The sequence below is a fragment of the Brachypodium distachyon genome, chromosome 2 (assembly GCF_000005505.3).
Source record: "Brachypodium distachyon strain Bd21 chromosome 2, Brachypodium_distachyon_v3.0, whole genome shotgun sequence".
NCBI classification, from domain to species: Eukaryota; Viridiplantae; Streptophyta; class Magnoliopsida; order Poales; family Poaceae; genus Brachypodium; species Brachypodium distachyon.
The window spans coordinates 30,956,760-31,027,786 of record NC_016132.3 but is presented as its reverse complement, the minus strand read 5'-3'; the positions used below and the strand labels follow the sequence as shown (position 1 = coordinate 31,027,786).

Here is a 71,027-nt window from a genome sequence, read left to right as displayed (position 1 = left end):
ATGGAGACACACAATAAAAAAAATGGTGACCACCGGAATTTAATTCGATGAACACGCCTGATCTGTATTTTGGCATCACTCTATTCTCCCCATGCTTCGTGTACGAACTGATGCCAGTGTTGGAAAAGGGGCTCCGTGTCAACGTATCCTCCTCTCGCAAACGGTCCTCGTGCAAGTGCAACCGCCCGCATTTGATGCTGCTTCGTCGTCTCAGCTCACCTCCTCCTGCTGCTGCTCAGTGCTTACTTACCTACCACCGGTCAGCGCGCCACCCGCCGCGAAGGGTTGGTGTTGCTACTTGCTAGAGCAGCTGCTTTTCTTTTCTCTTCTTTTCTTCCAGTTTTTTTACCAACCCCCGCAAATTGCCACTTTCCGTATTAGCAATGCCAACCTCGACAAAAATGGTTTGTTAGACCAGGGCCCACTTTCGTGAATCCGGCCCAACCAAACTCTTTTGTGCTCAAATCTGACCCGTCTGTCCCTTCGATCCCGTCGATCGCTATAAAATCCCCACCGTTTCCTCTGCTCGAGCCGCAATCATCAGGATTTGCTTTACATTTCTATTCGTTCCCCCTTCTGCTCTGCAACTGCAGCACACACACAGAAACACCATGGACGTCCTCCTCCTGGAGAAGGCTCTCCTGGGCCTCTTCGCGGCGGCGGTGCTGGCGATCGCCGTCGCCAAGCTCACGGGCAAGCGGTTCCGCCTCCCTCCCGGGCCCTCCGGCGCCCCCATCGTCGGCAACTGGCTCCAGGTCGGCGACGACCTCAACCACCGCAACCTGATGGGCATGGCCAAGCGGTTCGGCGAGGTGTTCCTCCTCCGCATGGGCGTCCGCAACCTGGTGGTCGTCTCCAGCCCCGACCTCGCCAAGGAGGTCCTCCACACCCAGGGCGTAGAGTTCGGATCCCGCACCCGCAACGTCGTCTTCGACATCTTCACCGGAAAAGGCCAGGTAGGTAATTAAAGGGCCAATCACCAATTGCCTTTTTTGAATCTTCACGCATACGCCGTGTCTAATTAAGATCTTCCCCAATAGTACTACTAGTATATTCTTAATTGATTTGGTGAAAATGCGATGGAGCAGGACATGGTGTTCACGGTGTACGGCGACCACTGGCGCAAGATGCGGCGGATCATGACGGTGCCCTTCTTCACCAACAAGGTGGTGGCGCAGAACCGGGTGGGGTGGGAGGAGGAGGCGAGGCTGGTGGTGGAGGACGTGCGGGCGGACCCGGCGTCGGCGGTCGGCGGAGTCGTCATCCGCCGCAGGCTGCAGCTCATGATGTACAACGACATGTTCCGCATCATGTTCGACAGAAGGTTCGCCAGCGTCGACGACCCGCTCTTCAACAAGCTCAAGGCGCTCAACGCCGAGCGCAGCATCCTCTCCCAGAGCTTCGACTACAACTACGGCGACTTCATCCCCGTCCTCCGCCCCTTCCTCCGCCGCTACCTCAACCGATGCCACACCCTCAAGTCCAAGCGGATGAAAGTCTTCGAGGACCATTTCGTCCAGGAGCGCAAGTAAGTTTTTGCTACTCCACATCGTGTGGGGATCCATTGATGCTAATTTGTTAATCGATTTCGTAGCATTACCAGTAAAGTAGGACAACCACTTGGTAGCACTTCGATTAAGTTCTTTAATCATCTCGCGCTTTGGTGCATTCGCGGCTGGTGGTTGACCAGTTGCGATGCATCCGTGAGCTGGAGGCCCTTTTCGTTCGTTGGTGGTAGGTGCGTAAGTCGGTTGGTTCCAAAGAGGTGGGTCGGAGATGTGATCCAGATCCCTCTCGCCTCGGACATCAATGCTAGCGACGTCGATAACGTCCGCAAGCAGCAAAGATAGATTTCATTTCATGGACACAAGTTGTGCGCCTACACTTGACTTCTTCATGGTTTCTGAGAACAACCAACGTGTCACGCTGTCGTCCAAGCCAATTCGCATACCAGCAAAAGAAAGAACTCCTGCTCAGCTAGCTAGGACAAACAGAATGAAAGGAACATAAGATCTGTCTCATTGCGTCAGTAACGCAGTATGCCTGGTCCCATATATAGATACTACCAGCACCATGCATCTGGTGATCTTTAAAAAACCTTGCTTGCAAAATTTCATCATTAGGTGAACCCAACACCATGTGATGGCTCACCTTTCCCAGGTTGGACCTTTGCTTTTCGCATCAGTTGGAAAGTTTCGTTCCTGCCTAAATTGTTCGAAGTATTCCTCTTCTTAATAAGTGATGTGAAAAACCCCTTCAGAATTCGATGGGAGGAGTTAGTAAACAAATGGGAAAAAAGAAATCGCACTCATCCTCTAGTAACATGCGAAGTGGAGTCCTTGTAACATGCAGAGCACAATTAGGCGATAGATTAAAATAGGCTAATCGTAGAGCATTCATTTCCCCTGCACTTGCGCATTGCCCCTCTTCCTCTGGTGGGGGGCCAAACCAACGCAATAATTGATTTGATAGTTTAATCCTGGGATTTGGACGGATCGATCATGCCAAGTTGCCAACCATCACCATGACAAGATGGCTGCATTTTACTACAGTACTGTGTGTACTTAGGAAGCTTCTGACGAGTCGTCAGTTATCCAACCCAGTTTTTTTTTTTTTTTTGCGGGTAATCCAACCCAGAAATTAATATGCATGTATACTATGTACGTATGCAGGGAGGCGTTGGAGAAGACTGGTGAGATCAGGTGCGCCATGGACCACATCCTGGAGGCCGAGAGGAAGGGCGAGATCAACCACGACAACGTCCTTTACATAGTCGAGAACATCAACGTCGCAGGTAATTAAGTTCCCTAACTAAACATATACGGAGTATTAGTATACTACTTTAGAGAGAAGATGTTTTACCTGGTAAAGAAACTGGGGATGTGCTCTTAAAAACGTTGGAAAAGAAAGTTTCAAACTACAAATATAGGTTGTGGTACTATTATGATGTGCATAGCCAGGCCGTCATGATGTTGTCGTTCAGTACCGTTTCTTTATGAATAGCTGATTACCACTACTGACATAGTGGTAGCATGTGCGATAGGAAACGTCTTAGTCAAAGCGTCCGTAACCTAACTTTTATTGTTAATTAACGGGCGAGTTAGCCGGCACAAGCAACACAGCGTAGCATGTGAGGACTTTTTCTGTAAAAGAAAAGTAGCATGTGACTTTCTTTCTTTGTGATCCCGTATTAGTCCTTGAACGTGCTAGGAGCAAACTGGACTCACAAGTCAGAACTGCACGCGTCCACGTGATGGAGCAAATTCCTTTCTCGGTCTCAATTTAATTTTATACTCCTTACGACGGAGTTACTCGTCGAAATATTACATTTATTTAGATGCCTTTTAAAATAGATACATCCCTATTTGAACAAATTTTAGACAAGTAATACCGATAGAAGAGATTACTACTCGTTTTTCCCTAATGAATTGTCGGTGCAATATGTCGTACTGTAGTAGATCTGATACTGGTTGATCGATCGAAATTTTGAGACCAAATTAAGGTACAGTACTTGAATTAATTCGAAGATTGTACAATAACCAATGGGATTTATTTTTGTGCGTACAGCCATCGAGACAACGCTGTGGTCGATCGAGTGGGGAATCGCGGAGCTGGTGAACCACCCGGAGATCCAGGCCAAGGTCCGCGAGGAGATCACCGCGGTGCTGGGCCCCAACACGGCAGTGACAGAGCCAGACCTAGAGCGGCTCCCGTACCTGCAGGCCGTGGTGAAGGAGACGCTCCGGCTCCGCATGGCCATCCCGCTGCTCGTCCCCCACATGAACCTGAGCGACGCCAAGCTGGCCGGCTACGACATCCCCGCCGAGTCCAAGATCCTGGTCAACGCCTGGTTCCTGGCCAACGACCCCAAGCGGTGGGTGCGGCCCGACGAGTTCCGGCCCGAGCGCTTCATGGAGGAGGAGAAGGCCGTCGAGGCCCACGGCAACGACTTCCGCTTCGTGCCCTTCGGCGTCGGCCGCAGGAGCTGCCCCGGGATCATCCTCGCGCTGCCCATCATCGGCATCACGCTCGGACGCCTCGTGCAGAACTTCACCCTGCTGCCGCCGCCGGGGCAGGCCAAGATCGACACCACGGAGAAGCCCGGACAGTTCAGCAACCAGATCCTCAAGCACGCCACCGTCGTCTGCAAGCCACTCCAGGCTTAGAATCATTGATGCAGCGAGATCATGCGTGCGTTACATGCCGATGAAGAGAGATCGATCTGTGTTTTGTGTTTTGTACTCTCGGATCAGTTGCAATTTTCTTTGTCGGGATATGTTTTTGTTCATGTCGTGTTGTAGATTTACAAACTGAATTACAGTACGTTGATGTTAAACGCTGTCCGATTCGTGGATGCAAAAAATGAAATGATTACTCATAAATTCAAAACTCAGGTAACGCCGCACAAATTGTATTTACACATTTGTGTTTCTTGCTACTTTCTTTTTCGAAAAAAAATGCCTTTTCTACCTGGTGCAAAACAATTCTGGAAAATGAGTTCAGTACACCCGGCTGATTCTCCGTAGCAAGATGCATATAACCCAGAATAAGAGATTACAAAGTACTCCGTAGTCAATTACATGACGGTGTATTGACGAAAACAAATCATCATGGCTCTTCGCAAAGAAAAAAAGAAAACAAATCATCATGGCTCTTCGCAAAGAAAAAAAGAAAACAAATCATCATGGCACTATTGGGCATGATGGGGCGTCGATTCAGAGCTTATGCCATCATCCATGCCAAGTAAACACCTTTCTGGCTACCCACTCCACCTACAAACACGTTGCTGAAATCACTTCATATCACTTTCATTTCGTTCCCCATCAATCGCTGAAGCATGGACTACGACTGAAATCACTTCATTGCCCTACCGACCGGCGAATTGCATAGACTAGGTGAGGGCAAATTTAAATAGGAGGACAGGAGAAGCTGTGGAAAGCTGCTCTCCTGCAGTCTTCTACAAAGGAATTTGACGGTGGGCTGCCCACATAAGCCGGGTCAGATCGAGTTCTTTTCGCTGGATCTAAAAGCCAGGTCAAATCTAGGAGCCAGAAAGAACTGATCCAATATTTTTGAAAGTCAATAGTTTTTTAGCTGAATTCGGCTAACAGTTGGGCAGCAAGCAACGGCTCAGGCCTATTTCGCTTAGATCAGGTCCCACGGCAACAATTGTTTCTGAATTCTAATCGCTTAGATCAGGTCCCGCGGCAATCCACTTGCTCCAGTTAACATCCTGAAATAAAAACGCATTCTAGCAAATTAAAATTTCAGTGAGCTAAATTGGCGACTTGACCTCCCATTTGATATTATTAATTTATGCTAGTTTGAGTCATATACTGATATATACTTCTTGCCGGTGATATTCTTCTCTAGATCTAAAATTTATAATGGTCTCATGGTAGTTTCGGACACCAAACAAGCCATTTGATTTGATTCACAACCATGAGCAAGACAATTGAAGAACGACCAGAGTGAACAAAAATCAGAAGCTGTTTCCAGTGGTTGCTGTTGCCGTCGTTGCTGATGTCTCCAATTCCTGACCACAGGAATTTGCTCCAACTTCTTCTTGCATTGAAGAAGCACTCGAGACTGAACCCTGCGACAAGTGCATATATAAACATGGACATATCAGAGAGTGTTTCGTTCAAGGCTAAAGACATGGCCTTGAATCCTAATTCCTCAACAAATCAGAGCGCGTTAAATGCACGGACAGTAAAAGAAATATGATGTCTTAAGCAACTCATATGGGGATCAAGAACACAGGGAAGCAATTTGTTTTTACCAGTGAACCCGAATATGCAATGGCCTCCTTTCTCTTTCTCTCCTCCTTCGATCTCAGCGACTCCACTGGAGTATACACCTGCCACGGAAAATAATTGCATCCAGTAAACAATCAAAATCCAACACTGTCGTCGCTACAAAATCGAATGGAATTGAACCCAAACCAAAACTGAACCGGTGGAGGTTCTTGCGAGCCCAGAACAAGAAGGCAGAAGTACTGACCTCCGGCATCCCAAGCAGCCGCATGAGCTCTGCGACGAGCCGGCTCTGCTCGTCGGCCCTGCGCTCCCACTCCCTCGCCTCCACCCGCAGCACCTCCTCCCGCTCCTCCAGGGCCCTCTCCGTGACCTCCCGCGCCGCCCGCAGCCGTCCCCGGCGCTCCCGCGCCTTCTCCAGCTCCTCCGCCAGCGACGACACCTCTTTCATCTCCACCCTGCTCTCGGCCCTCAGGAACGACCTCACCGAAGGCGGAGACGCGGTCGCCGTCGCCGCCAGCCTCGTCCTCGCCTTGGCCTTGGCCTTCCCGGGGACCGCAGCGACGGCAACCACGGGGGAGGCGACATTGGAATCCCGCGGCTGCAGCGGCCGCCGCACGGCGCGACCTCCAGACTTGGCCTCCATCGCCATCGCCATTGGAGAGAAGTTTCAGTTCTCCCGCCGCGAGAGGTCTTGATTTAGGCAGAGGGGATGGATTCAAGGAAGGATGATGGAGGCGTTGATTAGGGGATGGATTTGGATTGGGGAGAGGGGTTTGCGGGCGGCGAGCGACGGGGCGCAAATTTGAACTCGGCGTGGAGGGGTAAAAGTAACGGCTAGTAACTCTGGGCGCTGTGCGAGTGGACGGTTTTGGCCCTGAGGATTTGAGGAACGTGGGGGCGATGGGAAGACGCCCAGGGTCGGTTTGGGGATCGTGGTGTTTTGGGTTTGGGTTTCTTCGGCGGCTTTCGGCGCTGCTGACGCAGATGGCAGCGAAATGGATTGGTGGTTCGATCTTTTTGGCTGGGATCTCGGGGGGCGTATCGCGAGCTGATGTGCTGTTGGGTGTCACCTTGGCGGGTTCGGAGGCTTTTGTGAGCTTGAATCGAGTATCAAAGGGATGGTCCAAAGGTGCGGCTGACCCAATGAAAACTGGGCCTGGCCTCGTATGGTCTCTCGTGTCGTGGCCGCGTGCTTGGTGGGGGGTGTCCGTGCATGGAACCGTTCCTGCGGATCTATGCATCCGGTTTTATCTGTTTTGCATCGTGTCTGTGGTCCTAGTAGTGTAAATTTCTGCTTGGTTATTTTGAGCCATCCAACATTCAACTCAAAATTCTCTGCTTCGGCAACACAATCTGTATTGATCTCACGTACAGGGAAAACTGTAGATCGTGGGATAGACAAGAAGCAACCGCTAGAGAACAAGTCATGTACGCTAACACCCCCCCCCCCCTCCCCCCCCCGGAGTCCTTGCGTCGCCGCCGGTGATGCAAAGACTGGACCGAAAGCTAGTGAAGGACGCAGTAGGAAGCCCCTTTGTCATGATATCAGCAAACTGCTGGTCGGTTGGCACATGCAGAACGTGAACGGCACCCAGCTGCACTTTCTCCCGGACAAAATGCACGTCGAGCTCGATGTGCTTGGTGCGTTTGTGATGCACGGGGTTGGCCGACACGGCGGAGACGTTGTCACAGTAGACGACAGTAGCTGACTTGATGCCGGAGTACAGCTCGCCGAGCAGCTGCTGGAGCCACGAACACTCAGCGACGACGTTGGCGACCTCGCGGTACTCCGCTTCGGCATTGGACCTCGAGACCGTGGGTTGGCGCTTCGAGGCCCGGGAGACTAGTGAGTCGCCGAGGAAGATGCAGTAGCCCGACGTCGAGCGCCGCGTGTCAGGACAGCCGGCCCAATCAGCGTCAGAATAAGCAACGAGCTCGCCGGAGACAGATGGCCGGATCTGCAGGCCATAGCCCGGGGTGCCACGGATGTACCGCAAAACACGCCTGACGAGATCCGAATGGACGTCCCGTGGCTCATGCATGTGGAGACACACCCGCTGAACGTAGCAAAGGTCAGGTCACGTCAGCGTGAGGTACTGCAGGGCGCCTGCAATGCTGTGGTAGAGCGGGCCATCAGCAGCAACTTTCCCGGCGGTAGCGTCGTGGCCGGCTTGCAGTCGTTCATGCGAGCGTGGTCCAGCAAGTCGAGGGCGTACTTTTATTGCGAGAGGAAGAAGCAAGTCGCGGAATGCCGCACGTTGATGCCGAGGAAGAAGTGTAGGGGTCCCAAATCCTTCAAAGCGAACTCAACACGGAGGCACCCGATGATGCCATGGAGTAGACGATCAGAGGAAGCAGTGATCACAATGTCATCCACGTAAAGTAGCAGGTAAGCCCGTGTCGTTGCCGCGCCGATAGATGAAGAGGGAGGTGTCGGACCGCGTGGAGGTGAAGCCAATTGACTGCAGGAAGGCAGCGATCCACTGGTACCAGGCCCTCGGGGCTTGCTTCAGGCCGTAGAGAGACTTGTTGATGAGGCAGACATCGTCGGGTCGGCTGTCGTCGACGAACCCAGCCGGCTGCTGGCAGAGAACGCGCTCGGCGAGCACGCCATGGAGGAAGGCGTTGTTGATGTCGAGCTGGTGCACCGGCCACTGACGGGATGCTGCAAGATGAAGCACGGTGTGCACTGTGGCCGGCTTGACGACGGGCGAGAAGGTCTCATTACTACAAAACGGTCTATATGCAACGGCACATCAGTAACGGGTCCGGCGCGACCGTTACTGATGAACAACATCAGTGTCGGTCGTGGCCGCGACCGTTACTGATGAACAGAGCGGGGTCTGCCCGTCCCCGCTCAGCCATACATCAGTGGCGGTCGCGCGAGAAGACTGCCACTGATGAACCATCATACCTCCCGAGATACATCAGTGGGGGTCGGTTAGGAGGCAACCGCCACTGATGAACCACGCATCAGTAACGGTTGTCCTAACGCGACCGTTACTGATGTACCCACTATTATCAGTAATGGTCGCCCAATTCCCGACCGCCACTGATGATTGTCGCGGTTTAAATACGAAGAGCAGAGCCGCAGCTGGTCGCGCTACGCGTCGTAACGGACCAGCTGCGGCCCCTTCTTCTCCGGCGACGGTCAACCGCTGCCCGACGGCGCCATGGCCGCCGGCGAGCCCCCCAGGTAGCCCCTCCTCCCTCCCCCTTCCTCCTCTCCCCCCCCCCACCCCGCGTCGGCGGCCGCCGTTTCCATGGCCGGCGGGCGGCCTTTGCCGCCGAGCTTCATTTTTGGAGCTCCGGCGGCCGACGAGCTCCGATTCTCGACCCCGAAGCTTCCCTCTCCCTCCCGATCTATCTCGCCGGCCTCCAATTTCTCTCCGAAGTTCCCCAATTTCAAATTTTTGAGCTCCGGCCGCCGGCCAAAATGCGGCCTCCTCGTCGTCGCCCGGAGCTTCCCTCTCCCTTGCGAGTTCTCTCTCCCTCCCGATCTTTCTCGCCGGCCTCCAATTTCTCTCCGAATGTCTCTAATTTCAAATTTTTTGTTAGCTCCGGTTAATTAACACCTTAATCCCCTTGTCAATGATTAGGCTAACTATTTTGCTTTGTTTGTTTTCTTGTGTATTGTGTTGTAGATCTAAGGACCGTTCTTGGATGTACGCTAAGGAAAGAATCAATGCTCGATGGATAACCGAATGGACGGTCTTCTTTGGAGTCGCGAAAGGTGATATGGAACGAAAAGAACTTGTGATGATGCGTTGTCCATGTCGCAAATGTGGAAACACATGCATGATGAAGCCTAAAGCTGTTCAGATGCACGTGCTGGCATCGGGTTTTGTGGAAGGTTATTCTTGCTGGACTTGTCACGAGGAGGATGCGGTTGATGTCGGCAGTGGTAGCGAAGATGATGATGTCTTGCGGTATGATCTGGGGAATGATTCCGAGGAAGAAACAAGGGTCGATGAGAGGCTAATGTGGAAGGTGAAGGAGCTCCACGTGGCAGGATTGCCGAAATGCTAAATGACCCGTACCTACGGAACCAGCTGGAGGACCCCGAAAATGAGGCAGAGTCTGCTCAGTTCAAAAAATTGTTGGAAGACGCAAACACACCCTTGTATGATGGAGCTGGCGAAGAAAACAACGTGCTCGAAGTGACGCTCGAACTTTTGAGGCTGAAGGCAGCATCATGCTGGTCAGACAAGAGCTTCCCGGACTTGTAGAGTTACCTTGCTTCGGTTTTTCCACAGCGAAACAAGTTGCCCAAGAGCACATATGAGGCGAAGAAGATTACATGCCCGCTTGGATTAGATTGCGTGAAACATCATTCATGTCCAAACGACTGCATGGTATACATTGGAGAGTACGAGAACCATGAGAGCTACCACATATGCGGTGCATCGAGATACAAGAAGAAAAATGCCAGAGCTGGCGAAGGCGATGGGGAAGAAGTGATGAAGGGAAGGCCGGCAAAAACTGTCTGGTATCTTACGACAGGTGGCCGAGTTGAGTGTTGGATGCAGAACGTTAAGGACGCGAGGTATCTCGTCTATCACGATTCGATGCAGGCTGCATTCGATCCTGACGGGCACTACCGTGTGGAGGAAGCTGGGGTCCTAAGACATCCTGCCGATGGGACTCAGTGGAGGAACTTCGACACGACATTTCTTGATTTCGGGGCAGAGCCCAGAAACCTGAGGCTCGGTCTCAGCATTGACGGGATAAATCCTTTCAGAAACATGAACAACAAGCACAGCACATGACCAGTGATCTTGTTTGTTTACAACCTTCCTCCATGGTTAATCATGAAGAGAAAGTACATCCACATGTGCATGCTCATACAGGGTCCAAAGCAGCCGGGAGCTGACCTAAATGTGTATCTGCAGCTAGTGAAGGATGAGCTGAAGCAGCTTTGGAACCCTGGCAGAGTGGTTTGGGACGCAAACAGGAGGGAGTACTTCACGATGAAAGCAGTGCTTCTGACCTGCGTGCATGACTACCCCGCGAATGGAAATACTTTATGCCAGGTGACACATGGCTACAAGGCCTGTACAAAGTGCGGGGAAAACACGACATCGGAGAAGTTGCCCGCTTCATCCAAAATTGTTTACATGGGCCACCGAAAGTGGTTGGATGCTAAAAACCCTTGGAGGGATGACAAGGAAAGGTTCAATGGGAAGACGGAGCACGGGACAGCGCCGAAGGAGAAGTCTGGTATGCAAATCCTCGAAATTGTGAACGATCTTGAAGTTGTCCCCGGAAAGATTGCTGCGAAGAAATATAAGAAACCTGAAGGCGTCATGTGGAAAAGGAGGTCCATATTCTGTGACCTGAAGTACTGGGCACATTTAGAATGCCGCCACAGCATAGATGTCATGCACGTGAAGAAAAATGTATGCGGCAACATGCTGGGGTTGCTGATAAACATTCCAGAGAAGACGAAAGATGGACCCAATGCACGGAAGGACCTGAAACTCATGTCTATCAGAAAAGAGTTGTGGGGCAAAGATCAAGTGTCGGCAGCGGACAAGAATGGTTTCGTGACGGTGACCACGCGGTGTCATCTTGCATGTTACAACCTGTACAAAGACGAGTTGCATAGGATGTGCTAGTGCCTGCAGAGCATTAAAGTCCCATCGAACTACTCGTCGAGCATCAAGCATCTAGTTGACATGAAGAGTCACGAACTATCTGGCATGAAGTCTCACGACAGCCATGTCATACTCACTTAGTTACTTCCAGTCGCAATCAGAGGTATCATGGAGCCACACGTAAGGGAGACAATCATGAAGCTTTCTGACTTCTTTGACAGCATCTCGCAGAAGTCAATCACCGTTAGACGATGCCAGATACTGAAGGATAGTATGATACAGATTCTGTGCGAGCTCGAGATGTTCTTCCCTCCATCATTCTTCGATATCATGGTCCATCTAATGATCCACATATGCGATGAGATCTTGTCCCTAGGACCCTCGTTCCTGCATAACATGTATGGCCCTGAACGATACAACGAGGTTCTGAAGCGCTACGTTTGTAACAGATCGCGTCCGGAAGGTAGCATCGTGGAAGGCTTTAGGACAGAAGAGTGCATCGAGTTCTGCACGGATTGGTTGGCCGATCAGAAATCAATAGGTGTTCCCAAATCACGGCACAAGGGCAAGCTCGATGGCGAAGGTGGCCTTGGACATACATACCTTAATGTCTATGGAAGAGGAAGTGAAGTTGACTTTGAAAGAGCACATTTGGTTGTGTTACAAACTGTCGATTGCCGCCGGCCTTATCAGGAAATGCACATGGAACAACTGCGAAATGAAAACCCTAAAAGAAGAGAAGTCTGGATCCACTAGGAGCACAATAAAACATTCGCAGCGTGGCTGAAGAATTATTGGTACGGCAGGGAGATGACCAATGTATCGGAAGAGACGGTTGCATGTTTGTCACGGGAACCTGCTTCCCACGTCTCTACTTGGCAATCATATGCGATCAACGGCTATAACTTCTACACTGCGTCTCAGGACCGTAAAAGCACGTATCAAAATAGTGGTGTAGTCATGAATTCTGAGACTGCGATCGACGACAACAACAAAACCAAAGCGTTCTTCGGCGTTATCGAGGAGATCTGGGAATTGGAGTACTCGATCACAAAGATCTCAATGTTCCGTGTAAGATGGACCAAAGGTGACAAAGAAAAAAAATCACAGGTTCACGACGATGGTGCTACCTCCTGAGATCACTCGTGAACAAGTTGACGTGAGAAAAATCCTGGCAAGAGAGGAACCATGGGTCTTTGCTAAACAATGCAAGCTGGTATTCTACATAGATGACCCGGCAAATAAAGGCCGCGTCGTAGTAAGAAGAGGGAAAAGAAGCATTGTTGGAGTGGACGGAGTTACTTCAGAAGAAGACTACGAAGGTTTCCATGATCCGACGACCACCGCAGATGACGAAGAAGCGGAACGCACGATATTAACGAGGAAAAGGAGAGGAAAAAGAAGAAGTGATGGGAGCGAGAGCGTGAAAATACCACAAAAACCCTAACTCAGAAGCAGTTCTGCGAGGAGTCAGAAGGAGAAGCACTAGTAGTCACATTGTAAAATGTACCCGTACTGAATCTTAATGCAAACTTTATACTAAGTGAAATTATGTGTGATCGATGTACTTTTGTGTATGCATGTTAGTACATGGCTTTGTCACTCCCAAAAAACACTAGACAAAATGCATGAATTTATTCATCAAACTTCAACCTTTTGATTTCATCTCAACAAGTATGGGAACACATCAGTAATGGTCGCCTGGTTACCCGCCCGTTACTGATGAGTATATGCACACATCAGTAACGGTCGGGTAACAAGGCGACCGTTACTGATGTTCTGTTGAGCATTGCTCACTTGAGCACATTAGTGGCGGGTGTTTTGTTCCACGCCCGTTACTGATGTTCGAACATCAGTAACGGTCGCGTTCCTTACCCGCCTGTTACTGATGTATATAGGGTATATAAGGGAACACGCCGAAACACTTAGTCTCATTCTCGACTGCGTGTCCTCCCCTAGCCCGAGAGACCAACAGTGGGCGCTTCTCTAACCCTAGCGAAGCGTTGCCGGATTTTCGCGCCGCCGCCGCCGTCGACCCCGCGCTGCCCCGCGCCTGCCGACGGCCTCCTCGTCCTCCCCTCCGCGCCGTCTTCCTCCTCCGCCTCGAGCCCGCGCCTCCCCGTCCTCGCACGGAGCCCGCCGCTGACGGCTCGTCGTCCTCGTCCCCGAGCCCGAGCGCCGCCACCCCGCGTCGTCCTCCTTCCCGACCCCGCGTCCTCGTCCCCGAGCCCGAGCGCCGCCATCCCGCGTCGTCCTCGCCCGAGCGCCGCCGCCCCGCGCCGCCGTCTCCCTCCTCACCGAGCCCACGCCGTCTCCCTCCTCCCCGAGCCACAGGTGCGCGCCTCTGCCTCCTTCTCCTCTGCCTCCCTCCCTCTCCTCTGATTTAGCTTGATTTAGGGTTAGGGTTAGGGTTAGGATTTGTTCCTGTTAATTTAGGGTTAGGATCTGTTGCTGTTAATTTAGGGTTAGGTTTAGGATTTGTTCCTGTTAATTTAGGGTTAGGATTTAGGCATTGTTGCTGTTAATTTAGGATTAGCATTGTAGTTCGTAGTAATAGATAATTTATATCAAATTAGATGTACATTTCCCACCACACACCACGGCATGTATACATTGTGAATTTGATATAGTATTGAGTTAGATGTGCACACATATTGTAATAGCTAATTTGTAACATGGATACATTTTATTTACCATTGTGAATTTGATATAGTATTTAGTTGCAGAGCATTGTAGTGAGCACATTTTACATGATGTTTTATGCATTGTAATATATAGCACACATAAGTATATGCATTGTAGTTTTTTATATGCTATATACATGATGTTTTATATGGTATATACATGTTGTTTTATATGCTATACATGTAGTTTTTTATATGCTATACATGTAGTTTTTTATATAGCGGTTTTATATGCTATTTTGGAGAATTGAGTAATGAATTGTGGGCTCGACCATCGTGTCGGGTCATTGGAGAAGGGGCCGGCCATCGTACCGAGGGGGTACATATGCGGGTGGGTTTTTATGCAGGTTTCGAGCTCCTAGTAGAGAAAATTTGCTAGTTTTTTAGCATAGGTCATGCCAAAATTTTCGGACGATATATATTTGATGGTTTTGATGGCATAGGTACGAAATGGGCAAGAGTAGCCAGAAACCAGTTCTTGATCGGGAGGAGGTAGATCGTGTCGATGAAGAGTCTTCATTGGGAGAGCAAATTGCCAGCTCTGTCTCAGGTAGCTCTCGTTCAGAAGAGCGCGACAACGAGCGACGGGTGGAAGAGAGTAACCCGCAGCCTTCTGAAACTCCTGCTAAGAAGCCAAGGAAGAAGACGCTGAGGGGGAGCCACAACTTGAAGGAGTTCTGTTACGTGGTCACCCAGCACTCTGAGAGAGGCCGCCCGGAGTCGCCTGAGAGGGCACAGAAGGCCTTCGCAACGACCTGTGGAGCCGTTGCACGTAAGTATTGCAAGATCACCGACGAGTGGAGTGACATCTCCGAAGTCTTTAGAAACACGTGCATCGCGGACGTTGCAAGGAGGTTCCAAGTCACTGACGAGTGGCGCGAGCGATTCCTAGCGGCCGTCAACATAGCAGTGCGCAATGGAGTTGCTAATTGGAAAACCACCGCTAGAAAGTGGATGGACAAACCTTACGAGATCATCAAGAAGAAATGGCCGTCGGTAATTGATGAGGCCGAATGGGAAAAAATCAAGAAGGAATCGTCTGACCCTGCCTTCATTGCGAAGAGTGAACGTATGAGGGCGTTGCGTGCGAGGAAGCCCTTGAACCACAGGCTAGGGAGTGCAGGGAAAGAGGGGAAGAAGAAGGTCTGACGCAAGCAGGACCGAATTCTCGAGGCGGTAGGCAGGGTGCCTCCAGTGCATGACATGCTAGAGGACCAACGTGCTAGAGAATATGCACGTCAGCACATGACACCCGAGGAGTGGGCGGGCATTGAGCCAACGCGGCCGCCTGTTAAAAAATTTGCGATAAGGGTTCACGTGCATTTATTTGTTTTCAGCGTTAATTATGACACTTCTAATCCATATAGACTCACGTCCTGTCTTATCTGATAACAGGAAAATGCCCACAAATGGGAGGAGAGCAAGAGGTCAGAATCCTCCGACAACTCCGTGCAAAAGGCGGAGCACACGGGCCGTGTTCTAGGGGAAGGCGAAGGGGCCTGCTGGGATGATTATTTCCCGCCTGCTCCGAAGTGAAGCAAGGTCCAGAAAAAGCTCCCCGCTTCTGCTGAAATAATAGAACAAGTTAAGGCGGAGGCGCGAGAGCAGGCATCTATCGTGTCTCAAGAGGTGTCACGGGAATATGCAGTGCAAGCCGTCCATCATTTGGTGTCAGCATTGGCCAAAGACCACCCCGCCCTTGACGCCATACTCGGAGGAGGAGTGGAAGGTTTGTGGAACCTCCTTCCTCCTCTTCCTCCTCTTCCCCCGCGAAAGAGCACCCTGCTGAAGAGCAGCGCCGCCTCCGACACACGTATGGACGGCGAAGACACCTACACCCCAGGTTACAGCCCGGCTCCTAGCATGGGCAACCCCCCTGCTAGCCAACCGGACCCAAGCGAGGGCATCCGGGATAACGATCCGGGTCCGAGCGACAACATCCTTGTAAGCATACTTTTCAAACTCTTTTTCACTCTTTACCTTAATGAATAAAGATCTTACACACATATGCCTTCTTCTTGTTACGCGCAGGCACCGGTGAAGTGTCGTATCCACGTTAACAAGCCTGGAAAGCCTGTAGGCGCCGTTGGCCGCCTGATGCCCAGACAATCACCGCCACTGGTGCACGGCATTCTTATGAACGACGCACAAGCGAGTGTGATGGTGGACTCCATCGTCGAGGAGCATCAGGATTATGCTATCCCGCTACCTCCGGAGGAACACGTGGATATCCTAGGCGGATGTCCAAACTACCGCATTATGTGGCCTAGGAGCTTGGTATCTCTCTACAACCAGCGTAGGCCCTCTATGACTCCATTTCCCTCCGCCCACAAAGGTACTTCTCATTCGCCGCTCGGCCTTTCCCCTAGGATACTTCCTCCTGTCGATGCCGACGGAGATGAAGAGCGGGCAATGTCGATGCCTGCACAGCTCAAAGATAGCCAGACCACAGGGTCGGCACAGGCTGGAAGCGTCCCTCCTACCTTCTCTCTCTTGGGTGCCACTGAGTCCATGGGTGGCCGCAAGATTGATGACAAGTACAAGGCAGAGGAGCAGAAGGCATGGGACAATAAGAGGAGGCATAAAAAGAGGGTGTGCGGCGGCAAGACCATCAAGGAGTCGTCCAATGTCACTCAAGATGAGATGCACTATGTGCTTGACATAACTAGAGTCTGAGAGGATAATAGGCCTGACATTCTCAGAAAGAACCCCCGTCAAGGCCAGAGATTCGAAGACGGATCCTATTTCGTGGCTAGGGAGTTTGACCGGGTGCTTATTTACTATCCTGGAAGACCGATGGTCACCGAAGATTTCCTGCGTGCCATGTCCAGAGAGATGCAAGAGCTTCATCAGTTCTACATGCAAGCATCAGCTGGTTCTCAACAGCATGTCCAACAGATCAATGTTCGAATCCCAAAAGACTATGGCTTCTTTGACCAAGAAACCAGGAACATTCAGGAACATCCTATCACCTTTGGTGTGGAGTTCAACGAACTGTTCCACCTCTTCAACCGCCAAAAGCTTGATACTTAAGGCTGTGGTCTGTCTAGCAAATAAGGGAACTGCGGCGAATGGAGGTCAAAAAAGTAGCCATTCTAGACCCCGCGATGTTCAACTACGGTGACATCGGTCTTGAGCCAGAAAAGGATGCCTCAAGAACCCTTGCATCTAAATATTTGGTGGCATGTCTCGAGAAATACGCGGAGCACGAATTTTTCATCTTCTTTTTTAATTTGGAGTAAGTTCAATTTTATATATGAAACTGTTTGTTTTTTCTAATTCAGTCTTTCTTATACAACATAGATACTAAAGTTTGTTTCTTTTGAAAACCGAAACCATTTGGTCACACTACTCATTTGTTTGTCTTGGTCCGTGATGTACTACTTCGATTTACTACTTCCGAAGAAGTGCGTGGGAGCAAGCGACCGCGCCGCCGGTGCCGGCGCGACGGCAGCATCCTGTGCCGCGGCAGGCGAGGTCGGGGACGCGGAAGGCAAGGCATGTGACGCGGCAGGAGACGACGAAGGAGTGGTTGCCGCAGCAGTCGATCCGCTCGGTGTAGACGTGGTCGCGGCAGGCGATTCGCTTGGCGAGGAGCGTGTCGTGCTGGACAAGCTGGGTGTAGAGCCCACGGCCTGTGCTGCAAGAGGATCTGCCGCTGCTGGGATCGGCACAGGCACGTACTCGACTCGAGCTGGAGCCGGTGGCGATGGGCGTGTCGCAGCTTCATAGGGAAAGACCTGCTCATCAAAGTACACATGGCGTGAAATATAACGCACCGAGAGGATGGATCGTAGCACTTGTAGCCGCTGTGGTTGGGTGGGTAGCCGAGGAAGACACAGGTGACTGATCGGGGTGCTAGTTTGTGTGGAGCAGTGGCGGCAGTATTTGGATAGCAGAGGCAGCCAAACACCCTGTGGTGAGCTGATGCGGGCGGCAAGGTCGAATGTTAACTAAAGTATGTGGACGTGGCGAGAGAATCAGGCCAAAACAAGAGGGTGCGAACCCCATCGTTGAGAGTACGTAGCACACGTACGCTCTGCACGACCATTTTGCTGGGACGTATATGGGCAGGAGAGGCGAAAAGCTATGCCATGGGACTGAAGAAAGGAGCGCATCGCCAGATTATCAAATTCATGGCCATTATCAGTGTGTAAGGTGACGATGGACTTTTGGAACTGAGTGTGAACGTATGCATGGAAATTTTTAATGGTGGGGACTGCTTCAGATTTGCACCGCAAGGGAAATGTCCAGACATAATGAGAAAAATCATCTAAAATGACTAGGTAATATTTGAAACCGTTGTTGCTGAGTACAGGAGAGGTCCACAAGTCACAATATGGAGCAACTGAAAAGCAGAACTAGCTACGGTAGAGTTTGTAGAGAAAGGTAGACGCACGTGCTTCCCGACACGGCAAGCATAACATCTGTGCGGAGACTTGCTACAGCTAAAACCTGAATTAGAAGCGATGCGAGAAAGAACATTGTGGCCAGGGTGTCCCAAACGCTGATGCCAAACTGTGGAAGAAGTGGTGGCTGCAAGACTGTGTAGACGCGGTGGCGTGGCAGTGGATCGATGTGGGTAGAGTTCGCCGTTGCTGTCAGAGCGGTGCAGCACCATCCTGGTTCGAAGATCCTTAACAGAAAAACCGAATGGATCAAATTCCACAGAAATATTATTGTCGCGAGTTAGGGCACAAACAGAAACAAGATTTTTTACGAGACCAGGAGAGACAAGGACATTACGAAGGTGCAATCTAGTAGAGGAAGAAGGAAGATATGAAGAACCAGAGTGGGAGATGGGCAGATGAGCACCATTACCGACAACTATGCTGGAAGAAGGAGGAAAAGCATCCTGGGAAGAGAGGATACCGGGGTTGGAGGTCATGTGAGAGCTGGCCCCTGTGTCGAAGTACCAGTCACCGCCGCCGGAGTACTGGCTCGGAGGTGGCGCGTTGAGCAGCGCCTCGTACAGCTGCGGGTTGGCCCAGGCGGTACCAGGTGGCGGAGACGGCAGCGGTGTGGCGCTTGGGGCTGGTGCGCCGCAGAGACCCGGTGCAGCCGGAAAAGCAGCAAGTCCGTGCGGTGTTCCGGGGCGCGCGCCAAGGATGCCAGCGCCGGGTGGACGGAATGGCATCTGCCAGGCGTGGACGTAGCCGGACCAGGGGTGAGGAGCCGAAGGCGCAGTTGGGGCAGGTTGACATGGGTTGCCGCTGTTGTTGTTGCCAGAAGAGCGGTTCGGGCGTTGCCGTGCTGCTGGTTGGTGGCCTTCGTCTTCTTCTTCTGGCCACGGTCGCCGCCACCACTGCCGCCGTCCTTGGAGGAGTTTGAAGTGCATGAGGACTGGCCGGCGACCAGGGCCGACGCGGTCTCCATCTTGGCGGTCTGGATGATGCGGCGTTCCTCCTGTAGCAGGTATGAGCGAGCCTGCCTGAACGTGACGGGGGCGGCCGTGGGCAGAGTCAGGTTGCGGACGGCGTTGCTGAACGGCTTGCCGAGGCCGCGCAGGAAGTTGACGAGGAGTTCCTTGTCGGAGACGGGGCAGCCGACGTCGCGGAGCGTGTCTGCAAGAGTCTTGAGCCGCGAAGAATACTCCAAAATCGACAGATCGCCCTGGAAAAGAGAATGGAACTCCTGCTTGGCGTAGACCGCGCGCTACATACTGTTGTCGAGGAACGTCGTCGAGCTCGAGGATGATGTCCAGGATCTCCTGGGACACTGTGGTGCTTCGTCGTCGACGGTGAGCGCATCAGCAGAGCCATCGACGTGGTCGCGGACGCCGAGCTTGCGGAACGTGTTCTGGAACATGGTGCGCCAGGTGGTGAAGTTGGAGACATGGAGATCCAGCACCTCAGAGACGTGGTGCTAGATGATGACACCCTGCACGGAGGCGACAGTGACCAGTACCGCTGGCCGGCATCGAGAGGATGAGAAGAGACTGTGGATGGAGTCATCGTCGGAGGAATCCATTGGTGCGGAAGCTAGAGGATCGTTGAAATCTGATACTATGAAGAGCTTCATGCGGTAGCCAACGCAACCAAAAGACCGATCTGATGTAAGGAACAAGGTAATCCACTTATACTTTAACACTCCCCTCACGTGTGGCTCCCGCAGGCCTAAACGTGGATCGAAAGTGTGCTGCAATTTAATTGCGGCACCGGGACTCGAACTCGAGATCTCTTTGCTCTGATACCATGTAAGTGGAGAATAGAGAGATTGATGCAACACAATCTCTATTGATCTCAGTGTTCGGTATATATGCCGATTACAGGAGGAGCACATAGGCATACGTGCTACAGGGCCATGATCTCACGTACAGGGAAAACAGGAGATGGTGGGATAGACAAGGAGCAACCGCTAGAGACTAAGTCATGTACGCTAACAATAAGGAAATTTGAATTCTAAACCTTCAAGCCAACTCAACATTCAACTAATGATTTTCTGAAATATTTTAATATGTTCCATTATTTTCCTAACCAAAGTATATAGGTTTTTACTTTTTTTAATATATGTCTTTTGGATGTTGTGAATGATTACATTGGTTAAATTCATAGCACGTTATATTCCATTAACATTGTCTACAATACAAAAGTGTTGAATATGTACAGTTTTTTGTGCAATTAAATCTAGGTAGCAAATTTTCATTTGTGCAAAAGGTTTTCTTTTATATCGATTATAACATTTATATTTTTTTAATCATCGATTGTTATTCCAGCACCGATGATGTAGTAATTAAGCATTTCTTTTTATCCAACCCAATTTTTATCTATTAGGCCATGTATGGCCTTTTCGATTTTTGAAATCTCCCTTATTCATATGTGATGTTTTCTGGTGTTGCTCCTGCTTCCGATGACTAGGAGTGAGAGATGTTTGACTTCAATGTCGTTTATTGCCATGTATGGCTTTTTCGATTTTTGAAATCTCCCTTATTCATATGTGATGTTTTCTGGTGTTGTTGCTGCTTCCGATGGCTAGGAGTGAGAGGTGTTTGACTTCAATGTCTGGTTGCGGTGTTGGTTGTGGATTTTAGTGCGCCTATGGTAGATCGGATTCCACCTGATTGTTGATGTGGATTGAATTCCCGGGAGTTGCCTATCAACGATGTCGTCATGTTTTGGCGCGTACGTGTATTGGCTAGTCTGACTCGTAAATAGAAGATTATACTAAGACCTTCAGAGAGAGAGACATGGGGAAAATTAATTGTGCGGAAGCTGATGTACAAACTTACAGTTTCTTTTTGAAAAAGCTTTCATTTTTCTTTGATGGACTTTTGCTTTTTGTAACTATACCAAAAATTGAGTCAGAATTTAAAATTCAAGGAATGGATTGTGTTGTCCTGCATTGGGCTGGTCTGCTTTGCTTATTTAAGGAAAAAAAAAAGATAACTGGGCCACTCTTGGGCCTTGCTGGAACGCATTTATGCTGGGCAGAGCCGACGAGGAAACTCCCGTCACAGATCGGTTTCTATTGCCTACCCATGTGAATTCAGTTTCCAGACATTCCATATCCATATCTTTCGATTGTTTTTTTACTATATCTCAGGCTCAGTTTGGCACTGCTGAAATATGCTGCATTGAAATTATTTTATAATCTGTTGTGAAAAAATACACATGAAAGTAGAAAAAAGTTGATTAGGCAAACAAGAAAATACTGAAAAAGCGGATGAAAAAATATGATTATGATAATCCACCGCAATGTTAGACGGAGCCTTAGTCTAACAAATCTAGACCATGCGTTATCTTTTACAAAATATAGAACATAAATTTCTATTGCTTTAATAATATACTCTATCCGATACCTGACAACTGTCTCAGATTTTGTACTAACTTAGCACAAAGTTGTACTAAATCTAAAATACTTATTATGATAAGTGACAAGGCCTCCAGTTCCCCCAAATCCAATTGGCTTGTCTGATAAAAACCTTAATGGGCTATGGCCTGTGTGTGGGCGGTGGCCCGTTCTAGAAAAAACTTAATGGGCCATGGTCTGTGGGTGGGCGGTGGCCCGTTCTAATTAATCGCTAGTTAGTTCGCTACCGAACTGAGAGCCATACCAATTACGAGACATTGACAACTCCCTTCTGTAAACCCAATCAACAAAAAAACCAATCGATGTCGATCTCCAATCCACCAATTCGCCAACCAGGGCAAGTGGACATCAGAGTTTGGACGCCAGCCAGGGCTCAATTCATGATTTTCACCTTGGAGACATCCTCGTCGTAGACGGAAGGGGACTTGTGGAGCGCCCTCCATCCGCCGTCGTTGAAGCCCGGCGTCCGGCAGGCAGACAGTGCCCGACCGCGGCCGGCTGCTGGAACACGCACTTGGCTGACCTTCCCTCTCATGGACGCGTCGACGGCCAACACCATCAGCCAGTACGTTTTCAAGAGCTGTTCACATACAACGCCCGGTCGCCAACGATGAACTGGGTGCCCTCCGTCTTCACCATCCCCCAGTAGTGCTGCTCCTCGCTCGCCACCCCCTTCCTGAAGATAAAAATCTCTTGCATTGTTGTTGCCAGTAGTTAAAAATTCAACAGCCTGCAGCTTAGTCCGTTAGCTGGTTGATACCCGTCTTCGAGATTCACGTCTACCATCTTCATCGTTGCACATCCCATGATGATGGTCCTGGCGAGGACTGAGGAGCTTCCGCTGCTAGCTGCTCGGGCTAGCTCGAACTGAGAACGGAGGTCCCTTTGTGATCTCTCTGTGTAATGCCATGGTTAATTGCTGCGGTCTCCATGCATGGATTGCCACACTAATTCAGTATGAATCACTTAGGATTTATAGCGATTGATTCCTTCCTGCTGATCAATTGTGCAAGATAGTAAGTGGTTTTGATCTTGGCTTGGGAGCAATTAGTAGAGAATTAAGAAACTGTGGCTTCTGGGTACGGATGACACCCACGGCGTTTGAGTATTGATGAAGCTCATCCAAAACCGTACCTTAAGACAAATTTTGTACCCGTCACCTGTGCCCGCACGAGACGAGTAAACATCACCGTCGGTAACCCCTACTCGGGAGCATTTAACAATAATACAATACTAGAAAAAAGAACCCGTGCGATGTTACGGAACAACGGAAAGTGTATCAATCACGAGCCGGTGGAGGCGAAGTCTGGACATTGATTTTTCGATTGGATTGATTTCCATACTGAGATTGATACCGAGATTTTTTGTTTGGGTTCGGATTAATTTCCATATTGAGATGGATACGAACAATTTTGGATTTCATACTAAGGAGATTGATTTATTTTAGAACTGTTCGTATTATGTTGTGACAAATTTGGACCGTACGATAACTTTCGGTAAATCTAAACCGTAGAATTTCTGCTTCTGAAATCGTGAATAAGGTGGGAGGGAAAGAAAATAAGGGGCAGTGGCATATTGATTGTAATTTTAACGAAGTTGACCGACCAACACCGACCAACGACGCCCACGCATCACCACCGATTCCGATTTAATATATTGTAATAGATAGGCATAACAAGTTTACCACCCTTAATTATAACAACAGTACTTCTGTTCTTGTGGATGGAGCCGGATTTCGTTTCTGGAAGATGCCTTGCTCGACAATTCACCACTAGCTTATCACTATATATTGCTTTTTTTTGCGCAAAATATGTATTGCTTTTTTGGATTGTGCAACACAAAAAAGTATCTGTTGCCACAGTGAATTTACATTTTACACGAAACCTGACTGGTATCAAATGGGTGTGATGGTTGCATTTGGTTGGGCGCTTGGTGATGGCTCAATTCAATGGTCAGCCGGATAGATTGGTTTGGAATCTTACCTCATCAGGTATTTTTTCTGTAAAATCTATATGTACGCGAACTTTATGTAAGGACAAACAATTTTTCAGCGGAAAACCTCGTGGAAGTTAAAAATTCCCTCAAGAGTGAATTTTTTTTATGTGGTTTCTTGACCGCAAAGTCCTTTTGACTAAACAAAATCTTGCTAAAATAAATTGGGAGGAGAGTTTAAAATGTTGTTTCTGCCATTCAGACGAGAATATACAACATTTTTTTCTCTCGTGTCCTTTAGATCGCACCGTGTGGCGAATTATTTATCACCTTTAATCTACCTCCACGACAACTATTACTAAGGGTATGTACAATGGGGTGACGTCAGCCTTCTCTTAGCGATGCCACATAGGATAAAATCTGACGTGGAAGAGATAGAAATGAAGAAAAGGCACAAGCCTTCTCTTAATTAAGATATGATCTCTTTACAACAATGATAAGACAAATTTTCCATTGTACTAGATTTTGCTTTTTCTTAGCATTTATTTAGTTAATTTTATTCATCTAAGCATTAATTTTAAGATATAACACTAAGAGATAACACATTGTACAACATGTTTTGTTGTCTTTTCTAATTAACGTGTCACACCTAAGATAAGGCCGTCTTATCAACCATTGTACATGCCCTAACTAATTTGTTGGGAAGTTGGCTCAATGGGTTGGATAAACGATCTGAAGCTCATATTTGGATGAGAGTTTCGACTATCTATTGGGCTTTTTTATTTTAATAGATCTAGAGTTCTTCATCGGGGTAGAACAGAAACCGAACCGAGAACCGAACATTCGAAAACTAAGAAACACGCGTTGATTCTCGTCAAATATAGCAACAAAACCGATTCCAATTCGTCAAACAACAGAACGAACACACACACACACACATAGATAGATAGAATGAACACACAAAGATATTAAGCGAAGTTCATACGGTAGATCTAAACCAAAGTTCCAAATAAGCGAAGTTCATATAATACTTTAATAAATAACTAACGCGGAGGGGCTCGTCGTCAGCGCCGGTCTACTTGTCAGTCTTGGAGCGAAGGATGGCCTCGCACATGTCGATGGTGAACTCCTCCGCCCGACATAGATCCTCCAGGAACGTCGTCCTCTCGGACCTCGCCATGGCCTCGATGACCGCCTCGTCGTCCTCGCGGACGAGAGACAAGCTGACGGCTGTCTCCACCCTCGCCTGGTCCAGAGTCTCGCGGCGGACGTCATCGGGGATGAGGGTGATCCAAGACTCCTTCTTGGCCCTCTCGATGGGGTCCTCGTCCTCGTCGGATGATAAGGGGTGGCCCGATATTCTCGTTGAGCTCATTGTAGATGGATGATAACTCGCCAGACGCTAACGAATCTCTGGTTGTTCCCTCGTTGCCAATGCAACAATTCTCAACCCTAGTTGATATTTGCAACACTACACGCTTGCGCACGTAGCCACGGACCACGAAGCGGTTCTACAATCACCAATTCCCAATTGAACAATAGATAACACTTGAATCTTCAGTAGCAAAAACACCAGATCAAAATAAATTGGTGAAGGTAAATTCCTGATCGAATCAAAGAGAAATATAATTTCCGATGAATGCTTGCAGCAGTTCAACGAAAGGTTCTGAATAATCTAAACGTGGTCTAACTCTAATCGTGGACGCGCCTCAACTTATATAGGGGGTGGACGTCCAGCAACCTAGATGGATTCGGATTCGAACTTGGTTCAACCCAAACTTGATACAAACTGACCTATAACGTTGGGTTCGGCCCAAACTAGGGGCACGCAGGCTCAACTCTCTCAACGTGAGATGATGTCTTAGACATGTTTAACGTGTCATTGGACTTGTCCTAGTGATAGTTTTGAAAACCGGACCGGACCACCGGTTGAATAGGGAAAAACCGGAACCGGACCAGACGGGCCACCGGACAGGAGAAAACCAGGTGGTTTTAGCAAAAACAGGCAGACCGGACGATCGAACCTAAATGAGGACCGCTGGTTGAACCGGACGGGCCACCGGACCAGAGAAAACCTGGTGGTTTTTGCAAAAACCGGCAGACCGGACGATGGAACCTAAATAAGTTGCGCCCGGAACCGGACCAGACGGGCAGGAGAAAACGTGGTTTTTGCAAAAACCGGCAGACCGGACGATGGAACCTAAATAAGTTGCGCCAAGTAACAATCGAACTCACGACCTCTCTCCCTGCCAAATAGGATGCACCGGCTAGCCACCTGGGAAACCAATTCCTGCTTTCTATTGCGGGGAAAACACCTATTTTATCCAATACGCATCGTTGGGACTGTTCTTGAACCTTTGTTTCAACGGGGCTGTGCGTTGTTGGGCTGGGCCAGATGTGACAGATTGGACCTACTAATTCCAATATCTTTGAGTTATCTTTTTTTTTGCAGTTTTTATTTAAAATATATTATTTTATATTTTCAAAAACCACACCCGTTCAACCGGGTGAACCGGCGGTTCGAACGGAAAAACCTGAACCAAGAGCCTCGCCGGTTCGATCACTGGTCCGGTTTTCAAAACTAGGGTTCTAGCATCAACCATATCAACTTCTATTGCTGTTGGATTTCCTTCTCTTCATGTGGTGCGCCGGCCTCCCTCTCCTCCCTCGCGCTCTTCTTGATATTAGAAATCAATGGCAATGGATCTTGCTGCAGCTCTCCTCCTCCACGTGCAATGCTTGAATCATTTTCAAATCTGATCATACATAGATGCATAGACTTAGGTAGTGTAAAGTTCTCATCAATTAAAATATCAGATTCAATTAAGAATGAGTTCACCTGTTGTTCAAGTAGCTTTGCACGTGCGCTTGTTATTGGCCCAAGTCTAACTTCATTGGGCTTGTCTTGTGCAGCAAAATCATCAATTGGAGTTGATGATACAGGACTATGGATGTCCTCATCATCGGAGTCGTACATCAGTTCGTCGGAAGGCGGTGGAGGGGGTTTCAGATTTGGAACCGAAAAGCCCCATCCAAGCCGTAGATATACGTGCTTCGGAGGTGGAGCTTCGGTTCCCCCGAAAAGATTTTTTCGGGCCGGGCCAGTTTTCTGTAGCTGATCGGCCCTTTTTTTGGCCCAAAACTGAAAACCGAGTTCGGGCCGTCCAGTTCGGTGTCTGCTAGAGATGCTCTTATGTAATTCAGAACTGGATTGGGTAGGGTTTAAAGAAGCATTTAAAAAAACATGCTGATGTTTTCAAAAAAAAAATCTAGCATATTATTAAATATATAAACATACTATATGAAAAAAAAAGTACGCAAAATTGACACGTACGATGTATAAAAAACAAATTAAATGTATTGGGTTAAAAAAATAGCGTATGTTTTGTCTTTTTACGGCACACCATACAAATTAAATGTGGATAATTTTTTGTATGCATTACTCAATTTTACATTTTAGGGTCATATAAAGTTGTAAAAAAAGTAGAAGGGATAAATATACGTTTATATACTCGATACGACCGAGTATACCGAAGCAAGCTGTCAGCCGTCAACGCCGAAAGCAACGGCACCAACCCGGGGTCCAGTAAGTATTTTACCCACTGTTTTATGTTCGAAAAAACCAACCTGAGCGTCCAGCCATTGACCGAACAAGGATTATTAGATAAGGCCAGCGTCTCACGTTTAATGAACAGACAAAGACTACCTTAGAAAACGTCTCCACACGGTAATGCTACAGCGATTTGCAATTTAATCACTTTACCCCCGTGTGTGGCCAATTTGGAATCTGGAACGCATCATAGCACAAAGCCATGTATTTTCCAATTCGATCGACGACTGGCGAAGAACTCTTCCACCTGAATGGCTAAATTGCATACACAACCCCATGCTTTCCTGAAACTACGGCGTTCCTTCCACCTTAGAATACACCTAATAATGGTTATGATCGTGTAAGTAGATAAATCCGCACCAGCTGAAATGTAGTACTAATCAATCTTTAATGTGGTAACAGGATCTAGTTAAAAATCAAATTAACTCAAGTAAAAATGGCTTTGTATTTTTAGAAATTTCAGATTTAGAATTTAGTCTTGCAATTCTGGATGGAGTGTGCATTTTTGGTATATTTAGAAATATCTTAATATTTGTATATACAATGGAGAATTTTAAAAATTGTACATACAACCTACAGAATAGTAGTCCAAAATGTACCACTCCAACATACTCCCTCTGTTCCTCAAATTAAGACCTCTATATTGTTTACTTTGACCGTTTGACCAAAGATTACTCCATCGTATGAATTATGCGATATAAATCATAATCGTAAACAAATACTTTTGAATACGAATCCAACGATGTCAATTTTATTTCACAAAAAATATATATTAATAGACTAAATTTTGGTCAAATGTTCGGTCAAAGAAAACAATATACACCCTAATTTAGAAAGGAACGGAGTAGAATATACTCTTAATATACTTCACTGTTACGTGGTATATACTTTGCGCTACACACATGTACAAATGCTAATGCACCGGTGGTTTACCAAGAAAACACTACTTACTACAGTACAGTATATCCGATGCATTTTGAAAGAGTACAAGTACTTGTATGTGAAACTCCACTAGCTAGTGCGGTAGTAGCTGCCACCGGACCTGAATATCTCTTCCCATTCCATTCCCACACGGCCAAACCCCAGAACCACTACTACAGGCCAGCCAGCGAGCGCATTGCGCAATTTCTCGTCGCTTTTGTCCACCAAACGCGCCGTAACTGCCGCCGTCGGCGGGGCCTTCATCTCTCCAGCGGCTCTGATCTATCTTCCCAAACGAGCTCGGCCTTCACGGTTAGGTAACCTTGCCTCTTCCTCCTTCGTTTCAAGCTACTTTTTCCTACTTGGTTCGGTTGGATGTGCCCTGTGATTCTGTTCTTGGGCTTGAATCGTTCCAGTAGTTCAGTTTTGGCGCCAAAATTGGTCAAAGGGTTCTCTAAAGATTGGTTCTTGCATCCACGGATCCGTCGGAGTGGCAGCAATTGGGGTTTTGCTGTTTAGATAGTTTGGTATTTTAGACTTTTGTTTCTACATACATGATCTCTCTCCGTATTTCGTATTTAGGAGGGGAAACAACAAAATAAAACTGTAGCCTTTGCATCGATTTTTTCTATCAATATATACAATTATCATCCGACACTCTTCGTCCATGTGCTTTTTCTTCTGTATGTCATGTTTTTTGCTTCAGAAAGATGTACTAACTTTTACCTGATGCTTTCTTTCCTGATTTTCCTGTGTATCCAGTAGTTACAGTAACATGCCCCCCCCCCCCCCCACCCCTCTTTGAGAAATATTGCTATTTTTCAGCTAAAATCTGGCAAAGATTTTCTTCTTCTTCTTCTTTGCACTTTTTTTTTGGAAAGAAATGAAGAATACAGGTGAACTGCATCAATGTGCGGTGTTTACCTACTGCTCTTTCAGTACAGCTTCCAACTTTCGGCAGTACCAGAAACTTCAGTTTCTTGAAATGATTAGTAGTGTTCTCATACTCAGATAGTCAGACCTGTGATGTTCTGCCTTTGCATCAATTAACTGTGGTTTATCTTTCCATGATTCACTTCACTGAATTTTCTGCTTATTCCGTTGTTGCAATTGCAGGTTCTGCTGCTCTCAGGATGTGCCTTCTTCACTAAACAGCAGTACTGTCCTAACTCCTAGGACCTTCTAAGTTTTCTCGACATTTTCTTGCCCCAAATCCCACCAAGCAAACTCTGATATTCGGGCATTATGCAACTGTTGTATCAAATCGGTGTAGTGGAGTCCTTAGTTTGATAATCCTAGTACACCAACCACGGCAATGGGATTCCCAATTCTACTAGTTATTATCCTCACACTATTGTCTCTCATCTTGCTTGTTGTGGTGGCTGATAACAATTCTACTGCCTCTGGCCACGTTGCCCTAAATTGCGGAGCATCCGGCCAAAACAATGATGATAATGGTCGGACTTGGGACGGGGACACCAGCTCCAAGTTCGCGCCATTAGTTAAAGGAGTTACAGCCCCTGCTTCATACCAGCACCCTTCACTTCCCTCCACAGTCCCTTTTATGACTGCCCGCATCTTCACTTCAAATTACACCTATTCCTTCCCTGTCAGTGCAGGCCGCATGTTTGTCCGCCTCTACTTCTATCCGATTGCTTATGGAAACTATGCTGTCTCTGATGCCTTCTTCAGTGTCACAACAAGAAACCTTTCCCTCTTAAATGACTTCAACGCTTCTCAAACAGCTCAGGCGATCAATGTTGCCTACCTTGTCCGTGAATTCTCGTTGAATGTTTCTTCAGGCAGCCTAGACCTCACATTTGCTCCTTCAAAACATTGGAATGGTTCTTATGCATTTGTGAATGGCATAGAGATTGTGCCCACGCCCGACATTTTCACGACAGCTGATACAAGATTTGTCAACGGTGGTACTCCAGCTCCGTTCCAAATCAACACTGACAGAGGCTTCCAGACGATGCACCGGCTCAATGTCGGTGGCCAAGCCATTCCCCCCAAAGATGACTTGAGCTTTTATCGCTCATGGGCCAATGATTCACCTTACATATTTGGTGGTTCTGGAGTAGCTTTCTCCAGAGATAATAATTTGACCATCAAATACACATCCACGGTTCCAAATTACACTGCGCCAATTGGCGTTTATGGTACGGCACGGTCGATGGGGACAAATGCACAGGTCAACTTGAACTACAACCTTACATGGATTTTACCAGTCGATGCGGGGTTCTTCTACCTCCTAAGGTTTCATTTCTGTGAGATCCAGTATCCTATAACCAAAGTGAATCAGAGGTCCTTCTTCATCTACATCAACAACCAGACAGCACAGAGGCAAATGGATGTCATCGCCTGGAGCGGAGGAATCGGCAGAACAGCATACACAGACTATGTTATCATCACTACTGGTTCTGGTCAGGTGGACATGTGGGTTGCACTTTACCCTGATCTTTCAAGTAAACCAGAGTATTATGATGCAATACTGAATGGTCTTGAAGTCTTCAAGCTACAGGACTATGGAAAGAACAATCTTGCTGGGCTCAATCCTCCACTTCCACAGAAGCCTGATGTGAACCCGAACGGGCCGTCCAGGGAAGGGAATTCAAGAGGTACTGTCTTGGCTGCCATATGTGGAGCTATTGGGGGTTTTGCAGTGCTGCTTATATGTTTTGGCGTGTGCATCGCCTGCAGACGAAACAAGAAGATATCAAAGGATTCTGATAAATCTGATGATGGCTGCTGGACTCCTCTTGCTGATTACAGCAGATCACGATCTGGCAACTCGGGGAATACGGCCACCACCGGGAGCCATGCATCACTGCCATCTAATCTTTGTCGCCACTTCTCATTTGCTGAAGTTCAGGCTGCCACCAACAATTTTGATCAAGCCTTTCTCCTTGGCAAAGGTGGATTTGGGAATGTGTATCTTGGAGAGATAGATAGCGGCACCAAGCTGGCAATCAAGCGTTGCAACCCAATGTCTGAGCAGGGTGTTCACGAGTTCCAAACTGAAATTGAGATGCTGTCCAAGCTCCGGCACCGGCACCTTGTGTCCCTGATTGGCTACTGCGAGGATAAGAATGAGATGATTCTGGTGTATGACTACATGGCCCATGGAACCCTGCGGGAGCATCTTTACAAGACCAAGAACCCACCACTCTCATGGAAGCAGCGCCTTGAGATCTGCATCGGTGCTGCCCGGGGGCTACACTACCTGCACACGGGCGTAAAGCAAACCATCATCCACCGCGACGTCAAGACCACCAACATCTTATTGGATGACAAGTGGGTTGCTAAGGTTTCTGACTTTGGGCTGTCGAAGACAGGTCCGAATGTGGACAACACCCATGTGAGCACGGTTGTGAAGGGCAGCTTCGGATACCTGGATCCTGAGTACTTCCGTAGGCAGCAGCTCTCTGAGAAATCTGATGTCTACTCCTTCGGAGTTGTGCTGTTTGAGGTCCTGTGTGCGCGGCCTGCCTTGAGCCCCTCGCTTCCAAAAGAGCAAGTGAACCTTGCCGATTGGGCATTGCACTGCCAGAAGAAAGGCATACTCGGTCAGATCATCGACCCACTCCTCCAAGGGAAAATTTCTCCCCAATGCTTTGTGAAATTTGCAGAGACTGCGGAGAAATGTGTGGCTGATCACAGCATTGACAGGCCTTCTATGAGTGATGTCCTGTGGAACCTTGAGTTTGTACTCCAGCTGCAGGAGAGTGCCGAGGACAATAGCAGCCTCACCGGGGGGATGTCGTCATCAGATGTATCATCGCCTCTCGTCCCGACCAGACTGCAGTCAGACGAACCATCGACTGAGACTACTACCACTACCACGGCGAGCACAATGAGCATCACACAACGGAGCATCGCGAGTGCGGAGTCGGCTGGGCTGACCCCAAGCACCATTTTCTCACAGCTCATGAATCCAGATGGCAGGTGAAAGAAACTGAACTGCAAGCTAGCGTTGCAGCTCCTCTGTAGTAGATCTATGGTGTATCTTTTTTTGAAGGAAATCTATGGTGTATCTAATTAGAGTGCTTGCTTATACTAGTACATATGTAAATGGACACGTTATGATAATTTTGGCTACTGAGTCATCTATACCAGACATCAATATCGCTGTAACTGTATAGGTTTCTGCCTTGTACTGAAGTGGGGAGTTATGATTCTTATTACCTCCTGGTCCGTCAATCTGAAATCGTGTGAGAATCCATGCAAGTTATCACTTTTTTTCCATCTCGATCTGAATTCTGATTGCAACTTCATTGTCCCTCCCTTACTAACAAATGAAGAATGAATGTCTATAGTTTGTGTGCGCTGTTTGATTCCTTGCTGTAATGATGTCCAAGATCAGGCCATATGGGCTGGCTATCTGCAAGTCAAAGCCATCCCTTAGTACTTGATTCAAGGAAATTACTCATTAGGCCCTGATTGGTACTAGAGTTTTTGGAGTGTTTTTTAGGGTATAAACCACTCCAAATTGAAAAACACTACAAACTTCAAATGGTTGTTTGGTAGGAAGGGTTTGGAAGGGATTATCCCTAGTTTTCCAAACAAAACACTCCATTTTTGTACGAAATTAAAACACTTCTCAAACTAGTGTTTCAAAAAAAACCCTCGTATTTTGGGTTTTTGAGTGTTTTGGATGAACACCAAAAACTCTCAAATACCAAAACACTAGTGGCTAAAAAATACACTAACACCAAATAAGGCCTAAAGGGGCGGCTCGATTGGAGAAGAAAGAGAACCTTCCACGGACACGGGGCAAACTGTTGGATGATGAGCCGTTGTGCGATCACTAACAAAAATCGGCCTCATTATCTTCCTTTTGCAGCCCGTACTCACACTTGCCGACGAAGCAAAGATGCCAGGTGGTGATCTAAGAGGATGTGTGTACCTTGCTGGTGGCACGAAGTCGCGGCTAAGTTAGTGGTGAACCGGTGACTTGGTCACTTGCGACCGGCACCGAGTGTTTGAGATGATCAAATCGACTTAACTTATGGTTATAGTGACGAGTCACTATTCGCTGCCTTATATAGCAAAGTCGAAGACAGCTTTCGATCCAATGACCTATTACATTTGCTTTTCATTTTAGTCTTAAACTATTATAAAAAAGGGTAATAGTTGTTAATCCATCATATTAAGACGTTTCTCATCGACATATTGTAATCACGGAGGACATCTTGTGGCTTATGAATGTTAACTGCAAGAAGTATTGGATGGAAGAAGATATTAACGCCGTGCATGCTTACTAGTGTTAACAAATAAACCGGCACATGCTCAAACAAAATTTTCAATCTTATAGATAAATTCAAAAGAGTATTTGGGGATGTTCTGTTTTCTATATTGATGTATTCCACTTGCATATCAAACACGTTTTATAAATTTTGCTACATTTTTCATCCAAAAAAAAACTTCTGATTTGGGTCTAAATTATGCAGTTAATATTTCGATTTTCCATTTTGGGTTCTTGTAGTTTACTTGCTTATATTGTCTCTGCGCTGTTTTTTGTTTCCTGTAGGTACGGTACCAGGAGAAGGGAAGAAAGAATGGCTCCATAAAAGAAACAACCTGATGATCCAAAAACTCAGAATCAGACGACTCTTATTTTTGGGTGGATGTAATTTAGTGAATCCAGACGTCTATCGTCAAGCTCTTATGGTCTCGGTTAAAAAAAAGCTCTTATGGTCTGCTGTCAGGGTGTGCGTTCGGTTTTTCTGTTCCGTTTACACGTTTTTCGTTTATACGGTTTGTATACTTCGGTATATTCGGTTACGTATAAAAATACAATTTGATTTCGGTTTTAACCATTCGGTTTCGGTTCAGTTTCGGTAATAACCAAATTTGACGCGAATTTTTGAGCAACACATATATACAATATGTTGTCATGAGCATGTATAGGGACTGTTTGGATTGAGCTTCATCTAGCCTACCAAAATATTGGCATAACCAAAGTAAGGACATGACCAAGATAAGTTGTTGTTTGGATTATAGCCATTGGATATGCCAAAAATGTAAAAATCAGACTTGTATGTTTGGTTTATAGCCAAAATGTGAAAAAAAAAGAAGGATATGAATGAAGTTGTATAATTGAAGGAGTCCAGTCGACGTATAATTGACGGACATCAATCAACGATTTGGTAACGTTCAGATCTACCAAAGTGCTTGCAATTCCAGCGTCCTGATTTCCGATTCCTTTTTTTCCGGCCTTCACGTAACATGCTGGGAAAATCCCGTTCTCTGCCGTTGCCGAAGACCGGCGATGGAAAACAGGCCAAAAAACAGAAAAGCAAACGGTTCCGCTTTCCTAAAGCCGGACCTGAAACCGAAAACTGCGAAAACATATTTCTGTTCGGTTTCGGTTATTTATTTCGGTTTTCGGTTTCGGTTCGGTTTTGCACACCCTAATTCAGCTGCTTGCATAGCGATAGGCTGATAGCTTATGATTCACAAGAAAATTGTCACGTCTGCGGATCGAAACACATGCTCGCCGTCTGCTATAGCTTCAGATGCAAAATATACATTTGGTAACTCTTCATTTGGTAACTCTTAATAATATTATGGCTGTGTGCATCGATTGATGCGAGGCTGGGAGTATTTCCTCCTTTTCGGAAAAAAAAACTCTCCATTTGATACAAATTAGCATGTTGCAGATTGTAATTATGTCGCTGCAACTGAAAAGCACTGCACAATACAATATGGTCTTCTGCGGTTTGCAGATTTGATAACGTCAGACTAGCTAATTGAAATGAAATCCCAGGATTAGGACAGTTTTTATCCTTTTGCTGTTCTCTTTCTGTGGGGCCATGTGATGGTGCAAGAGCAAGACTCGGCAAAAGTTAACTCGATTGGTAAACTATCTTTATTTTTACTGTTTGAACTTTCGGTAAACTATTCTGAGATAAGATCGATTACCGGGAGAAAGGTCGAGTTAGGTTCCGGTTTGTTGGGTTTTCCAACTACCAGTATTTTCAGTTTGTTGCTTCGTTTGCATATGCGCGTCAACGAATGCTTGCGCTCTGTCTGTACACCTTTCTTTCTTTTCTTTTGGTGAGGACTGTTCTGTACGATTTCTCTGTTGGAAGAGAAAATCATCTTAAGGAAGCAATGGAAGTGATTTATTCAGACAAGAATCAAGTTTTTCAGCCATCTTACCCTTATCAAACAGTCCGAAGTTCTCCACAGAAAAAAGAAGAAGGTTAGACTATATATTGCCAATTGTGCAAGTGGAGGACATCATCTCAAGCCACGTATTATTCCCTTCCTCTTGTGGACGCACTTTCAAACCCTGCCTTTTGTCTTCTTTTGTTTCTTCCTCCTCAAGCAAGAATCACACAACGCTTTGCACCCAGATAAATGTTGCTGTCATTTTCAGTTTTCGAAAGGAAACTGAAATGTTGCCATCATATCGTGTGGCATTTGCCGCCTTTGGAGTGGGAACGAGAGAATGTGGATGTTTCCTGAAAAACTACGACCTGATGGGCCTACTTTCGACTTGGTTTTTTCTCAAATGGAGACCCACTGGTCTGGGGCCAAACCAGTCCAGTCCGGGCCCAGGCAGTGGTTGCGTACGAGATAGGCGGATCCACGGCCAGTGCAATCATAAAAATATTTTCTCTTAAAGAAACTAAAATTGTCTGATATTATTTTTCACGTAGAACTCATGTTTTAGAGATGTGAATGCAAAATCAATTTTATTTTCAGACAAGAGGTACGGCCTTTGCGTCGATATATGCACACATCCATCATATTATTGAAGTCTCCAACGTCAAACAATTTTACAAGTTTACATTGTGAATAAAAGAAAGTGAAAGCAAATCAACCACCTTTTAAGTCTATCGCTGACATACGTGTCACCCAGACCGGTCGGTTGAAGCACTCTCGTGCGACCATTTCCAAACAGCTGAACTATGTAAGTTAGATCAAATACATAATATCTTCAAACACACACTTATGTAATTAATCTAGCAGCTTTTGTAGAAGTTAATAATCTAGCGACTTTGTTAGAGAAAATAATCAAGCGGTTTAAAAAAAAAGAATGCACAAATTTGTTTCTAATTGGATTTCATTATCAGTATCACATTGAGGCACAAATTGGTTTCTAACTGGATTTCATTTGTTTTCATTTTTTCTAATCGGAGTCCACTCTTGTCTTCTTCGTCCAACAATGACTGGATATTTTGATTCGGTGGCACTTCACGGTGTGGGGTTATATTCCACATAATCAACTTTAATTTTGAAATATATGTCATCAAGGTCTTTCCTTAAAAATATCAAATAAGGACATGATTTGTGTGGGAGGTTACAAGTTTAGGTTGTTTCATATATGTGGATTACCGATGTTTCAATCATCAGCAGAGGAAAATCGTGAGTAGCTTTTGGGCATTAGTCTAGCCAAAGGAACACTTTCATCAGAAAGTTAAGATTTGCGGTTTTAAAGCTGAGCTTGTGAGCTAAATGTGATAATGGTACCAAAATTGCATATTTGCACACAATTTCTAGCTTGTGAGCTAGAACATGACTTCTAATTTCTGCAAATTTTTCTGTTCCTTTGTATGTTATTCATATCTTGCATTCAAATGGAGCCTAAATATGAAGACATGTACAAAGTACATTACTTTCAAAACCGCCAAGTAAACAATTAGGCAGAGGATAGTAGAAACTCTGGCGACGGAGTCTTTTTCTTTTTTGCTCGATGGAACCCACCCTGAGAATCACCAGATCTTGCGGGGAAAAAAAAGTTGTTGGCTCTATCCCGCCGAGCGTGACTCCGTGGCCAAGGCATCGTCCGGTTGGACAGGGACACTATCGTCATTTGACCACGTGGGCAGGGAATTGGCGCGAAAGTGGTCGCACTCGCCTAAGGCCATGCGGCAATTTCCCGCGCAATCCACCCCTGCGGACCCCACGTCACCGAGCCGCGCTAAAGAACGGTTTAGATGCCGCCGCGTGGCACCCACCGAAGCATTTGCGGGCGAGCAAATATCGGCATTGCAAAGTTGCTGGATGCACGACCAAGGCAAGTAGTTGAAACGTGGCCATGTTATATGGTTGTTTTCTAAGTACGATTTTTCCCCTATTTGTTGGCAAGTGATGGCGACAGCTTGGCCAAGTTCATTTGATCTACGTACACTGTTTTGTCGAATTGGACAGTGATATTTGCGGCGCCTACATACTGGAAAACGGCATCGGAAGTTCATAGTTCGGTCGGCAATCATCTATGTTTGGTGCTAGATTCTGTAAAGATCGTCCAAACAGTGAATCCCCTTGCCAGTTCGCCCCGGAACATGAGTTTTGAACCTAAAACATCGCCGAAGAACTTTCTCCGACTACCCAGGCCGTAATAAACAACTCATCTCAGCGTTGACCACGACATTGACCATGGCGATTAGAATGTTCAAAGGCGAACGCATCACCTGACAGCTACTTCTTCACCACCACCACCACCACCACCACAATTACATTACACAATTTTACTCCCAAGAAGAAAAAATAAAATAAAGCCACGATCATCACTCAGCCTGCCTGCCTGCCTGTCTGCAGCGCACTGCGACGCTACTACACTGCTCCGTTTCCACGCGGAGGAGCCGTGCGAGTTAAGGCAGCTTCACGCTCTTCGGACCCACCACCACCCCAACAAACCATTTACTGCCACCTCGCTACTCGCTCCACTGCCTCGGATGCTACTGCTCCTGCTGCTACTAGTACTGCTACAAATTAATTAATAAATATAATAACAATAGTATTAAATGCCGGCTGCTGCTCCCCTTGCTCGTCATGCGTCTCCCGCCCAAATTCCCACCCCGAGGGCGCGAAACGGCGCCACGACAAGGGGGGAAAAGAAACGGACAGGTGGTGGGTAAGTAGTAGGGACAAAGGGGTCATTTGACGCTGACGGCGTTGGTGGCCGCCGTGAGGCCCGCTGGCGTGGGCGTCACGAAGTCCTCGCTCTCCCACCACGGCAGGCAGTCGAACTCGGCCGCCTTGGACGAAGACGATGGCGTGGGCGCCGCGGCCAGGTCGCAGAGCTCGCCCAGGCCGCTGTAGAGCAGGTCGAACGCCGGCGGGAGCAGCTCGTGCCGCAGCACGGAGGTCGGCGACGCGAACGGGTAGAACGAGTCCTCTGGCTCCGACGCCAAAGGAGGAGCCACGGCTGTGGTGTCCGCAGCGGGTTCCTTGGGAGGGCGGAGCTTCATCGTCATCCGGGGCTTGTTGGCTTTGGCTGCTTTGGCGGCGACGAAGTTGGTGACGGCGAGGGAGCCCTTGAGGCGGAGCGCGGCGTCGTCGTAGACCGCGGCGGCCTCCTCGGCGGTGTCGTAGGTGCCGAGCCAGAGCCGCTTCCGGAGGCTCGGGTCGCGGATCTCCGCCGCGTACCTGCCCCACGGCCGCCGACGCACGCCGCGGAACCGGCCGCCGCCGGCCATGGCCGCGCGGCGCCGCGCCGCCAGGAGCAGCCGGTCTCTCGCCGGGTGGCTCGACGGCGGCGCCGGCGCTTGGGGCGACGGCACGTCGATGTCGATGACCTCCCGCACGCGCCGCCTGCCGCGCTCCTCCGGCTCCTCCTCGGCGTCAGAGGACTCGGACTCGGTGGCGTCGGCGTCCACGAAGAAGACGCGCACGCGCTTGGGGCGGCGGCTCCGGGAAGCGGCGAGGGAGTCGGCGGCAGCGGCAGACATCGACGAAGGACGCGTCTCCATGGGTGCTTGCTACTGGACTCACTTCCCCACAAATCTCATCAAAAGGAACAAACAAACACCCCACAAAAAGGCTTTCCTCCGATTTGGGGGAAAACGCAAGACCCACAGATATCTCTAAAATTCCTTTGCAATACCGCAAGAATCGGCGAGAATATAACAAGGAAAAGATTTAAGGAGGGTTTTGCTGGGGGTCCAGAGCCACAGATCTGCCGCTCCCAGAGCTCACACTCCAAGAAACAAACGGGTCAAAACAGAGCAAAGGCGCCGCACCAGGAATCAATCCCCCACAGGAGACCTCAAATCCAGAGACGAAGCTCTGAAATCGGACGGTGATGTACCCTTCCGGACGGATCGGAGCGACGAATCCTGGGATGATTTGGGGGTTTAAAGAGGGTTTTAGTGGGGTGTTTAAGGGCGGGAAAGAAGCAAGGGACGGGCGGCTGGCTGGGAGCTCGGAGAAAGGGTGGAGAAGGGGCCGTTGGTATATATTCAAGGCACAGGTGGATGCCACTAGCTGCCACTGCCACACTCTCGATCTTATCACTCCTCGGGGTTTTACACTTCTGCCATCCGCGTGACCCCGCTCGCTCAGTCGGCCAGCTGTATGCTTTTGCAGCGCTGCGGCAGGACTGTGGACCGTTGCTTGGTTCTTTCTGCGCTTGGGGTGTTTTACCATCCTGGCCCTCCTCCTCGGCTCATGCCCAAAATGTGCAGCGTGTGATTCGAACCCCACAAGTGCCTTGAATTTGAGCCTGTGGTCGGTGCCCGTATGCCCAATGCGTGGTCCGTTCGGAACAAAAATGAACCGCTGCATCGCCTTCCGAGTGGTCCAAATGTTACTGGGCACTCTATGAATTTTTCGTGTGCTTGGCACAGTTTCTAGATGACTTGTGTTTCACAGAGAGGAGTGGATTGAAACTTACGTTTCTCAGGTAGGTATGTGACTCGATTGGCATGATAGGTGTTGGGACAAACGACAGTTCAAGAATGCATTCAGTATTTCAGCTAGGTGATGTCAAATTTGAATATACATATAGGAGTATCTGATACGGTCCTTCGAAGACAACAATTTCTGTAATCAATAAGAGTAATTTGTACTTAGGTCTTCTGGCCACGCAAAATTCGTTCGAATATCATGATGCCTGCATGCACCACTTTTTCTCGGACACAATGCTCAGATTAGCAACCAAATAGGATCAAAGTTCTTCTCTTTACTCTTGAAACAATTTTTGCAAGAACCAAGACTAACCGTTTCCTTTTGGGATCTAACAACGTCGATATCTTAAATTCAGATCCCGCCAGATATCCTAGGAAGCGAGAACTTCCCAATCTCATTCCCAAGCAACCAATGAAATTTACTAAAGTACCCTCTATATGTAATTTCAAATTCGTGATTATGTTTACGAATGGAGGGTATAGAAGCAAACCACAATTGTATAAACCATTTAGCCCATAAAATTGATATGACATGTGGGTACTCCAAACAAAAGCCGTGTTAGCTTGAGAAAAACTAAGTAGATGGAAAGGATGAAACCTCTCTTCGAGTGGTGAACGGTTATTATCAACTATGTGGGCGACAAATTTGATCATGAACATTGCTACGTGTATGACTTATTATGTCTGATGTCCACAAGAAAAACTTTGGCAACCGTTCATCACATCATCTCATAGAACCATAGCCATTGATCAAAGTGTTGTACCAACATTGGATATAAAAAGATCATATGCACTAAGATCTGTTTGGTCAAAGTGTTGTACCAACATTAGATCTCATAGAACCATTGCCATCGGGGAACTTAACCTTGTCTGGCAGAGGACTAAGAGAAAAAAAGCTATGTGGCTTCAGCACTTGGATCACCTCTTTAGATGATCAGGCTTCCTTTTCTTTTTCTTTACTTTTGTACAATTACTTTTGATTAATATATATGGCAATAGGTCTTTTGACCTATTTTCTTTGCCCTAAAAAAGATATGTTTGATCATATCCCCACTTTATTTGCACATTGATAATATGCCCCGCTTGTGTCACGGACATGTGGGGTTTGCGTCCACCTATTGGTACACACGAAAAGACATTATCAAATGTAAAGTGGAGTTAACTCCATGTTGACTAGTCTGCATATGTACATCTCATTCTTGTTAGGCATAGTGTAGGCATCAATGGAAAATATAGTTCTAGCATCAAAATAATCTTTCACCCACATGTGCAAAATCATTGAAAAATAGTGCTTGCAAGAATGTGAAAAAATTGATGTTGCATTTAAATTTGAAATCCATGAACTTTCCACTCACACTTATCTGAAACATTGTCTTCACCGGTTTAAGCTCGCCGATAACGAATTGTACTCGCCAGAGTTACTTCGGAGCTGAATCGGGTGCCCCCTATCGATTCCCCTTTCACAACGAAAAATGTAGTACTCACTCCGTCCGGAAATAAGTGACGTAAATTTGTCTAAAAATCTATACATTGGGACGGAGGGAGTACTCCACTTCGTAACACGATCATCTTCTGGGCATCCTGGTTTCTCAAAGTTGAGGGAGCCACAGAGCAGGGAGCGGGCGCAGTGGGATGGCTCCAACGGTCTCCTCACCTCTGGAGGCGGTCGCCGCCTCCACCACTCCTTCCGCATCCTCTCCACCTATGGCCATCTCCGCTACCTCCTCATCGCCTTACGTCAGGCTTCCCGCTCTCCCGCTCACTTCGCCCTCCGCCTTTGTTCCTTCGGATGAGGAGTGGACTCTCGCCGCCCTCCGCCTCCAAGCCTACTTCGACCAACTCACCCCTTCTTCCGCCACCCTTGATGCCCCCTCCCCCTCGTACCTTTCCTTCGTGGATCTTTACCAGGACTTGGTGGACGCGACGCGGATTACGCTCCTTTGGAGGGCTTCCGCTGTGTCTGCCATGAAGATGCAGCCCGCCGCCGTGCCGGGTCCTCCACTTCACAGCTCCTGGAGGAGTTCCTTCGAGCCTTTCCCCAGTTCATTCCCGTTGTTCTGCCTACGGCGCCGCTTTCTCTGCTATGTCAAACCGTCGTAGGATCACTGCCGCTTTCTCTGCTATGTCAAAGGGCAGGAAATTCAGAGTCCACTCCATTCTTAAGCGTCCAGGCCGTGCAAGCTCAAGCTCCAGGCGTCTGGTCTTCGCTGATCACCTCGCTTATGAGCCCTGTCACGGATATGATCATCCGGCCAGCAGACATCGGCGTTTAGCTTCGCCTTCCTTTGTCGTCAGCGAGATTCAAGTTCCGTTGCTTCCCGACCCCAAGCTTCCCTTGGTTCTTGGGTGCCCCCCTGCGCTGGCCAATCGTGTCAAGGCTAAGACACTTGATGGGATGCGACAGAACGGGTTGGAGTGTGCTGTGAGCCAAGGTGTTTTTTATTATAACCCTCTTTTGCTTGGCAATGATGACCTGGGCAAATGTCACTCCACCCCTGCAGCTTGCCTAGTCAAGTCAACTTCTTCTGGCTTCCTTCGCTCTTGTGCCCTGGGCAATTGCTCGGTCCCGAGATGGCTACCTCATAGCCTTTTGTCTTGTATGCGGGCTACGGGGCCTAGCTCAGCAGTCTCTTCCTAGGCTTGCTCCGCGCGTGGGCTTCTCCCTCTCCCAATGGAACACGTGCCCATCTCTGGGCCTCATGTAAGCAACGGAGTCTTGGATTCCCCCGGTGTAATACTTCCCCCGACTGCCTCGGTTCTGGTGCTGTAACTCCTGGCTTCTTCCTCACTTGGTCTGGGAGGAGAAAACCCCAATCCCATCGCTTCCCGTCCCCTTCCTACCACCTCCATTCGACACCACAATGGCCAACTTCGATTTCGATCCCACACCTTGGGTGCCAGCGGGGATGTAGTGGCTCGATGGTGGCGAGGAGCAGAATCCTGAGGAGCATGTCTTCTTCGGCGGCATCCCGGCTCGCCGCCATGAGGATCACACCATTGCCATTGTGGAGACGGAAGTGCCGTTTTTCGAGCACGCCCTGGTCTTGCAACAGATCATCAACATTATCTCCGCCCCCCCCCCCCCTTCAACCTCATCGTCCAGGGAGCCGAGACTCATGTCTTTGGGGTCGAGGTGTTCCAGTTGGAGACGTTCTCGCGTGGGACTGCCTTGTTGGTCAGCCGCTGATCTAGATGGGAGGCGGCCGTGAGCTATACTTCGTCCGCCACGACGAAGCTATCAATGCGCATCGCACCGACGCGTCTCGGATCTACTACATCATGTATCTTGGTTGGCCGCTCGATTTCATCGATGCTAGCTTCTTCCGCCGCGCTGTTTCAACGTTTGGCGCGCCACTCAACTAGGTCGACCCGCACAACCAGAAGACCTACATCCTCCTTGCACTGCCTTGTCAAGGTCAACCTCATGGTTCCCCGCAGCACCATCATCGAGCACATTAGCAAGACGGGCGGAAGGGGCCATTCCTGGATGGTTCCCACGATTGGTCTAGTCGGCGATTTTGATGACATGCTTCCTTTTGAGGAAGAGCTACCGCCGAATCGCAACAGGCATGTCATCATGCCGCTCTCCCCTCATGGCGACGGCTGGGAACCTTGGGGTCTCCCCCCCCACCCCCAAGAGGGTCCCAACCACATCGGCGGCTGGCCAGGACAGGAGGACCTGCCGGAGGCGCCGGCTCTCCCTGGACCGCCGGTTGATCATCGCGCTCCCAACATTCCCCACCGACGCACCATTCGGGGGCCGGTGCGTTCCAGCTCTTCTGACACCCCTTCTTCAAGGTCGAAGCACACGACGCACGGGCATGAGCTGTCCTCTTCCTCCTATCACCGCAAGCAACAAGGGATTTACATCAGAGAGGACCGTGCTGCTCCTGCGGAGGATTCGGCTGACTATCTTCTTCAACAGCTTGGAGAGGTCCATGCTTCTCACCCCTCGCATTTTGATTCTGATGTTCAGCTACAGTTGGCTCTGTTAGAGCAGCATGAATTAGATCATAATCTTCAGCTTTCTCTTGTTCCCTCGGAAGATCCCTCTGACAGAAAAGGGAAAACACCAATCTTTGTACGTCCTTTTGGGGAGGGTTTTGTTGTTATGGGCGCTGCTATGGGTCCAGCCCTTGCAAGGAAATCTATGCAGCTTGCCCAGCCTCACATCCCGGGTCTCACTCCCGGCGTCCTGATGTCCCTGATCCAATTGGTGAACAAGTTGCTGGCAGCCCGATCGTCCCTTCTCCGGTTGCAGCTCCTCCCAGCGATACTGGTTTGGTTGGTGCTGCTGTGTTGGACATCATTTGCCAAAACAAGGAGATCATGCAGAACATTGCACCCACTAGTGGTAAGAAGAAGCTCCTACAGCGCTACTTAAACGACCTACTGGAATGGCTCTCAAATGAACCTGATGAAGATTCGGGGGATGAGGTTTCTCCCATTCGCAAGTGTAATCTTCAAGCGCCTTATGAAGAATCTGCCAAGCCCCTTCATCGAGTTTGCAATGAGCTTCCTTGCTCTCCTGGTTCCATGACGCCCAAGCGTGCCAAGAGCTGCAGCATCACTTATTCTCGTAGGAGCAAGAAGACCCCTTCCCCTGCGGCTTCTCTGGAGGATGCCTCTTCCCGCCCTTCTGAAATTGAATCCGTGGGCCGCTGCTCCAGAAGATCCAGGCCCAGCCCACGAGTGACTTCTGCAGTCTGTCGTAGCCCTAGAATTTAAGAGCAATCTCATGGATTCAAAAGAGACTATGCTCCTATGGCAAAAGGGAAACCCACAAGATCTTTGTCTCCTCCTGACTTCAACATTGAGGCTTCCGGGTTGCAGATGGATGAGCTTCCAAAGGATTTTAGTCCGCATCTCCAGAGGAAGTCGGTGCCTGATCCGATCACACTTCAGCTCGCTGCTTCGATTGCTGCTGACTTCTGTGGCTTGCCTCCTGGAGGGGTCCAAATGCTTGATCAACCAGTGTCTGAGAAACATGATGAAGATGAGGATCCAAGAGATTAGTGGTGCTTTTGAAGATTATTGCCAGCGTTGCTTCTTCCTTCTGTGGCGGATGATTTTATTTTGTGCCAAACTTGTTTATGGCAGCATTTGGGTTGGAATTGTGTTCCAGCTGTGTGATACCTCCTTTATTTTGTGGTCATGATTAGAACTCATACTGCGTGTTTTCGTTCTTGGAACCTCTTATGTTGGAATATCAGGGGTGTGAATGCCTCTGATAAACAGGATGCCGTTAAAGCTTGTGCTACTCAAATTAAGGCATCTGTTATCTGCCTTCAAGAGACTAAATGCACCCACTTTGATTCCATCTTTATTCGGTACTTGGCCCCATCCAACATCTTTGATTTTGCTTTTGTTCCCGCTTTGGGTTCTATGGGCAATTCTGGGGGCCTTCTCACTGCCTGGGATGGAAAACTTTTTGAAGGGGTTGTTGTGGAAGCCCATGCCTTTGGGCTGTATGTTAGACTGAATTCTCGGATCTCCTCCGATTGTTTCCATGTTGTTAACTTCTGTGGGCCTTCTTCTGAGCCCAGTAGATCAGAATTCCTAAACTCGTTAGTGGGCCTGGAGATCGATGATGCTGAAAACTGGCTTTTCCTGGGAGATTTTAACTTCTACCACTCTTTGGGTAATCGCAACAAACCGGGGGGTAACTGCCAGGATATTCTGCGATTTAACAATGTCATTGCGGCTCTTGATTTGGCCGAGCTTCCCATTTTCGGCCGTGCTTTCACTTGGAGTAATATGCAAACTAATCTACTCCTTGAGCAAGTGGATTGGTTCTTTACCTCTAATGCTTGGAGCATCAATTACCCCAGCACCAAGGTCTTCCTTCTCGTTCGTGCTGTCTCTGATCATGTTCCATGCCATGTCACTATATCTTCGGCCATCCCTAAGGCGAATGTTTTCATATTTGATAACTTTTGGGTCAACTTGCCGGGATTCTTCCAAGTGGTACGCACTTACTGGAATCTTCCTACTAGGCGTGATACTTCCGCGAGAGTTATTAGTTCCAAGCTCAAATCTGTAAGGAGAGGGCTTAAGATTTGGAGCAAACGCAAGTCTCAGTTTGATGTTTGGATCAGAAACAGTGAAGCGGTTATCATCATCCTTGATCTTTTGGAGGAATTAAGACAGCTCAACCACATTGAGTGGAACCTCAGAATCCTTCTCAAGCAACACACTATCAACCTTCGAGCTAATCAGCGCGTCTACTGGAAGAACAGATGTACTATCCGTTGGACCAAGTTTGGCGATGAGAACTCTAAGTTCTTTCACTCTATGGCTACTAGATCCCTAAGGAGAAACGTTGTCCTTCATCTGCGATGCCCTGACGGCTCTGTTGCCGACTCTCATCACAGCAAGGCTGAGGTCCTCTGGCACACATTCCAGGGTAGAAGGGGACAATACTCTAAGTGTCAAATGCATTTTAATCTCGAGGATATAATTCCCTCGCATGATTTGGATCTTTCATCCCTCTCAACTCCCTTTTCCCAAGCAGAAATTGAAAATGCTGTCAAGGCCATGCCTGCGGATAGAGCTCCGGGGCCAGATGGATTTAATGGACTATTCTTTAAGAAATATTGGGAGATCATCAAAGTGGATAATTTTGCCCTATGCAATGACTTTTGTTCCCATAATGTGGATCTGGCTTGTCTGAACTCGTCCTTCATCTCACTCATCCCCAAAGTTACCTCTTCGAAAAAACGGTTAATGATTTTAGACCAATTTCCCTCCTCAACTCCTGCCTCATGTTGATCACCAAGATCCTGGCCAATAGACTTCAAACGGTGATTCTGAAGCTTATTCAAAGGAATCAATATGGTTTTCTCAACTCATGAACCATTCAGGACTGTCTCGCTTGGACTTTGGAATGCCTACATCAATGCAAACACTCTAGGAAAGAAAATGTGGTGATTAAATTGGACTTTGAAAAAGCCTTCGATCTGATTGACCACTCTGCCATTATACTCATGCTTTAGCAGCTGGGCTTTGACAAGAAATGGACTAATTGGATTGACAACATTCTCAGCTCAGGGACATCGACTGTTCTCCTCAATGGAATCCCCGGGAAATTCTTTCACTGCAGGAGGGGTGTCAGACAAGGGGATCCTCTCTCCCCCCTTCTCTTTGTTCTGGCTGTCGACTTGCTTCAGGCAATTGTCAATAAAGCTTTCCGCATGAACCTCTTCTCCCTCCCCATCCCCAATGGTGATTAGGACTTCCCCATCATCCAATACGCTGACGAAACTCTCATTGTCATGCAAGCCTCCAGCTCACAGCTTCTTTGCCTCAAAGCATTATTGGACACGTTTGCACAATCCACTGGCCTCAGAGTTAATTTTGCAAAATTATGCATCATTCCGATCAACATTTCTCCCCTCAAAGCAAACCTTCTTGCTGGGGTCTTAAACTATAAAGTTGGGACCTTTCCCTTCGCCTATCTTGGTCTGCCTGTTGGAACCACTAGGCCTAAAATTCAAGACCTAATACCTGTGATCGATCGCATTGATCGTCGGCTGGCAGTTTGCTCCTCCTATCTCTCTTTTGGAGGACATCTGCAGGTGGTCAAGTCTGTTCTCTCAGCCCTCCCGTCTTATACGCTCAGTATCATAAACGAAGAAGAATTGTTCTATGGAATAAATCTAAATTTACTGGCATATGCAAGGCGCTTGTTGCCTGGGATCGTGTTTGCAAGCCCAGGCGCCAAGGAGGACTTGGCATCCTTGATCTCAGAATATACAACAAAGCCCAGTTGCTTAAATTCCTTTTCAAGTTTTTCAACAAGCATGATGTCCCTTGGGTCAGCCTAATCTGGAAGAGCCACTACTCCGAGATTGCTCTTGATCGGGATGATTCCAAAGGTTTCTTTTGGTGGAGAGATATTCTTTCCCTCCTTCCTGTTTTCAAAGATGCTGCTAGGTGTCTCCCAGGCAATGGAATGACAATTTCTCTTTGAATGATGAGTGGGAGGGTGACTGCCTTCGGTTCAGATTTCCCAGAGCTTTCTTGTTTGCCATCAACACTTCTTCCAGACTGCACCATTTGGCTGATGTGCAGGATCCTTTCGATCTTCTTGCTCAGCCCATTTCCCCCGAGGCTCTCCTAGAATTGTAGCAAATCCTTGATCTGTTTCGCTCTGCTGCTCTGGATCCTGAGGACAAAGACACTAGGTTAAGCATCTGGGGCAATGGCAGTTACCACCCTAAGCATTTTTATGCCCAACACTTTGCCCAAGATGGTCGTTCTCCCTCTTACGCTTGGATATGGAAAAATATATGTGTCCCTAAACTCAAAGGATTCTGCTGGCTCCTTTCAATCGACAGGCTCAACACTAGGGATCTTATGGATAGAAAGAATTGCAATCCTGATGGCTGTACCTCTTGCGCCCTCCGCAACCTTAGTGACCAGGAAACCAATGATCACCTCTTCTTCAGGTGCAGCTTCAGCATTTCTTGCTGGACCTCTATCGGAGTGGGTCCTTTCCCTCTTGGCTCATTCTACAATAAGTGTGCTCATGTCAAGAATCTCCTTCCGAGAGGAGCTCGCTAAGGCCGGCAACGATATCGCGGTGAAGACCGCGGAGCTCGCGGCGATGGAAGACAACGTCCGCAAAGACAAAAAGGCCATGCACGACGCTCAACTCCATCACGGCACGCTGATCGGGCAGCGGCAGATTGAGACGGAGAAGCTGCTGAAGATCGCCCAAGCGCTGCGCGACCTGCTGCCCAAGTTCGAGCTGCAGGCTGCAACGTTGGACGGCACGGACGTCTCCACCCTGATCCCCTTCTTCTCTGACTTGGTGGGGAAGCTTGGGGCGCTCGATGTCTGGATCGCCCAGTACGGCGCCAACGAAGTCGGCAACTGCGCCCGGGAGGTTGCCGGGACAATCCTCCCACGGATTCATCTTCGGGACCCGGAATTTCCCTTCGAGTCCCTGCTAGACGCTTGGTCCGACAGCGAGGATGAGCCCACGCACACCCAAGCAGTGCGTGAGTTCGTCGACGAGGTGGTCGACCGGATGCAGATGAAGCCGGAGCCCGACCTGCCCGCCGAGCCCCCGGCCGGAGACGCCCACAACTAGTTGCCTAGCGGGGTGGCCCTACTAGTTCTTTGGTCCCGGTGCTGCCTAGCAGGGTGGCCCTCCTAGCCTTTGCGCATTTTGCCTTGTGTTGCAGGGGACTCGCGCACCTCACCCTTGACCAGACCAGGGACCCGGGACGGACCCGCGGTGCCGACCTGGGGTCAAGCGGTAGCGGGGAGCCACTCCACTTGCGGGGTAACTACTCCAAGCCGTGCCCTTCCGGGATGGACCCGGGAAGCCACAGGGGGAGCGAACTCCCTCCGCAAGCATCCTTCTAACACTCCGGCTACGCGCAGGATCTGGGGCCACACCCAGCGAGACAGTGCTCGATTTTGTTCAGTTCTTAGCGAGTTCAACGTTCATGTTTAGGCACTTAGCTTTTTCATCCAGTCCGATGCCTCGTGACGCTTGTTGGGAAGGTGTATCTGGAGCACTGCCTTGGTAGGGACCCACCCGCGGGTACCTGTTCAAGGAAATCTGTTTTTGAGGGATGCGGCAAGAACGCCGTTGCAGGATCGCCGCTGCCGGCAAGCGCCGACGACGATGCTACCACCGCGCTCATGCAGCAACCCTCGCTTCCAGGGGGGAAACCCTGGCCTAGGAGGACTCCGCCCCGGGAACTGCCGCAAGACGGCAATAACGTCCTCGCCGCCAGCTGCACCCCACCTGGAACGGCGGGCACGGGTGGCGAGGAAGTTATAGCCTCCCGGCGACAGCCCCCGCAACTGGGGAGACCTGGTTTTTCTGGGGAGCTCGTCCCGAGGGGTGTAACAGCCCTCGCTGCCCGGGAGCAAAACTGCTCGAGGGCCGTGGCAGGAACGCGGTGATGTGCCAGAACGGGCGGCGTGCGCCGACACCGGCGCCATCACAGCGTCCTCGCAACGACCCGCACCTGAAAAATGAGGCTCTCTCAAAGGGAATGCGGCCGGGACACTATGATAGTGCACCCGTCGGCGCAAGGCACGGATGGCATGCACTACCATAATGTCTCCGTGGCAGCCCCTGCTCCTTGCGGAGGTATCTTATGGAGGGGTGCGGCAAGTGCACTGCGGCAATGCACCCCGTCGGCGCCAGACGCTGATGGGATGCACCACCACAGTGCCTCCGCGGCAGCCCTCGCCCAGGAGCCACCCGCTTGAGGAGGCACGGCAGGAGCACGGCGGCAGTGGACCCGTCAGCGCAGAACGCTGATGGCATGCACTACCACCGTGCCTCTGCGACGTCCCTCAGGGTGTGCTCGATGGGGTGATGCGGCAAGGGCGCGATGGCAGTGCATCGGTCGGTGCTAAGTGCTGATGGCATGCACCACCATCGCGCCTCCATGGCACCGCCCTCATTAACAACCCCTCACTTGGCTTCGCTCTGAGCCGTTCCATGGCTGGGGCGCGCCTTTTATAGGCGCGGGGGAGGGACTTGCCACCGCGCGTGACGAATCCGTGCGGCACCCAGGGCACCCCTCCCTTGAAATGAGGTACAGTCTTCGCCACCACGCATGCCAAGCCGCTGTGGTACACGTGGCGGCGCCCTCCCGAGTCAGAAGCCTCGGAGTGTGGTGAGTCCCTTGTGTTGCGGTCATCCCGCACCACAAGGCACCGGTGCATGCCGCGACCCATGGCAGCCCACGGGTATTACAGTGCACAAGATTCCGTCCTTTCCTGCAGGTTAGATTCTTACCAGGCCCGAGGTACTGCAAGATTTTTGAAATCCACGAAAAAACACAAAGCAACACGGACAAACTCCTCCTGCCTCCCAGCCCCCGGGCACAAAGGGGTCGATGCCAAACTTGGTGTGAGCATTTCATTTCCCAGGCGCAGCGACTGCGCGGTGCACGTTGCGGGGAGCACGGCAACTGCACGTCCCGTGATGCACGTTGCGGGGAGCACGGCAACTGCACGTCCCGTGATGCACGTTGCGGGAAGCCCGGCAACTGCATGTCCCGTGCCGGAACGATCCGGCAACGGGTTTATGTTTTCGAGGCTCCAGCAGCCCACTGCTCACAACCAAGTATGGAAGGACACTTTTGTGCACTTAAAGCGGGAGACAGAAGAAGGAAGAACATGCGAAAAAGCAAGGCGAATTCAAAGCTCAGGGACGAAACACTTATCTTTATTCACAATAACTAGGGGTTTACACACGGGAGCTGCCCGGCTACACTAGTTCGCGAGGTATGCATCGGCGGCATCACTTGAGGGTCGGGCTCCGCCGCTTGATGGGTAGAACTTGCGCGAGTGCTCAATATTCCAACTATTGGGCATCGGCAAGCCGTCTTCGGTTTCCAGCCGGACAGCCTCCGGCCTGGTCACCTGCACTAGCCGGAAGGGCCCCTCCCATTTCGGAGTCAACTTGTTCCCGGCCTTCGTTCCTTGTATCCGGCGCAGGACAAGGTCTCCGTTCTCGAGCCCTCGAGGACGGACTCGCCTGTCATGATAATGACGGAGTCCCTGCTGATAGCGCGCGGCCCGCACAGCAGCCCGGCATCGAAGCTCTTCGATGAAGTTTAGTTCGTCGAACATTTGCTCGTGTTGGCTGGTGTTGCCGTACGCGCGTACCCGGGGAGATCCGTGCTTGAGCTCAAGGGGCAGCACCGCTTCTGCCCCATAGACAAGGGCGAAAGGAGTCTCGCCCGTTGCCCGACTAGGTGTGGTCCGGATGGACCACAACAGCACGGGCTGGAGTTCTTCGACACAGTGTTTCCCGTGGCCTTTGAGCTTGTCAAAGGTTCTCGTCATGAGCGCCCGCAGCACTTCTGCGTTGGCTCGCTCCGCCTGCCTGTTACTCCTCGGATGAGCAACGGACGCAAAGTGCAACTTAGTGCCCATGCCTTCGCAATAGGCCCGGAACACTGCACTTGTGAACTGCATGCCGTTGTTGGTGATAATGCCGTTAGGCACACCAAACCGGCACACAATGCCTTTGAAGAACTTGATGGCCGCCTGGGCGGTCACCTTCCGCACTGGTTCCACTTCTACCCACTTGGAGAACTTGTCGATGGCCATGAACAAACATTCGTAACCGCCAACCGCTCTCGGTAACTTGCCGACGATGTCGAGCCCCCAGACCGCGAACAGCCACGAGGAAGGGATAACATGTAGGGCCTGCGCCGGTTGGTTGTGCTTCTTCGAGTGGAACTGGCACGCTTCGCACGTCCTCACCAGCCGCTCCGCGTCGTCCAGGGCCGTGGGCCAGTAGAAGCCGTGCCGAAATGCCTTGCCGGCTAAAGCCCGGGAGGCCAGATGGTGTGAACATGTGCCTCGATGTATTTCCTCCAACAGTGCGCGCCCTTCATCTTGCGGCACGTAGATGAGCTGGACACCGTTCGCACGGCTGCGGTAGAGGTTCCCATCCACCACAGTGTATATCTTGGCTTGCTGCGCTACTCGTTCCGCCGCAACGTCATCTTCTGGGAGAGCCTCCCCTTTCAAGTAGCGGGGGATCTCTTCTGCCCAGGGAGGGATCTCCCTGCCAATCCATGCCGCCATGTCAGCGGCATGGACCCCTGCTGCTGCAGGGGTTCCTTCGGTTGCCAGAGGGGCGTCCCCGGCAGTCGGCTGGGGGGCGACTGAAGGAGCCGCTTGCTTCTGACAGAACACCCCCGCCGGAGGTTTCTGGCGCTCTGCTGCCATCTTGGCCAGCTCGTCAGCAGCGAAGTTCTCCTTCCGCTTGACGTGCTCGAATCGCAAACCCTTGAACTTTCGTTCTAACTTGCGGACCTCCTCCACGTACGGTGCCATCTGCGGGCAGTCGTAGTCCTTGTTCACCTGGTTGATCACGAGCTGGGAATCCCCGCGAACAACTAGGCGCTTGATGTCGAGGGCGGCCGCCGCCCGCAACCCGGCGAGCAAGCCCTCGTATTCTGTCGTGTTGTTGGTGGAGTTCGCGAAGTCGAGCTGGACAGCGAACTTCAACTGGTCCCTTGTAGGTGACTCGATGACGACCCCGGCGCCTGCTCCTTGAAGACTGAACGCACCGTCGAAGTAGAGGACCCAGTGGTCCTCGTCCAGCTTGCCGGGCAGGCTGGTCTCCGGTTCATTCTCTTCCACGCCCGTAGACATCCATTCCGCGACGAAGTCCGCCAAGGCCGTACTCTTGATGCGCTTGGAGTTGGCGAAGTGGAGGTTGAACTCCGACAACTCCATCCTCCATTCGGCCACCCTCCCGGTGGCTTCACGATTGGTGAGGGCCTGCTCAAGGCAGAACCCTGACACCACCGTGACGTGGTGCGCCTGGAAGTAGTGGCACAGCTTGTGGGACGCAAGGAGAATCCCCAGAAGGAGCTTCTGTACTTGCGGGTACCTCGTTCGCGCGTCGCGCAGCACCGTACTGACAAGTACAACGAGTGCTGCACCAACCGGTTCCGCGGTGCTGAGGCTGCCGGTTCTGGGGTGGTCCCTGGGCCCGAGGCGGTTGCCGGGGGCCGCTCCGCCCCCTGCCCCGCAGCCTCAGTCCCCTGGACATCTTCCTCACTCTCGGCAACTAGCACCGAGCTGACCACCTGGTCAGTCGCTGCTAGGTAGAGTAGCAGCGTCTCGCCCGGCTTTGGGGCGACGAGGACGGGCGGCGATCTCAGGTACTGTTTGAGTTCCCGGAACGCCGCCTCGGCTTCGGGAGTCCAGTCAACCGGACCCTTCTTCTTCATCACCTTGAAGAAAGGCAAGGCATGCTCGCCCAGCCTGGAGATGAAACGACCCAGCGCGGCAACGCAGCCGTTGAGGCGCTGGACATCCTTCACCTTGCGGGGGGCCCCCATCTTCTCAATGGTTCTATCTTGTTCGGGTTGGCCTGTAACCCCTTGTGTGAAACCAAGAAACCCAGAAGCTGCCCGGAGTTGACACCGAAGGTGCACTTCTCGGGATTTAGCTTGAGCTTGATCCTGCGGAGGTTGTCAAACGTCTCCCACAGGTCATCAATCAGCGAGTCCCCACGCTTCGATTTGATGACGATGTCGTCCATGTAGGCCTCCACCTTTCGGCCTAGCTGGGGCCCCAAACATTCGTGCAGGGCGCACTGAAATGTGGAGTCCGCGTTCTTCAACCCGAAAGACATGCATGTATAACAATAACAGCCAACCGGGGTGATGAACACTGTCTTTTCCACATCCTCGACCGCCATCTTAATTTGATGGTCGCCGGAGAAAGCATCCAGAAAACTCAACAAGTCACAACCAACGGTAGAATCAACTATTTGATCGATACGGGGTATAGGGAAGGGGTCCTTGGGGCATGCGCGATTAAGATCAGTAAAATCTACACACATGCGAAGCTTATTCCCTGCTTTAGGTACTACCACAGGGTTAGCCAACCAAGTGGGGTACAGAACTTCCCTGATCGCCCCGGCAGCCTTGAGCTTGTCCACCTCCTGCTTGATGAAATCCTTACGCTCTTGTCCTTGCCGCCGAATCTTCTGCTTGACGGGGCGCGCGTCCGGACACACCGCGAGCCGATGCTCAATCACCTCTCTGGGGACTCCGGGAAGATCCGACGGTTCCCAAGCGAACACGTCGGCATTATCCCGGAGGAAGGTGATGAGGGCGCCTTCCTATTCGGCGGTAAGGTTCGCACCTACGGTGACGGTGCGTTCCTTGTCGCCGGCCTGGAGGGGCAGCTTCTTCACCCTGGCGGCCTCCTCCCGGAGCTTCTGCCCCTTGCCGGGGCGCGAGCTCGAGCCTGCGCCTCCCCCGGCAAGCTCTTGCGGGGTAGCGCGGGCCTTCTTCGTTGCTGGGGCATCGCCCGACAAGCTGTCGTCTCCGGCAGCATCTTCGTTGCCAGCGTCAGCTGCGGCGGCAGCCCTGACGACCTCGCCCACGCACCAGGCCGCGTCCTTGAGGTCGCACCTGATGGAGAGGACTCCATATACGGACGGCATCTTCATCACGCCATCAGCGCAATGTGTAGCCACCATGAACTTGATCAGCGCTGGCCGACCAAGGATCCCGTTGTAGGGCAACGGGGTGTGTGCCACGTCGAACACTATGTGTTCGGTCCTGAACGCTTCCCGGGACCCGAAGGTGATCGGCAGCGTGATGCGCCCCAGCAGGCGCACGATCCCGGGGTTCACCCCCCGGAACAGGTCGGTGGGCTTCAGCTGCTCTACCAGCCTGGCGGACAGGAGGTTAAGCCCCGCTCCGTTGTCCACCAACACCTTGGTCATCGTCATATTGCTAATGATTGGCGAGACGACGAAGGGGATTACCCCTGAACCCAGCTGCCGCGCTGGGTGACCGTCGGAGCTGAAGGTGATCGACACATGCGACCACCTCAGCGGCTGTTGCGGCTCCGCGTCCGGCAACAGTGCGCATACGTCGCGGGTGAGACGCTTCACCGCGGTGTGGGATGGGAGAGCGTAGGCTCCCCCATGGATGCAGGCGACGCTGTGAGGCTCCTGGAAGCCCGGCTCGTCACCTCCGGTGAAGTCGGACTCGCGCTGCTCCTCAGCGCGTGCCCTGTCACGTCCCCGGGGTGGGCGTTCCCGCCCCGAGCGGGGCTGACCGCGTCCCCCTTGGGGTTCGTCCCTGCCGGCACCGCCGCCGGCAGGCCTTGGCCCCGCCCTGGGGTCATTCGGGCAATCTCGGGAGAGATGCCTGATGTCGCCGCAGTTGAAGCAGGCGCCGGCAGCGCGGCGCTCCTCATGGCGTTGCGCGCGCCGCTGCTTGATCCCCTGCAGGATGCGGCAGTTCTGCACTTCGTTGGTGGAGTTGCCGTGGATGGGGCAGCGGGGCGCATTGACCTGCTTGCCACCGGATCCGCCACCCGGCGAGGCCTTCTTCGCAGGCCTCACGGCAGGAGCCCCCTAGTCCGCAGCGAGAACCTGCTTCCCGCTGCGCTCGCGGGAACCCTTCTTCTGCGAGCCCTCGCCGGGGCTCGCGGCAGCCTTAGCTGCTAGCTTGGGCGCTAGGCGCCCTTCCTCGGCCATGGCGCACGTGTGCGCCAAGGCGTACAGATCCTGCGTGGTCCGGATCCGATGCGTGCTCAGCTTCTCGCGCATCTTGGGATCGCGGACGTTGATGGCGAAGGTGTTGATGATGGCAGCCGCCTCCGCCTCCGGGATGGAATAGGAGAGGTTGGAGAAGCGGTTGACGAAGGCCTACAACGTCTCTCCCGGCTTCGCACAATAGTGTGCAGCTCCGCCATGGTTTTCGGGCGCTTATAGCCCCCCTGGAACGCGCTCACAAACTGCTCGCGCAGGTCCGCCCAAGTGGCGATGGACCCGGCGGGCAGGTTGAGCAGCCAGGTTCTCGCTGATCCTTTCAAGACCATCGGGAACTAATTGGCTCTGACCTTGTCGTCGGTGCCGATGGCATGCATCCCCAACGTGTAGGTCAGGAGGAAATCCTTGGGGTTGGCGGTCCCGTCGTACGTACTGAGCGCGGGCGCTCAGAACTTACGGGGCCACGTCACCCGCTGCAACTCGCGTGTGAACGCGGTGCAACCGTCCTCGGGGCCCATGGGAGCATCTTCCCGCTCCTGTGGGCGTTGGCGCTCCACCTCGCGCCTGCACCGGCGCTCCAGGCGCGGGCGCAGATCCTCTTGCTGGCGGGCATTCAAGATGCCGCGCGCGTCACCCCCTGGAACGGTGGGCGACGAGTTCGAGGACCCCTCCAGGCCCCCGTTCCCCTCACCTCCCTGCGGAGGGGGAGGGTTCCCCCCCTGCCGCGAGGCGGGCGGCACGTCCCCGTGCTCCGAATTCTGCCCGTGGCCGAAGCCTACCGGGGCGCCCTCGCCTTGCGGTTGCTGGGTGGCCTGAGCGAGGAGCGCATCTAACTCCTCGCCCAACGTCTCGTGCGCCGGCGTGCCTTGCTGCGGTTCGTACCGCACCATGACGCGCGCGGTGATGATGGCGTCCGCCGGGGTTCGTGCGGGGGGCAGCCGGTTTCCCGAGCGGCTGCTTCCCGCTCTGGCCCCGGACGCCTCCGGGTGCACAGGGTGCGAGCCCCCGGGGGTTGCCCGTGACTCGGTATGTTCCTGGTGCCGCTGTCACTGCGCATCCTCGGCCCGCGACTCGACTCGCTGGCCGGCGTGGGCAGCACCATGCCCGCTTGTGCGATTGGCCCCGGCACTGGGGGCAGCCGGTCCCCTCGGCCGATTGTCTGCAGACAGCCGAGGAGGCAGGGGAGGCAGCTGTGATTGCTGCACTCTCGAGGGCTCGGGGTTCTCCTGAGCCACCGACTCGGATCGCACGTCGTGCGACCACGTGTGCGCCGCTAGGGCCTCACGCGAGTCTATCCGAGGATCACTAGCCCGCTTGGGGGGCATGGTGGCTGGTCTCGTTGGCGAAGAAGGCAAAGCCGACATCGATGCAAACGCTGCTGCCGGCGATCACCGGTGAGCTCTACTCCCGCGCCCCGTACCTGGCGCGCCAGATGTCATCGTCCGGTGCTCCGATATCGAGGGCGTGCGGTCACGACCCTCTTTTTAGGTTCGGCAGGGGCGTCGGGGATCCCCCCGGCGACCGCTGGCGTGGCCGAAGGCCCTTCGCGACCGGCGAAGTGATGCACTCGGGAAGCGCACAAACAAAGAACACATGCACGCACGTTTTTACCCAGGTTCTGGCCACCCGGAGGTGTAAAACCCTACGTCCTGTCTGTCTGAACTGGTATTGATTATGAACCAAGTGTTTGCACCTTGCCGGGGGAGGGTCCCCGGGCTCTCTCTCTCTTTCCTTGTGAACGCTACTTGCTACCCTGAGCTAACCAACCTTGCGAACGTGGAATCCGGAACCAGAACTCGAACTAGCCGAACCTGGAACCCACTGATCGTTGGCAGGGGTCCTCCTTTTATACTCAAGGGGATGCCACAGGTGCCACGGTGCATGCGCTGCAAGTGTCGGACGGGGAGGCATACAACTCCCCCCCGGTGAGCTGGTGGCGCGCATGGACGCCACATCCACTGCTAGGGGTCTAGAACCCTAGGGTAGGATTGGACAGCCACTGTTTACTTGATTTGGATGGGTAACGCCCCTCCTGTCGGCTCATTTAGTGAGCCGTGCGCCTTACTCCTTGCCCCGATGGGGCCGCGCACCCCACGCCCACCACGCGCCCGCGTGGCGCTACTGATCTGCTCACCGAGCCCCACCCTTGAGGCGGGGGTCTGCGCCCGGGAACCCCCTGTCCCGGCAAGTCGCTCCCCGGGAAGTGCCCGGGCCCAACGCACCCGGGAACCTCCCCTCGGGAAGCGGCTTCCCGGGAGGTGCCCAGGCGGGAATATTCCCCGAAGCCCCGCTAGCCCTTCCGGGCTGGGAGCTTGCCGGGCTACTCGTAGCCGCTGCCCGGGATGGAACCTTCCCGGGAACTCGAGGAGGGGGCCCACGCGTCGCGCAGCGGTGGTACCCCGGGTGCCACTGATGCGACATGATGGTTGGGAAATGCAGTCTCGTGTGCTGAATTTTGTAGAACTAGATCCACCGCACTCGGGCATTATCATAGCTCAGGCTGTATTTGAATGCTGCCAAGAATGGAAGATAGAAGCCAATGATGTTGCTCCTAGCAAGTTGATGGATAAGCTTGCTGCCCGGAAGTCAAGTAATTTCACATCGAAGTATTTTCATGTCCGTTGCTGTGCACACATAATAAATTTGATAGTCAATGATGGTATTGCACCCCTAGAGCCTTTAGTTCGCAAGCTTAGAGAGACCGTGAAGTGCTTGAAAAAGTCTCCTGCACGCATGTATAAGTTCTTGAAAATTTGCAAGTCTCTAAAAATTGAAGTTGCGAAAGGGTTATGCCTAGATGTCTCAACCAGATGGAGTTCTACTCATAGAATGTTAGACTCTTGCACTGTGTATAAGGTTGCTTTGTCTGAATATGCTCCATCAGATTCTCGGTACAAGTGGCTGCCTATTGATGAAGAATGGGAATTTTATGCAAATGTTGAACCCATCTTGAGATCATTTGCTGAGGTTACTACGGTACTATCAGGAACGAACTATCCTACTGCTAACATATTTTATCCGTATATCATGAATGTAAAGATTGCTATAAACAACCATGCAGTGAAAAAGGATGATGACAATTTGAATGCAATGGGTAAGGCCATGCTTGAAAAGTTTGATAAGTATTGGGACAGTACATATGCCAACAATTGGTGATGCGAGTGCAAATAGGAGGAAGGAAAAGAACAATGTAATGGTGATTGCCACCATTCTTGATCCTCGGTTCAAGCTGAAACTTGTGGACTACTGTTTCAAGGAACTGTATGGTAGAGACAAGGGGTGGCGAGAGTCGGATGACATCAAAGAAGAGTTCTTTGAGTTGTATGCAACTTATGAGATGGAAACTCGATTGAAGGAGACTGCAAGTGATCAGAGGCAGAGTTCTTCAGGTTTGAGTAGGCAACCAGCTACATCTATGTCCACGTTGTCTAGTGGGTTCCAATCCTTTCTAAATGAGACAAAGTCAGAGACAAATAAGTCAGAGTTGACCTCCTATCTTGAGGATAAGCTTCATCCCATGAATGATCCGGATTTTGTGGTGCTTGATTGGTGGAGGCTTAATGGTCATAGATTCCCTATTTTGTCAAAGATGGCAAAGAAGTTTTTGAGTATACCAGCAACAAGTGTGTCGTCGGAGTCAGCATTCTCTACCGGTGGAAGAGTTCTAGATGACTAGCGTAGTTCATTGCGCCCAAATATGGTTGAGGTACTAGTATGTGGTGCTAGTTTCATCAAGGGTTCAAAAGATAACCAAATTAGACATACAATAGTAAAGGTAAATGAATGTGCTTTTAGTAACCTGCATCTTTCAAGTTTCAGCCTATTATACTTTGAGTGTGAAATTTCATTTGCAAACCATTTTGTTTTTCAGGAACCTGATATCGAGGATGATGTGGAGTTTGTACCATTTCCTGAAGATGTTGCTAATGTCGAAAGCAGCTAAAGACCGACGATGATGACATGATGTATAGTGGGCTGCTACTTGTTTGCTGCTGCCTGAATGCAAGACTTGCAACTGTTGTGCGCATGGCGCATGCTGCTGTTATTTCGATGTTGTCGTTATTGCTTATTAGTTCTTATTAGTTCTTATTATCTATGCATTGCACTGCTAGTTTGTGCCCCTGTGCCGTCTGTGCGCATTTTACTGTTGTGTTGAACACTTGAACTGCTCTGGAATAGGCCCTTATTTTGCTACTGTCTTGTGTTGAACACTTGAACTGCTCATCTGATGTGTTATTTTCAATCTCTATAGCACTATCACCTAACTGTCAGTTTGATATAATTTGTCTGCTGTTAGAATTTACCCCAAGCAAATAGGTCATGCCAATTCTTTTAGATCAGCTAGCTTTTGAGCTATTTCTGTTACCGAGTTTTTAAGGATCTTAACGAGCGCTCGCGAGCTTTTATCGAACCGAGCCGAACTATTGTTTGAGATCGTTAAGGTTAACGATCTTAACGATCCGAGCGCTTAATGAACCGGGCTTAACGAACCGAGCGCGCTCGTTAGCCAGGCCTATGAGGAGCGCCCTTCCCGCTTTGCTTAGCGCAAACACTTCGAAGAAGAACTACATTGTCAGCTTGTACGGTTCACGGATAGTAATAGGCAGATTCTTCTTGATTGGCTTGTATCTATTTCTTCTGTTCCTTAAAGCTGAGCTTGCACATCCTTTTGTAAATATCTCTTCGCTTTTTACCTTCTCTGCTTGTAAATATTATTCTTATTTAATATAATTAGACTGTCGGAATCTTTTCTATAGTTTTCAGTCAAAAGAAAAAAACACAGAGCAGGGAGCGGGTGCTGGAGCGCGTGGCAATGCGGTGGTCGAATGGATAAGCTCATCTCGTTCCCAGGCTGTCGGATGGTGGCACAATCAACGCATGTCTGTCGTCCGATCGTTGTACGTGCTGGATCTGCCGGCTGCGTACCAAATCGTTTCCCTTAATCCTTTGCATGTCGTATTGAGGAGACTGTACTAGGAGTTGCGATCTCATGGAGATGGACCTTTCTATGGGAAGTGGCGAACTGGTTGGTTGCGGAGGCGCTTTCGGCTTTCTTCGCGGGATGGATCGTGGTTCCTAGCTCAAAAGGGTGGCAAGCTAGTTCTCGTTGACGTGGGCTGAGCGGAGGGGGCAGCTGATCTTCAGTGAAGTGGAGGAGCTTTAGTCCTTGTTTTCCTTCGTTTTGTATCTAATTTGTCAATGTGCTGATATTATTATTTTTGGTTGTATCGAAATATAACCAGCAAGAATGACATAGGCAACGTGGAAGTGCATGCATTACGTTTACAACAGTACTGGTACGAAGCACGGAAGCTCCGTCAGTGCATTAACACTGTCAAATAACTTCCCGTTCATAGTACGTACTACTAGTGTACTCACTGTACTGCTGTACCACTTAACAATAAATTAACAAGAATCCAGCGATCGAAATATCAGTAATGTACATTTGTACCGTCTAGCTTCGGATCCGCTCCATCGATTGGGGTCATGACTTGTGAGTCCAGATCTGTCGTGGGAACAATGCATAGGACAAAATCTGTAAAAGATTTAATGTAAGCAGGCGGTCCAAAGAAAATCCTGGGGGAGAGTTCAGTTCAGTCGTAACTGTGAGCACCGTGATATGTTCGACTCTTGTAGCAACGTTCCTATGATGTTAATCCAAACAACGGTTAAGGACATGTTTGGTTGCTCTCCAAACTTTGTCACGTTTTTGTGCCACAAGTGTGATTTACATTTTTCTTTTGTGATCAATTTTCTTTGCCGCAAGTATAATAAAAGTTAGCTAGAAGATGAGCCTATATGACATCTGGGGTAGAGAGCTAAGAAAATGTGTCATGCCACATTTTTGTTGCAACCAAACACTACTCGTTTGCCTAAGTTTTTTGTTTGAACTCATCTCCTCACCACTTTCCATTACTTTCATAACAGAAATACAATGTCTCCAACGTAACAAAAAGTAAAGCCACTGATTAACGCTCCTAATCGAAACACTAACTGCGGAACAAAATCCTGTCCTAACCCAAAGCCCTTACCAGAGTTATTGCAGACCAACAGTATGAGCAAAAGGACTCAGATCACAAAGAGACACAAAACCAAGCACACATCCATCAGATTTGACAAAGCTTTTCCCTTCGAATGGAAAAATCTACAAATCCCCAAGTATTCCGTCTAAACTCTTGCAGTGTTGCACTATTCAATTTCAAGGGATCTTGGTGAAATTATAGATCTAGAATTACTTCCCTGCGAGGTAATGAAATTGTGTTGCACAATTTTACTTTTTCTAGCTAAATGTCCGTGCGTTGCTACGGATAAAAAATATTAGATTGCTTGTGAATTATTTTTATATATATATTATTAATGTCACTCGCTAGTAATTTTATCATAACTTTGATGGAAAACACCATCCATATGATTTTACGATACAGACAAAAGAAGTGACGGACCGCCGTCACTAATTGCCTCTTTTATAAGAGTAAAGAAAAATTTGAATTCTGGTGGCCACGTTCATGCGCACACAAACACGATTCAGTAATAACTTTTATATGCAAAAAGGTAAATTCTGATATTTGTCAAAGCATGATATCATTTCTGAGAGATGGCCTGATCTGTTCTCATTTGCAAAGGATTAGGACATTTCTGTGCATGATATCCTTATCTCTCAGGACATGATTGGACTGTTTGTACTTCCTATGTCAGCTGTTGCTTTTGATCAGTTCAACCAACTTACTGACCTTATTGATCAGATTCCAGTCACTCAGCAGCAGGATGGCTGGGCACTCAGAGGAGTTGCTATTGGTTTCTCCACTGCCAAAGCCTACGACAGACTCATTGATCACATTGACATTCCTGCTACTCTTATGTGGATCTGGAATTCCTGTTGTCAACTTAAGCATAAATTCTTCTTATGGCTTATGATCATTGATAGGCTCAACACCAGGGCCATGCTTCATCAGAGGAACCTGCACCTACCTGATTACTCTTGTGTTCTCTGCAATGGCGTGCATTTGGAAACAAGGGATCACCTCTTCTTCCATTGCCAGTTCTCCATCGCGTGCTGGAGATACATATGCCCTACATTCACTCCACAACTCAATGTGCATCGTAACATCATGGAGCTCAAGAGGCATCTGGATGTCCCGTTCCATATGGAAATTATTGCCCTGGTTTGTTGGAGCATTTGGAGGACCAGGAATGACTGCATCTTCAACAATCTTAGGCCGTCCCTTTATCAGTGCCGGCATATCTTCAAGGGAGAGCTTAATCTTGTCTTCCATAGAGCCAAAAGAAAGACTTACTCTAATTTCAAAGTTTGGATTGATAGATTTAGATGACATTTCACTGTTGGCTCGATAATCATTATTGGCCTTGTAAATATTTTCTTTTCATATATAATATATTTGCAGTGGATCATTGATCCACTGTTTTCCCTCAACTTTTTTTTTGTCAAAGCATGGCCAAGGTAGTGTGCTTGTCCTGTAAACTCGGACGATGAGAGTGATCATGGCGAAGACATCGTGGCACTATTTGGTCTCTGCAAAATTCGACCAACATCCTTCAAAGAGGAAGGAGTAATAGAACAAGATGGAGTTAGAAATTTTAAATGACAGAGCCAACAGAAAAAAAAACATGTGTCAGGAACTCTAGAGTTATTCAGAGCCAATAGAAAAAAAAATACATGTGTCGGGAACTCTAGGGTTATTTAGTAAATATCTATAACTACATATTAAAACATATATGATGTATCAACTAAAAAAATAGACCTCTTAGAAATTTTGTAAAAGAGACAAAACATCTACCCGTTAACTTGTCAGATCTTAATTTATAACAAATAAATCGTAAAACGGTTGTCATTAGAGGTTGTTAAGATTACCCACCTCTACCACAATACTAAGAGATGATAAAATAAAGCTAACCAGAAGCAATCTCAGCGATCTTTGTCCGATCTTCTGTTGGATGGCCCAAATTTTCGCCGCTTTGTGCACTACTTGGGCTATATCGTTTCCGCGCGCACGAGGCATCCACAGTCTCTGGAGGCAAGTCTATCTCTAAGCTAGGATCCACCTAATGCCTCTAAGCTTGTCACAAAATGCTGCAATGGTTAGAAGCAACCTTACCTCCGAGCTTGTCTCGTTATTTCCTTCTCTATCTTGTATTCATTATTGTTTATTATTTATAGGTTGCCTCTAAGGTAAAGGGTACTTCCACTCTTAGAGCTTAGAGGCAGTGCTTAAACGAAATTGTTGTGCGTACGACGGTTTGCTATCCAATGGTCGTCCGATTCTTCTTCTGGCTGTACAATCGAATGGAGGAACATCTTACACATGTGTCGGATGGGTATCGTATAAAAGATGTCGGATGCATAGCAGGGTTGGTGTTTAAAAGCTGTCTCTAAAGTTTAGAGGCATCTATAAAAATGATTTTCAGTGACCGTGGATCCTCAAATCGTACTAGATTTGTTATCGTCACCGCGATGCAAGCCTATAGCATTATCTGGCTTCATATCTTTCTGTCAAAAGAAATATCGTGTGCTACCACCTTTCTGGGTGTTATCATGTTACCGTTGCGTAATAGCATGCTTAAAAAGTGTTTTTATATAAAATTTGAGTGAATTTATAAGATTTGTGTTGACAATCCCATACATTTTAAACAAAATTCATTATATACATAGAGAAAAAGAAAAATAATCTGAATATCAGTAGTATAAATACAAAAGCACGAAAAATGAAATTCGAGACACTATCCGATAAATGACTGAGCTAAAATGCTGAGCAGTGGTGAGCCTGGGTTCAAAGTAGCGAAAGTACAGTACGAAATGGTTGAAGCAGAGTTTGGTACCGAGAAAAATAAATAAAGCTACGTATAATAAATAGTAAACCGGAGTGAACTTGGGTCGTTTCCGTGTTGAGTGGTCTAGTCGGGGAAACACACCACGCTACACGCAACAATCCTTTGCTTGGTTCCCAGGACTCTTCTGCTCTGCTTGGCACATCAAAGATTTCGACGAACATATCAAGTCAACAGATTCATAGTGATACGTACAAAATGGTGTGTGCCGGTGAACCGACGAGAGTAGACCAGGCGTGCACCAAGAAAACAAAACATGGACACACGAAAGCAAAGTCTGCGTAAAAATTCAAACTCTCTCTCCCCTTTCTGACGCAGCTATTCCATAGTGTCCGTTGGTTCGTCCAAAGGTTAGGGCAGAGCAGAGCACGCAGCTGCCTGCGCCAGGATACTGTGACGCCGCTGCGTGGAACGGCGACCAACGAGAGGGAGGAAAGCTTTGGGCTAGGCTACGGAGAGGTCTCGATAATCCTTGGCATCCGGAGAAGATTTGTTGATGTGACTCGACGTCTCTTCCCGAGCGAGAGGTGGGGCCCTCCTGGACAGAGCACGCGTCCTCGGGGCGGGTTGCAGAACAGAATGGGCGTCAGCAAGCGGAGACTCGGCGTCACCCGTCATGTGACCGAGGGCAGGACGGGGATTTCCGGTGCGCAGCCGCCGATGCGGGGCCCGCGGGAATGCCGGGTTCGGTCGGGGACGTGGAGCCCTACAGGTGGGGTCTCAGTCCGGCTTTCGTCCCCAGATTTCCACCGGCAAACATGTGCATGCCTTTGCCGCTGCCGGCAGGGAGTCTCTTGGACGAGGTTGCAAAATAAGGTTCGAAAACGCTTTCTTTAGCTTCTCGGTTTCTCCGCTCAGTTTAGACATTGGAGTGCTGATGAAATACTCCCTCAACCTGACTCCATGGAAAAAACAAAAGAGATGTGTCGACTCCGACCGACTGATGCATCGATTATATCGGTCCGACCACTCGGCTTGCCTCGCTGTCCTTTCGGGCGCGTCCAAGCTTTCGCTATTTACTTCTCCTCCGACTTGTTTTTTTTTCCCATGGTCATTTTCTCCTACGAGGCGCCTCTTCGTCCTCCGTTGTTCCTTTTTTGTCTGTCCTGCATGTTTGTATAAAATCTCGTGGAGTTCGATGGGCCTCTTTAATTCTAGGATTGAAAAAAAAAAAATAGAAAAAAAATGAAGGATTGCAATGCTATGTCCATTTGATTTCTACTAAGGAAATTCGACATGTAGAGCACCCAACACGTTTGCAACTGTTGCATACTCACCATGTACAATATTAAAAAAACACGGTGAAGTTGCACAATGAAACTATCTTATTCCTAAAATCGCACCGCTTCTCAGAAATGAGTTAAACATGAGGAAAATATTCGAGAAGTATTCCTAGCGAAACTGTAAAATTCATTGGCATGAAAAAGATTGCTTTTCAAAAAGAAAAATGAAGCTACTCTATATTGCAGGACCCAGTAATTCATGGTAGAATCCCCATGGAACAGGCTGTATTCCTGTAAGATCTCGATCTCAGATCGCCAATAATGAGCATCCGACATAGATCCCATTAACTCTGAAGGACCACACCTGAGAGCTTGAATTAAACCCAGTGATACTTAGCATGCGTGGATAGGACGGAAATGGCAAAGGAAAAGGGTTGGCCTGGACAGTTGAAGGGGCAGCATTGTCATTTCAGGCTATCACTTGGAATTCTAATCGGATAAGCGGCGACACCTCAGCAAATATGCCCGGTTCTGATTCGCGGTGGGCATGAAGATCAGCCGATGAGAAAGATAGAGCGCTCCCGAGTCCTGAGCGAGCAAAAGCATGTCGTAGCATGCGTGGATAGGCGCGTGCACTGCCACGTTCGCCTGCGGGTTGACACGCGAACGGCGGCGAGGAGACGGACCTTTGACGGAAGAATTGCCTGGAATTCGTTTGTAGCATGAATAAACGCAGAGCAAAACAAAACACCCACAAAAAGTAAAAATGTTCAGTGGAGTGGGCAGTCACGTGGCCGACCGAGTCGGCTGTCATGACATCCTTTCGACCGAGTAGCAAATTAGCAATATTCCTTCGCACGCTTGGACTTGAAGCAACGGCAGGGAAAAACAGACTACTAGCACGTTTACCTGCAACGACCATGATAAACGTTGATATAGCCATATAGGAGTATTGCATTATGGACAATCCATAGATAGACGTTTTGCATATCAAACATCCGGCCAATAAGAGAGGAGGGACGCATGTCTTTGGTTTAATTTGTGCTCAAATTCGTCCTACGGAGTAGCAAAATTTTGGCACACGTGAAGATTTAGTCTTACTTGGTTAACTGCCGAAATTTTGGTTGTCTATGAAAACTTGTCAACCCACCTCATAACTTGTTTCCAGGGTCTTCTTGTTTCTAAATCTTTCCCCACAAAACAACTTTTTTGTTTATAAATCTTCTCAAAAAATTGGCCATCCAAAGACCATGAAGTCTTTAGCTAATATTTTGATTTGCTTGGTTAATTCTAGGGAGCAAATTCTGGCACGAACCAAATAATACCCAGACAAACGAGGCTTGCGTGGGTACGTATGCATGGCATGCACGTTGCTTCTAAAGTTGGAGTCGTTAAAACCATAGAATTTATTGCCGAAACTTCTTTCCTGGTGTGTAATCACTATTGGTCTGTGTGTCTTAATCAACCGAGTGAGGTTTGTGTGTGTGTCTTAATTAAGCGAGGGAGTGTCAACGTTGCTTGCCTACTTTTGTACTGTACAATCGCATACGTACGATTCTAAAGAAAGCATAATATGTCCATTCTGGACTTGGCTACTTGTGATAAGGAGCCAATATTATTATATTTTGAAATGACGAAAGTAGCAATCAGAGATTACCAGTTTGTGCTTGCCTGTTGGCACAACTTGCATAATATACTCAGTGGCGCCATTTGTGTGTCTGCTTTGGCTCCAGCAGCGCTTTGGACGAACTCGCTCCTTTAGTCGCACTCTAGCATTGTCGGAGATAACTGATTTCTGGTTCCATGCCATGAACAGTTGTCATTTTCTTGGCAAATTTCTGCGACCCAATTCCAATCTGTTGGAGGAGTTCTTTTACTCAACGTTTTTTTTCATTTCTCTTATTCAACTGTTTAGGGGATATTTTACTTGGTTTTTTTACTCCCTCCGACCGGTATTACTTGTCTCAAATTTATCCAAATACGGATATATCTATGTGTAAAAAACGTCTAAATACATGTAATATTTCGACAAATAATTCCAGGCCAGAGGAAGCATTACTTTTTGTTATTGTTAGCTTTGCTCAAGCTCACTGGAGGTCCATTTCCAGACTTCCGATCGTTTAGAGCATTAGTCCTCGCAAAAACACATCCCGAGAGGGATTCGGCCCATTAGCCCAAATGCAAATCCATTCCCAATTTAATTTTCTTTTCGTTTTCTCCATCTACAAAAACGTTCCAAATTGTCCCAACGTCTTAGCAACTCAATAGAAATCCTTTTGTCAATTACTCGCCATTTATTCTCTATTTTAGAAAATATTCATGTAACCATACAATGGTTTAGTAATTTGATGGAAATTTTCGGTGGGCTCATATCAGGTAACCACCCGAACTCCGAATCTCCCATCTCCAACTCAGGTGGTTTTAGCATGAATTCACGCGGAGGCAGGTCACAACTTAGAGCACACCATAAGATTAAGAAAATTCAAAGAATTGAACCATATAAAGCAGATTATCCACACCGAAAAACAATCTTTTTAATTCAGCTCAAAAAAATTCTTGATAATTCGTTAGATATTGTACACATGCCTTCATGGTAGTCACGTTGTCCACTCCAAAGCATAAACGGAAAGATGGCTCACATGTGCTCACCCCTTGTTTTATGGATTCCATCATTGCGGCAGATCTCGGGCGATCTTTCCGATGAGCAGACTGAGGCGTTGCCGGATTCGCTCCCTCCACCTGCGAGGAGTACGGAGGCCGGCGGCTCGCTGGAGGAAATGGCGTCTGATGCGTTGGCGGAAGGGGGTACTCACCACGGAGTGCGGGGGTTATCTCCCTGACTCCCTGCAATTGAAGTGGGGGAGCTGTGTTCCCTCACCTGCGGCAGATGGCGCGGCGGGATGTTTGGTGGATGCTGCCAAAGGATGTTGCCCCGCGGTTGTCGGCAGGGGCGGGTGCCAGGCGGGCTATAGCACGGGTCCAGCCCAGAAGAGGTGACTAGGATATGTGCTGCTTTTTGAGCTTAGACAACTGAATCTAGCGAACTCACCTCTCCTGGCCCAGCTTAGCCCCCCAAGCCCAACCTCCAAACCCAGTGCGTGACGCCATAGTTGGCACCGCAGCCCAGCGTCCCTGGAGCCCATGCCCAACACGTTGATTGCTGGACTCATGTCCCATGACCGCTCCGCCACCAATTCGTCACGATAGTATGATAAGTCTACCTCCCGCCGACTCACCAAGCACTGACAACAGCTCGATCGGCGCCGATTCCGGCGGATGACGTACACGCGTACAACACGGCTTTTGGTTTTCTTTTGAATTATACGTGATTCATCGGTAATTGTTGTTGAGCCCTAGTTAGATTTAGTTCAATTGCTTGCAATTTGTTGGATTCTTTTTGTTAAATTTAACATAGATGAAAAGATTATATCCAAAATTAGATGGCTCTGGTAGTGATAGCAACGCAGAGCATAAAGGAGCATGTCTTGAGCTTAATATGGATGATATTGAAGGTGATGTTGGACTTTAAAAACCAATACTTCCTCCATTAACAAAAGATGTCTCAAGTTTGTCAAAATTTGGATGTATTTAGACATTTCTTAGTGTATGAATGCATTTAAATTTAGTCAAAGTTGAGACATTCTTTGTTGGACGGAGAGAGTAGAAGCTTTTGATCCTAATATTATAGATGAATCTAGAATAGCATATTTATCTAAGGGTCCATGTCGACCAAAGGGACATAATTTCGAATAGAAAATGCATTCTTTATGTTCTTAGAGTATTTTTGATTTCTTTAGAGACGGTTTGTGTTTTTGGGTCGCCGAATACGAACTTTTAGTACCGTACAATTTTATAATCGTCAGCCAAAATTTTAGATGTGTTACAAGTTAGCCCCCTCTTTTGTTTATTCCTGGGTCCGCCACTGGTTGTCGGCGATGTAGATCAAACGCGAATGGCGGAAATTCAAAAGAATGGGCCGTTCCTGAAGCTCAAAGTTCCGATTTGGTGGGTGGCTGTTGCGGATGGTGTGGCCCCCATGCAGCAAGGGCGGCTGCTTGTTTCGGCTTCAGTGCCAGTGGTGACGGCGAATTTTCTTCTACTGGTGTGGTGATTGGCGCTGGGGCGTCAACGCAGCCTTCTGTACACATTCGTGTTGAGGACTAGACTTCTTCGATGGCGGCGTTTGAGTCTTAGAAGACGTGGGTACGAATTGTTTGGTCTTTGGACAATGCACTTGTCCTACTACTTCGGATGGAGGCCAAGGAGCCCGTGAAATTTGGGTGCAGCCGACTGGAGACGGTCACACGAGAGTTTTCAGCCGGTTTGATAGGCATGCCGGAGGATATAGGCTAGATGTCGGATATATAAACCAAACTAATGATAAACAGTTTAAAAACTACTCCTTCCATTTCACAAAGATTGGCGTATTTTGTTTCGTTAAGACAAATTTTTGACCAATGATAACTTTATTAATATGTGATTTTACATATATCAAATTTATATCAATAGATTCGTTTTTAAAAATTCTTTCCAGTAATCATGATTTTGTATCATATAGATTACATATTAGTAATGTAATTCTTGGTCAAATCCTTGTTTTAACGAAACAAAATACGTCAACTTTTGTGAAATGGAAGGAGTATGCCATTATGCAATTATATCTATTTTAGTATATACTCCCTCCTTTAGTAGGCGTTTTATATGTATCGTCTTGTCCAGATTTTTCGCACAACCTCTTCTAGCCGTACAGTGGCTAAATTGCCATGCATGCATGCAAAGTACTAATTAAATCGGTTGTTTGGCTTCCCGAGAAAACCTTTTTCCTTTCCCAATCCCAGGTCAATGTTCAGCCCAGCGATGCCGTGCTTGGGGAGGATGCGGTGCTAAAAGTACAGACAGGGTCGAGGATGCTAGGGGCATTTTCATCCAAAATGCAACTGCTCTGGCCTGCCTTGTTACCTGCGAAAAAACTAAGACGCTCG

At 49.2% G+C, this 71,027-nt stretch overlaps 4 protein-coding genes across 4 annotated transcripts; 2 read left to right on the top strand and 2 right to left on the bottom strand.

The window, feature by feature from the left end:
* The first annotated feature begins 520 nt into the window (after positions 1–520).
* Positions 521–4,398, top strand: LOC100833073 (trans-cinnamate 4-monooxygenase). Its single transcript, XM_003568651.4, has 4 exons — positions 521–956; positions 1,089–1,528; positions 2,673–2,794; positions 3,568–4,398. Exons 1-4 carry the CDS (start codon positions 612–614, stop codon positions 4,164–4,166), a joined length of 1,506 nt encoding a protein of 501 aa, XP_003568699.1. The 5' UTR covers positions 521–611; the 3' UTR covers positions 4,167–4,398.
* An 882-nt stretch (positions 4,399–5,280) lies between these two features.
* LOC100832767 lies at positions 5,281–6,773 on the bottom strand. Its single transcript, XM_003568650.4, has 3 exons — positions 6,004–6,773; positions 5,783–5,860; positions 5,281–5,596 (listed from the first exon to the last, which is right to left on the bottom strand). The coding sequence occupies exons 1-3, from the start codon at positions 6,412–6,414 to the stop codon at positions 5,483–5,485; spliced, it is 603 nt and encodes a 200-aa protein (XP_003568698.2). The 5' UTR covers positions 6,415–6,773; the 3' UTR covers positions 5,281–5,482.
* Positions 6,774–28,438: 21,665 nt separating this feature from the next.
* Positions 28,439–32,544, top strand: LOC100832452 (receptor-like protein kinase FERONIA). The gene is made up of 2 exons (XM_003568649.4): positions 28,439–28,629; positions 29,429–32,544. Exon 2 carries the CDS (start codon positions 29,628–29,630, stop codon positions 32,262–32,264), a length of 2,637 nt encoding a protein of 878 aa, XP_003568697.1. The 5' UTR covers positions 28,439–28,629; positions 29,429–29,627; the 3' UTR covers positions 32,265–32,544.
* A 5,072-nt stretch (positions 32,545–37,616) lies between these two features.
* Positions 37,617–39,588, bottom strand: LOC100845176 (ethylene-responsive transcription factor CRF3). The gene has a single exon (XM_003566349.4). The coding sequence runs from the start codon at positions 39,019–39,021 to the stop codon at positions 38,206–38,208; it is 816 nt and encodes a 271-aa protein (XP_003566397.1). The 5' UTR covers positions 39,022–39,588; the 3' UTR covers positions 37,617–38,205.
* Positions 39,589–71,027: the final 31,439 nt, after the last annotated feature.

Bases quoted from the DNA above. Each gene is read 5' to 3' on its own strand.
- LOC100833073 (XM_003568651.4), top strand. From the start codon at position 612: ATGGACGTCCTCCTCCTGGAGAAGGCTCTCCTGGGCCTCTTCGCGGCG. The intron at 957-1,088 runs GTAGGTAATTAA...GCGATGGAGCAG, and splicing joins TCTTCACCGGAAAAGGCCAG to GACATGGTGTTCACGGTGTA. The intron at 2,795-3,567 runs GTAATTAAGTTC...TTGTGCGTACAG, and splicing joins CGAGAACATCAACGTCGCAG to CCATCGAGACAACGCTGTGG.
- LOC100832767 (XM_003568650.4), bottom strand. From the start codon at position 6,414: ATGGCGATGGCGATGGAGGCCAAGTCTGGAGGTCGCGCCGTGCGGCGG. The intron at 5,861-6,003 runs GTCAGTACTTCT...TTTCCGTGGCAG, and splicing joins GGCTGCTTGGGATGCCGGAG to GTGTATACTCCAGTGGAGTC. The intron at 5,597-5,782 runs GTAAAAACAAAT...CACTTGTCGCAG, and splicing joins TTGCATATTCGGGTTCACTG to GGTTCAGTCTCGAGTGCTTC.
- LOC100832452 (XM_003568649.4), top strand. From the start codon at position 29,628: ATGGGATTCCCAATTCTACTAGTTATTATCCTCACACTATTGTCTCTC.
- LOC100845176 (XM_003566349.4), bottom strand. From the start codon at position 39,021: ATGGAGACGCGTCCTTCGTCGATGTCTGCCGCTGCCGCCGACTCCCTC.